General features: G+C 33.4%; 2 protein-coding genes across 2 annotated transcripts; one reads left to right on the top strand and one right to left on the bottom strand.

The window, feature by feature from the left end:
* Positions 1-1,245: 1,245 nt before the first annotated feature.
* Positions 1,246-12,826, bottom strand: LOC134724731 (N-acetylglucosamine-1-phosphotransferase subunit gamma-like). The gene is made up of 9 exons (XM_063587926.1): positions 12,715-12,826; positions 11,395-11,443; positions 10,628-10,762; positions 8,090-8,173; positions 4,326-4,419; positions 3,660-3,857; positions 3,121-3,276; positions 2,586-2,715; positions 1,246-1,541 (listed from the first exon to the last, which is right to left on the bottom strand). Exons 1-9 carry the CDS (start codon positions 12,815-12,817, stop codon positions 1,462-1,464), a joined length of 1,029 nt encoding a protein of 342 aa, XP_063443996.1. The 5' UTR covers positions 12,818-12,826; the 3' UTR covers positions 1,246-1,461.
* On the top strand, positions 12,810-24,914 carry LOC134726211 (outer mitochondrial transmembrane helix translocase-like). The gene is made up of 10 exons (XM_063590610.1): positions 12,810-13,467; positions 13,679-13,720; positions 15,117-15,294; positions 16,443-16,511; positions 16,824-16,912; positions 17,647-17,689; positions 18,571-18,767; positions 19,404-19,454; positions 24,120-24,265; positions 24,794-24,914. The coding sequence occupies exons 1-10, from the start codon at positions 13,117-13,119 to the stop codon at positions 24,912-24,914; spliced, it is 1,287 nt and encodes a 428-aa protein (XP_063446680.1). The 5' UTR covers positions 12,810-13,116.
* The last annotated feature ends 47,175 nt before the right edge of the window (positions 24,915-72,089 follow it).

The following is a 72,089-nucleotide window of genomic DNA, read 5'->3' on the forward strand; positions in this document are numbered from 1 at the left end:
AATTAATATGACATGTTCGTGTTACTCAATATAACATGTTCGTGTTACTCAATATAACATGTTCGTGTTACTCAATACGACATGTCTGTGTTACTCAATATGATATGTTGTTGTTACTCAATATGAACTGTTTGACATGTTCCTATTATTTAATAAGACATGTTCATTTGACTTAATATGGCAGTCAAATGATTGTTATGTTCATGTGATTCAATATTGTACATGAGATCTATTTCATTTCATCAAATCTTGAAACATCTTTCACAAGAAGTTAAAACTGTATGTCAATAATAGATTTCCACTGTTGAATGCTGAAGATGGTCCTTTTTAATGATTTATACTGAGATTTGAAAATTATACGATTAACCATCAAATTTAATTCATCTTTATTTCATTCATTTGAGGTCCTAAAACATTCAGACTTAGTACCACTCCATTTATTGAAAACCACATACTAAGTTAAAACCTACATGGTATTACCAATGTTATTTCAACTGATCGGGCGGAGCTAACGTTTTAATTTGCATGTGGACAGTCTATTTGAAGATGTGTGTGATAAGGATGATTGCCGTTATAATTAATACTGATTTCTAATCACCATTCAGTGTCATAAAAGGAATTTACAAAAGAATGACTAGACACTTCATTGATGAGTTTATCCTAAAACATCTATCTATAGATGGACTGGTTTAATATGAGCGAACCGGTTAAACTCCGCCCAGTCAAGTGAAATAAATCGAGTAATATCACTACCATATATTACTGTGAATTCATTATTATTTGTTGGATACCAATTTTCGTTGGTTTTGCAGGTACTGGTAAACCACAAATCAAAATGTTCAACGAATACCATATCTTCAATAGGCAATGCTTACAGAGATTAGCAAAAACAGGAAATCAAGTATCTACAAATATACAAGTTTCAGCAATCCACGAAAATTGATTATCAACAAAAATACATGAATCCACAGGATATCAGATAACCTAATGTCTGTTAGGGCTATTCCAGGGAAAACATGTGGGAAGTCTTGGTGGGTGTAGGGAGGGTTGACAAATCTTTTGTATACCCAAACATCCATAATTTTTATTTTCATTTGTAACATACATAAAATGGTTGTTTGCATTATGTGGTGTCCTAGACTCTCATATATTAAATCTGGATTTGCCATTACACATTTGATATGTTAGTTATACATGTATGTGCAAATAAAATATGTAAAAAAAACATGTCTATTTTTTTAATTATTTTGAAAATTAAAAAATGGCCTTCCAATACACACTTGCACAAATAAATTACTATCACAAATATTCCCATTTGTGCGAAAATCAGATTTCACAATTGCCTAACAAACATTTTTACAATGGTCGCACATATTTTAAATTTTTTTTTTTTACCTCAAATAGAATTGTTATTAAAATAAAAAAATAGAAATATAAAAAGATTAACCAGGATAAAATCATTTAGCTTTCCCCATGTGTATTATCCTTTTTAGACATTAAATTTGTGAGCTTGGATATAAACTTCTTTCTTTTACTGCTGCCTACAAAGATAAAGAAAATTTGATTATATTTAAATTTTAGCAGCATCACAAATCATTGATCAAACCAGGAAATCCAGTTACAGCTTTATCTGTAAGACTTAATACAATCATTAATTAAATGTCGATCAAATTAATGAGATAATAATTTCTACTGGAAATTCAGAAATTATTGCACTATTTCTATTAATGTGAAAAATGCAACAGCATCAGGTTTGTAGTTACAAAATCTTGCATTGACAATTTCAAGAGCACTTTCATTCAAAAAGTATTTGTAATCACATTAATTGGATTTCACAGCTTTGTCAGAGAACAAGCATTAGCAATAGTAAATGCACCCATTCATTATTGAATTTATAGTATTTGGTGTAATGCTACAGATAATTTAGAAGTTTGTTTCTACTACCAGGTTGAAATACTGTTAATTCGGAAATAGTCATATGCATTTATTATTGCGATTTTGACTTGTCAAACCAAAATGCAAGAATAATTATTTCAACTAAAGGAAAGGCTGCATACAAATATATGTGTCACATTTCAAAATGAGAGTCCCGATTATTCTCACCCTGTTGCATTGTCCACAAAATAAAAAAAAAACACAATAATTTCTAAATTTAATGAAACGCTGTTATTTTAATTCTTATATGTTGCTCTTCTTTTGCATTGTAAACAAATCTAATTAAAAAAAACCATGTGGTACACAAGTCATGATACAGTAAGTCTGCATTCCATATGTTGCCTAAGATCAAAATGGATATTTCTGAGGCAGTTTCTTGCTAGGAATTTAATTTAAAAAAAGTAAATCTATATAATGTATACACTTTTAAATTGTGAAATTTTATGTTTTCTAGAATGTTTTCTCTTCATCAAAGTCAAAATATTTCTTTTTGAATATGTCTTATAAGTTTTTTGTTTTTTTGGTTTTTTTTATCACAAAAGCTTTCTAAATTGTCCTTAAGACCCAAAATTATTCATATGGGTCATGGTTAGCTGTAGATAATAACATAAGCTTCAAATACAAAGGAAATTAAAGCAACTGTTACCTACCTTTACTACTTTTGTTTTGTTTATCATTGTCCTCCATTTTATTAACTCTGTCTTTTGTCTTTGAATCTACCATAGGATCTTTAAGCACCATTTTTAAGGCATCTAATTGTTGTTTAATTTTCTGATATTCCTATAAAGTATAAATTTAAAAAACAATTTGAAAAATATTATCTAAAGCCTGGCATATCATATAGACACTTGCCAATTGTTGAAGAAATTGAGGACAATGATTGGCTTATGGTTACAAAACTAGCAACCTCTGAAGTGGCATTTTAAGTGTTTTGAAAAAGTAACAAATATATTCTTTTTAAGCATTTACAAATGTAAAGTGTGTATATATAAGTTTTTTTCTTGATAAAATCTTCACGGGCATTATATTATACATGTATATAGTATATAATATATTATACATGTATATAGTATATAATTGAGAATGGAAATGGGGAACATGTCAAAGAGAAAACAACCAAAGACCAGACAACATCAGAAGTCCACCAATGGGTCTTCAAGGCATCATTCCCTCTTTCCAGCATACCTGTGTGCATTGATATAATGTATCAAATTCTCCATTTTCTTCTTTTTCTTTCTTTTCTTCTTTCTTCACAGCTTCTTTTGATAATTTATCTTTTGCTGTGCCTGACAGATAATATCCAGCTTTCTCAAATAAAGCATGTAATCGTTTTTGATATCCCTGAAATCATAAGAGTTACACATTTTATTAAACTGGTAGGCAATAATTCATTTAAAGTACTGCATATCAGCTCACTGATGCCTAATCCTAGAACATGAGCATTGTCTTTAAATTATTGATGTAAATTCAAATCAAAAACAATCAGCAGTCTAATCTATATAAAAAGCAAGAAAAACTAATGAACCACATCAACGGATGACAAGCACTGAACATGATACCATCATTTACTGCAACAAAAAATCAAGAATTTAAAAAAAATATGAGAGAAAAAAATATAATGTTTCAAATGAATCATGCTGCTTGTTTAAAACTGACAATATAATTCACAGTGAACTCTAACATTTTTTCATTAGTCAAATAAGAAAATATGGTAAAGTTTTTACCTGAATTGTAATTTCTTCGTTCACTAGTCTTCCCTCTATTAACTCCCACTCATTACGTAACTCCTCCGATAGTGTGGGGAACACCAGCATGGCGTGAGGATGGCAGGCGTAAGGAGTATTAAAGTTCATGTGATACTGACATGTTGAGGGTTCTGATACATTCACTATTTCATTTTTATTTCCACATCTCAAAAAAACCTGCAAAATCAAAATAAGCATATATTTCTCATAACTAATTCTACAACAACATAGAGATCTAAAATTAAAATGTAAAGATAAGAAGCATAAATGAGTTGGGGATCCAGCTTACATTTTTCACCCTGCCACATTCTATATAAATGTGCCTGTCCCAAGTCAGAAGCCAGTGTAAATCAGTGGTTGTCGTTTATTACTTTGTTTCATATTTGATTTTTGCTTATTATTTTGTGCTTAATTAGGCCTTTACTTTTCTTGTTTACTTTTTTTTACATTTGTGATTTCGTGGCTTTTTATAGCTTACTATGCGGTATGGGCATTTCTACTTGTTGAAGGCCGTACAGCGACCTTTAGCTGTTAATTTCTGTGTCATTTAGTATCGTATGGAGAGTGGTACCATTGGCAATCCTAATACATCTTCTTTTTTATATTCAGCAGAAATGTGACAATTGTTGAAGTCTCACTTTTTACCTTCATTGATCTAAATAAGTTTCCACAGTTATCTCCCTCTCTCATCACCATGGCAACAAAGGTATTATTATGAATTTCCCATTCCTGCCAAACACTACAAAATAACAATGTATAAAATTTGTGTTTACTATATCCCTAAGACAATCTGTCAATATTTTGTGGATAATTGACCATTTTAATCAAATGTTTTTTTGGTGATCTCATTGAAATATGTTTATTTAGAACTGCAAAAGGTAAAATTCTTCTTTGAATAACTTTCTGTTGATTTATTATGTGTCTTATTCAATCTTTTAAATGTTTCATTATTGTTATGTCTCTTTTGAATAAGGCAAAAAAAAAAAATCTTCTTTATGGTATTGATATAAAATGATTAGAAATTATGCCAAGCTCAGAAATATGTTTATTTAGAACTGCAAAAGGTTAAATTCTTCTTTGAATAACTTTCTGTTGATTTATTACATGTATTATCAATATTATAAATGTTTCATTATTATAATTTCTCTTTTGAATAAGGCAAAAAAAAAAAATCTTCTTTATGGTATTGATATAAAATGATTAGAAATTATGCCAAGCTCAGAAATAGTTGCAATTTATATATTCCTTAAAATATAATTTCCATGTTGCTTCACAAGTCTTATACAAGGGTATTATCAATATCAGGTTTAAACACAATCAGCATAAGTTGTTGAAGTTTACCTAGATGCCATTAATTTACTATGTGGATCCTAATTATTAAAACTTTCAGTTTATGAATGCAAGATTATCTCCCCTTTGCTTACATTGTGGCAAGTATCTATTACATATATATAAATAATAAGAGATATTAATTGTATATTTGTGGTCACTTTAACTTTATTACACTGTTGTAAAATTAGTGACTAAATGCTGAAAAAAAATATATATAAATCAAACAAGAGGCTGTCACAACGACAGCAAACCGGACAACATATTAAAAATTCAAAAGCTTTGGCTAAATGGTTCACTAGAAAATGCACGGACACAACTGGAAACACAATTTTTCAATCTTTCAAGAACCATGACTCCTGAATGGTAAAAGTCAAAATGGTCATTATTGAACTTGACCTCCATTTTGTTATCAGTAACAACATATTAAAATTTGGGAAGCTTTAGAGAACAGTTCATGCGTAAATGCACGGACACGACTGGAAACTCCATTTTTCAATCTTTCAAGAACCACAACTCCTTAATGGTAAAAAGTCAAAATCGTCATTATTGAACTTGACCTCCATTTTGTCATCAGTAACAACATATTAAAATTTGGGAAGCTTTGGTAGAACAGTTCATGCGTAAATGCATGGACACAACTGGAAACTCCATTTTTCAATCTTTCAAGAATCATAACTCCTGAACGGTAAAAGTAAAAATCGTCATTAAACTTGACCTCTATTTTGTCATCAGTAACAACATATTAAAATTTCAAAAGCTTTGGTAAAAGGGTTCACTAGAAAATGCAGGGAAACGACTGGAAACACCATTTTTCAATCTTTCAAGAACCATAACTCCTGAACGGTAAAAGTCAAAATGGTCATTATTAAACTTGACCTCCATTTTGTTATCAGTAACAACATATTAAAGTTTGGGAATCTTTGGTAGAACAGTTCATGCGTAAATGCACAGACACAACTGGAAACTCCATTTTTCAATCTTTCAAGAACCACAACTCCTGAACGGTAAAATTCAAAATCGTCATTATTGAACTTGACCTCCATTTTGTCATCAGTGACAACATATTAAAATTTGGGAAGCTTTGGTAGAACAGATCATGCTTAAATGCACGGACAGGACTGGAAACTCCATTTTTCAATCTTTCAAGAACCATAACTCCTGAACGGTAAAAGTCAAAATCGCCAATATTGAATTTGACCTTCATTTAGTTGTTAGTAACAACATATTAAAATTTGAAAAGCTTTGGTTGAACAGTTCATGAGTTAATGCACGGACAACATATGATTGCCGCCCGCCTGACCACCCGACCGCCCAACCGCACACTGTACATCCCCAAATCAATAACCGACATTTTTGTCACAAAAATCTGGTTAAAAATGAAATGTCAACAAATTCAGCTTTTTCCAACTTGATAAATAACCAACAAAAGGCTGTCACAACGACAGCAAACTGGATTTATTTATATTTATTTGTGTCCTGGCAATATCACAAGAACCATTACTGAAGAATGGTGAAAGTGAAAATCGTCAATATCAAATTTGACCTCCATTTTGTCATCAGTCATGTATCAACATATTAAAATTTGAAAAGCTTAGATTGAATGGTTCATGAGTAAATGCAACAACGTGAATGGAAACGCCATTTTATAATCTTTCAAGAACCATAACTCCTGAACAGTAAAAGTCAAAATTGTCATTATTGAACTTCACCTCCACTTTGTCATCAGTAACAACAAATTAAAATTTGTGAAGCTTTAGTAGAACAGTTCATGTGTAAATGCACGGACACGACTGAAAACTCCATTTTTCAATCTTTCAAGAACCATAACTCCTGAACGGTAAAAGTCAAAATCGCCATTATTGAACTTGACCTTCATTTAGTTGTCAGTAACAACATATTAAAATTTGAAAAGCTTTGGTTGAACAGTTCATGAGTTAATGCACAGACAACATATGATTGCCGCCTGCCTGACCGCCCGACCGACCAACCGCCCACTGTACATCCCCAAATCAATAACCGACATTTTTGTCACAAAAATCTGGTTAAAAATGAAATGTCAACAAATTCAGCTTTTTCCAACTTGATAAATAACCAACAAGAGGCTGTCACAACGACAGCAAACTGGATTTATTTATATTTATTTGTGTCCTGGAAATATCACAAGAACCGTTACTGAAGAATGGTGAAAGTGAAAATCGTCAATATCAAATTTGACCTCCATTTTGTCATCAGTCATGTATCAACATATTAAAATTTGAAAAGCTTAGATGGAATGGTTCATGAGTAAATGCAACAACGTGAATGGAAACGCCATTTTATAATCATTCAAGAACCATAACTCCTGAACAGTAAAAGTCAAAATTGTCATTATTGAACTTGACCTCTATTTTGTTATCAGTAACAACATATAAAAATTTGGGAAGCTTTGGTAGAACAGTTCATGAGTACATGTAAATGCACGGACATGACTGAAAACTCCCTTTTCAATCTTTCAAGAACCATAACTCCTAGACGGTAAAAGTCAAAATCGTCATTAATGAACTTGACCTCCACTTTGTCATCAGTAACAACATATTAAAATATGGGAAGCTTTGGTAGAACAGTTCATGTGTAAATGCACGGACACGACTGAAAACTCAATTTTTCAATCTTTCAAGAACCATAACTCCTGAACGGTAAAAGTCAAAATCGCCATTATTGAACTTGACCTTCATTTAGTTGTCAGTAACAACATATTAAAATTTTAAAAGCTTTGGTTGAAGGGTTCATGGGTTATACACGGACAACATTTGATTGCCGCCCGCCCAACTGACTGGCCGCCGTACATCCCCAAATCAATAACCTACATTTTTGTCACAAAAATCCGGTTAAAAACTATGTCTGAATAAGGAGATATAATTTGATAGCACCTGTAAGATTAAATGGTAAATTTTGTAGCTTCCAGAAAATATCTGTATTTTATTTCATTCTATTTCTGTTATCACCAGCTTAGAGAAGTGAATGTGCAATGGTTTAAAAGGGAGACAATCAATGAAAATATGTGTATATCAAAATTTTACACAATAATCTAATCTTACCCCAGAATTCCATTATAAGGATTCCATCTGTATGATTCTTCATGTTGTGATACATTCGAAAATGGACATAATTTATATGTATATCTGCAAAAAAGAAGCAGTCACATATACGTATTAATTTTTCTATCTAAAATTTCACTTATTTGTTAAACATGAACAATAATTTCAGGCAATATAGGAAAGGTGTACTGACATAAGTAGTCTCTAAACACATTAACTCCAAATGGAGTTTTCGTTAGTAGAAGCCATATTAACTATGTGTATCAGTGGGGGGAATAGTTTTGACTTGATGTTTTGGTGTATCACAAGCTAAAACGTCAAGACTGCAGGACTACCATGAAATACTGTTATTAGACTTGATATTTAGGTGTATCATAAGCCAAAGATCAAGACTGCATGACTACCATGAATTACTATTTCAAGACTTGATATACAGGTGTATCATAAGCCTGAGGTCAAGACTGCACGACTACTAGGAAGTACTATTTCAAGACTTGATATTTAGGTGTATCATAAGCCAAATATCAAGATCACATAACTACCATGAAATACTATTCCAAGACTTGATATTTAGGTGTATCATAAGCCAAAGATCAAGACTAAATGATTACCATGTACTTCTTAAATTATTAAAACACCCTTTATCCAATGCTAAAGCCCAAATATGGTTATATCATCAGGTCACATGTTTACCGTATAATGTAAAAATGTTTACCGTAACATGTCAAAAAGTTTACTGAAACATGAACATTAGCTTAGTATAGATATTTGTAACCATGGCAAATCCCACTGGGATTTTTCACCAGTTAACTCAACCGCCGGTTAACTCAACCGCCATTTAACTCAACCGCCGGTTAACTCAACCGCCGGTCAACTCAACCGCCGGTTACCATATCTATATAAATAGGGTGCAAACATTAATCCACCATTCTGCCTCTGATGAAGGTCCTTTATGGACCGAAACCGGTCAGGCTATAAAACATCACTAGGCGCTGTTAATTATGTGTATTGGTATATATACTATATTTTTATGAACAATAATTCCACTTTAAGACCAGAAAATGATGTCAGATGAAGCAGGGTGTTGGAATAATCCGGTGTCTTATGGCAGGTTACAATGTACTGGTAAATAAGGATATACAATGTCATGTGTACAAAGTCTGTAATAATTATATACATTGTCCATAGCGAACATAAACAATGCTGTCTTAAACTTACGAATCTATTTGTTTACTAAAACATTTGTTGACATAGCGAACATAAACAATGCTGTCTTAAACTTACGAATCTATTTGTTTACTAAAACATTTGTTGACATAGCGAACATAAACAATGCTGTCTTAAACTTACGAATCTATTTGTTTACTAAAACATTTGTTGACATAGCGAACATAAACAATGCTGTCTTAAACTTACGAATCTATTTGTTTACTAAAACATTTGTTGACATAGCAAACATAAACAATGCTGTCTTAAACTTACGAATCTATTTGTTTACTAAAACATTTGTTGACATAGCGAACATAAACAATGCTGTCTTAAACTTACGAATCTATTTGTTTACTAAAACATTTGTTGACATAGCGAACATAAACAATGCTGTCTTAAACTTACGAATCTATTTGTTTACTAAAACATTTGTTGACATAGCGAACATAAACAATGCTGTCTTAAACTTACGAATCTATTTGTTTACTAAAACATTTGTTGACATAGCGAACATAAACAATGCTGTCTTAAACTTACGAATCTATTTGTTTACTAAAACATTTGTTGACATAGCAAACATAAACAATGCTGTCTTAAACTTACGAATCTATTTGTTTACTAAAACATTTGTTGACATAGCGAACATAAACAATGCTGTCTTAAACTTACGAATCTATTTGTTTACTAAAACATTTGTTGACATAGCGAACATAAACAATGCTGTCTTAAACTTACGAATCTATTTGTTTACTAAAACATTTGTTGACATAGCGAACATAAACAATGCTGTCTTAAACTTACGAATCTATTTGTTTACTAAAACATTTGTTGACATAGCGAACATAAACAATGCTGTCTTAAACTTACGAATCTATTTGTTTACTAAAACATTTGTTGACATAGCTAACATAAACAATGCTGTCTTAAACTTACGAATCTATTTGTTTACTAAAACATTTGTTGACATAGCGAACATAAACAATGCTGTCTTAAACTTACGAATCTATTTGTTTACTAAAACATTTGTTGACATAGCTAACATAAACAATGCTGTCTTAAACTTACGAATCTATTTGTTTACTAAAACATTTGTTAACATAGCGAACATAAACAATGCTGTCTTAAACTTACGAATCTATTTGTTTACTAAAACATTTGTTGACATAGCGAACATAAACAATGCTGTCTTAAACTTACGAATCTATTTGTTTACTAAAACATTTGTTAACATAGCGAACATAAACAATGGTGTCTTAAACTTACGAATCTATTTGTTTACTAAAACATTTGTTGACATAGCGAACATAAACAATGGTGTCTTAAACTTACGAATCTATTTGTTTACTAAAACATGTGTTGACCAATCTTGTTAGGTGTTGAGGCCCAGAAAACTTGGATGGAGAAACTCTCATTTTCAACCGGTTGTCTTCTGGTTGGGTTTGCTGATTGTTGAAATTGTTCATTCTAAAAAAAATATCTTATATAATTATTAAGTTTGTAAGTAGATGCTTAGATTTAAGTATTATAGATTTTACTTAAAATCTTCTAAAAGATTGTACACTAGTTTAGAAAATATATGTCAATGTTCTTATCTTACAAGAAATATGGGGTCACAATTTGACAACTTCACTTTTATCACTGATGTTAAAGATGATGAAAAGTCATGAAAATTATCTAATACAATCGAAAGATCTTTTCATATATTTATGGATGTTTTTTTTCTTCTTTGGACTATATATACATGCCAAACATGTTTACAAATTTTCAGTAAAGTAAAATCTTAGACTGGCATCATTGGTGGATCAGAACTTAATGTTTTGCGTTCAAATTTTCGGTTGTTTAATCTAAAGTGAGACATTTTTTGTTTTTAATTTTTGAATTTAGCAAATACTTAAATTTGTTATGAAATAGAATGTTGTATGAATACCAAACTACATGTATCTACCTGAGACCAAAGGACGAGGATTTTAACAACTATAAATCAATGTTCTGCTTTAAAAATGAGCAAAAATCTTAAATGTTCAGTAAGTTATAATACAATGTAATAATTGTCATAACAAAATGTGCAAACTAGGAAAGCAGAGCTAGGTACCTACCCATAGCTTGATGGTTCTTCAACTATCTTCATATTAACCATTTCAATACCTGTAAAACAAATAGGCAAGATGTTAAAGGTGTTATGGGTACATGTATGCATCAATTAGTTGATTTTCTGCATAGGGATAATAAAGCAATATATTGAACAGCTGATTTTATAAATATGAAGCATTGTTAGTGAGAAGGTGAAGCAGATCAAGTGAAAGGAAAGCATTTGATTGCAACTGTCCAAAGACAGAAGCTAGATGTTAAGTAGTTGTCGTTTGATAGTGTGGTTCATAAAACTTAGTGTTTCTTGTTTCTCAGGGTTCCTTATTATAGATTGTTCAGTTGCTTTATTTCAATTGCCATTATTCTAGCTGCCTATTTTCAGGTTTGTTGCTTTTTCAGTTTAATATCGTATCAAATTGAGAATGGAAATGGGGAATATATGTCAAAGAGACAAAACCCTACCAACGAGCAGACAACAGCCAAAGGCCAACAATGGGTCTTTAATGGGGCTTTGATTGTAAATTAAACACCAAATTATAATTTGTTTGTTACAAACAAAACTTATACATGTTATATTTTAAAAGCACACTTCTGGTTTGACTCACACAACATTCTTCAAATGTCCATACATGTATGAGAGTACATTGTAGGAATGGGGTACCCCACATGACAAATGTCCATACATGTATGAGAGTACATTGTAGGAATGGGGTACCCCACATGACAAATGTCCATACATGTATGAGAGTACATTGTAAGAATGGGGTACCCCACATGACAAATAAAGTAAACTATTTGTAAAAATAATGTTCACAAGCTATTTGTGCGCCATTACTTGACATTTCAAAGCTTCCAGTAAAATTTTGAGTCCCACAATAGAAAATATCTGATGTCACAATGGAAAAGTGAGTTTTATATGTATTGAAAAGTACAAGCGGGGCAGAACCTCGGCTCAAACAGCACAGATTTTCAAATAGCGTTAACAGGATAAGGTGTATAGTTTTCAATTTAGACTTGTTTATATATACTGATAATATAATTTTATATTATATTATTTAGCATGGGATGGAAATTGATTCTGACTAAGAGAGAGGACAAATTCTTTCCTTGCTCCCAACTGCCATGGTAGCCTCACATCAGCTTCACACTGGACAGTATACATAATTATGTACCTCAAGATTTTGGGTGAGCAACTGAACTTTAGAACGAAGCAATTCTTTTTAAAATCCTTTCTAGATCAACAGAATGCTTGAGCAATGACACATTTTTCAGTGTTTGCATGTATTAATATCATTGTTCAGTGTTTGCATGTTTTATTATTATTTTACCTTTTAAAACGGTAAAATATGTATGAAAAAGAAGGTAAAATATGATTTTCTTGCACATCTTTACAAATTGTTGATGAATTATCTCCCCCTTATCTATTTTCATTTTCAACAACTTCCGTTCAAAGTGAAAGTAGAAATGACCCATGCTCCACAGTGACACTGTCAATAAGTCGGAGTTCGTAATAAGTCAGTACATACTTCTAACTTGGACACAAGAAAAAGAAAAGAAGAAATTTTTATGGTCAGCAATACCAAAGAACTTACCGATAACTGTTTGTTATTTGCAAAATAATGTGACAAGTGATGTTGCATCAGGTTTTTATTTGACTTTCAGAGTGAAATTGCCATATTTTGATTTTGAACTTCATTTTTACTTCGTCCATCAGAGTAAACATTGACAGGATGTCTAAATTAGGAGAAACAATTAGAATAACTGCTCAGGAGATTGATGACAAATTAATCCCAATCAAAACTTCACTAGCAGATTTTTTTAAATCTGGATTTTCAAAGTTGAATTCAGTTATAAGGTTCGAACAGGTTGCAAGCCAGACAAATGGCGCTGTTCAAACTGCTGTAAATAACACATCTGAAGTTCCAGTTCCAGATGACCCAGCCGTACGAATGATGATTGGAAAACTTCTTTCAACAGGCCTAAGTTTAGTAGTGTCTATTGGTCTTTCATATTTTCTAGTTAAACTTCTGACAAATGCACTGGATCCTACGAGAAAAGAGAAGTCAGCAGCTCACCAAAAGGTAATTATATTTTTTTAAATGATTTGAGTTTATTTTTAATTTTTATTCAAAATCAAAATTCAATTCAAGCTTTATTTATAGAGGAACATTTTTACACAGAAAATGCAAGCTTCAAAGAAATAAAATGGTCTTTATAACATATCTGACAGTTTTTTCATTTAGTAAATATAGTAAACTTTTCATGCTAGTTTTAATCTTATGTTTTATACAGGCTGCTATGATGTTACAAAGACTAGGAGTTACTGATGTTAAGGTTAGTATAATTTTTTAAGTAGCTTTTATATTGAACTTCTTGTAAACTGATTTATCACAAATTCAATGTATTAAAATTTATTGACTTTCCTGAAAACTCTTTAACAATATATAGCTTAATTTGAAAAGTACTCTAAAGTTATATACATGTCATGTATGTATGAAGGGTTAGTAAATTTGTTTTAACACTTTCAACTTTTTCTTTAAAATCCTCTTCTTAACCAGTTAAAAATCCATCTCAGGGTGATGGGGGTACAGAAATCAGTTTACTTTTGATCTTTCTAATGGCGGGCAATATAGCTCTTGCCAAAGTGGATGTTCCACTGGCACTGTGTGTTGAATAAATTTTAAGCCTTGTCTTGTGAGAATGGACACCTTAAATCTTCTGCCTCATGTAGAGATAGTATCAAGCTCTTTGCATGCTTAGGGGCCCTTGAAACAACTCTTTGACAAGAAATGTTTGAGGGGTCTGTAGTTGGTCTGTTTCAAAGCAGAATTTCTGACCTCATTCAACATCCTTTTTTCCAGAGATGTTCTAAATTCTATGCCCATCATACAAGTGGACCCCCTTTTGTAGGACCTACCTTTGAATAGACCACTTTCGAGTTCATCCGTCACCGGCAAAAACTCGTCAATTTTGCACGCCTATATGACGTCATTTACCAGATAGAGGGGCTCGCCTGTATCCCTGCACTATTTACGTTCATCAAGCGTCTTAGTGATCGTCTTTGTGCAGGATAAACTAGAAATAATGGTTGCTCTGTAGGTACTTACTGACAATTCCCTAATGACAGCAGTGTTGATTGTCAATTTTGAGAATTCAATTTGCCGAATAATTCGTACAATATAGAATTATAGTTTTCCAACCAGTCGCTCAACATTGGAAGGGAACTGACGACGCCCCTAAACGCACAAATGAAGGTGATAAAGATGCGTATAATTGACGAGTTTTTTCCGGTGACGGATGAACTCGAAAGTGGTCTATTGTTTTGCATTGTCTTGGGGCCTTTTATAGCTGACTATGCGCTATGGGCTTTGCTCATTGTTGAAGGCCATACAGTGACCTATAGTTGTTAATGTTTGTGTCATTTTGGTCTTTTGTGGATAGTTGTCTCATTGGCCACATTTTCTTTTTTATATATACTACATGATCTATTGTATTTAATGTAAATTGGTTCTCGACCTTAACATGAAATAGGTATTAACCTCTGAACTTTTATAGCAATCATGATAGATCAACAATCAATTGAACTGCATAAAATGGCAATTGACAGGGTAACTTGTTTCTAAGCATATCTTATCCTTGACCAGTATTTGGAATTTTCATTTTCTGATGGTTTTGGCACTACTCCTTTGTTTTTCTTAAACATATTTGAAGCATAAAATCTTTTATATAGCTTTCAGATTATGAGTTATGCATTGCTGTGAATCTTGTTGACCCTGTATCCATGGGGATCACATGGGATGATATTGGAGGTCTTAAAGATGTCATCGACCAAATCAAAGAGACTGTCATCTTTCCATTCAAGAGAAGAGAACTATTTCTTCATTCCAAACTTCTCCAACCACCAAAAGGTATAGAAAATTGAAATAAAATTTGGTAGAAGTAAAAATCAATCAAGATTTTAATTCCACATATCAAATTAAGATACAAAAATAGATGCATATTTTATTTTATATTCAAACAGAACTCATCTAGTTTTTTTTTGTATTTCATGTTATTACTTTTAATTATTCTTTTGCTATGTTTCCCATATGTGTAACTATGGGTCATTTGGACTTAAATTTATGATATCATTCTTTTTGCTCCTAGTGAAATATAAAAAGGAAGATGTGGTATGATTGCCAATGAAACAACTATCCACAAAAGACCAAAATGACACAGACATTTACATCTATAGGTCCCCGTACAGCCTTCAACAATGAGCAAAGCCCATACCCCATATTCAGCTATAAAAGGCCCCGATAAGACAATGTAAAACAATTCAAACAAGAAAACTAACATGACTAACGGCCTTATTTATGTAAAAAAATGAACGAAAAACAAACAAATATGTAACACATAACAAACAAACACTGAATTACAGGCTCCTGACTGTTTAACAAGGCTGTTTAACAATGTTAAGAACTAAAGTACATCCCTATCCATTGGACTTTGGTGAATAGTTTTTCTTTGGTAATCTATATACTGTATTTCATCATTTTTATGCTGTTTTGAGCAGTTTGAAATAATTTAACTTAGAACGTGGAAAGCATTTAAGGTTGTACCTAACACTACAGGGAGATAACTCTGTAAAGTCAGCTAAGCGTTTTAATTACGTTGTGTTGTAAAAGGAATATTAAGCTTCTCAATGATCAAAATCGGTGTTTGTCAAACTGCTATATAACCAGTGTAATTTTTCTGACAAAACGGTTGGTTCAAAATTTTTGAAATATTTCTATTTTTGTTCAAGGGTCAAAGTAAGTACTTTTACAAAATTAAATGAAAATTAAAGGAGCCAAATTAATTTTAGTACTAGTGTTGGGTACCACCTTAAACAGGATAAAATGTCGTAAAATATGACAAATGTAATATAAACTTAGAAGGAGTCATGAGTTTACTTCAAAATTTACACTTTTTTAAAAAAAACTTAAAAGTTTACAAGAAAAGGGTTTATGAAATGTTATATTTATAAGTTTGTGTATGTTTTGAAAATAACCAAATCTGTTACTATTTTAATTAGGGATGTTATTGTATGGACCTCCAGGCTGTGGAAAAACCATGATTGCCAAGGCAACAGCAAAAGCAGCAGGTACTAACTACTCTTTGTTGTAAATTGAGGTAGAGGGTAAAAATAATGAATCATAAAAAAAAACAAAAAAAATTGATTATATATTGTTTTCACAATACACATTATACCGAAATTATTTACATTTAAGTTTTTTTATGTATCACAATTTTTCCCCAAAAAATCATTTAAAAAAAGTAAGCTTTTAAAGAATGACCTGTCTCAATTATTTTAACATAAGATTGATTGTGAATCATTTTCAGCTCAGTAATTCAGTATATTAATTTCTTTCGTCTGATCCAAATGTCCAATTTTAAAACACATATATACTTTCAGGGTGTAGATTTATCAACCTTCAGATTTCTTCATTAGTAGACAAATGGTATGGAGAATCCCAGAAACGTGCTGAGGCTGTGTTTTCATTGGTCAGTATTTAAGAGATATTCATAAGAGAGAGAAAGTTTTGCCTCATATCTAGAGGAATGATAAAAAAGGAAACACTATTAATGTCATCTTTATTCTGCTAAATAAGGATGAAAAAAAAGAAAAATATTAGGCTTGAAACTTTAGTTAAAAATCAATACTGGTATTCATTATCTCAGAAAATTAATACAGTGTAGGATAAGCTACAATAATTTGTTTTGGAAGAGCAAAAAAATACAAATTATATTAACCATAATTAAAAGCTAACCATATGTTCATATTTAAACATTGTATGCTGTCCTCTACTTGTCATTTTTGTTAATTTATATCAATGACTTGATGCCCTATTAATGATGTTCACTTCATATATTCATCAGATAATAAATCAAATTAACTCATCATTGAATAAAAAATTGCAATATTTAAAAAATGTCAATTCATTTGGATTAAATAAAAGAAGAAAGCTGCTCAGTAATACAAAAACCACAAGTGTCTATGATATTACAATAATTTACCATAGTCCATAGATGTAATGGAAGGGTCACTTGGTTTTCAAGTTATGTTTGACAGTGTCATTCAAAAAGTATAGTTACATACACAGTATTGGTACAATGTTGGGAAAGTATGGAATTTATTTGTATGAACTTATAAATTATAATTTTTATTTTACAATTTGTCAGTTGTATGCACCTGTAACATGATTCTGATTATTTTCTTTTATTTGTGTGGCTTGCAGGCAGTGAAGCTACAACCAGCGATTATATTCGTAGATGAAATAGGTATGATTAATGTTAGATTTCAATTTGAATAAATAGAACTTGAACTGGTTTATTACTCTCTATGAAAAATCATGATAATGGCTACCAATATAAAAATATACAAATTAGGAGATATGGTATGATTGTTAATGAGACAACTCAATCTCCCATACAGACAGGGTTGTCATCCTTTCCTAGGACGACAAATCTGTCTGTATAGGAGATTGGAGACAACTATCCACACGAGTCCAAATGTCAAAGAGGTAAGCACCTATAGGTCACCATACCATCTTCAACTATGAGCAAAAGTCAAATAGTATAGTAAGTTATAAAAAACCCTGACATGACAGAATGTAAATAATTTAAACAAGAAATCCATCAGCCTGATTTATGACAAAACAATAAACAAGGCTGACAAGTAGCAACCAATGAGAACTACATACTACATTACAGTCGCCTAACTTTGACGTTTACATAAGCATGCTAGGGGTTGATGAAATTAAGAATTATAAAATTTTCATTAATGAAGCCTTTTTCAATAGAGAATGCTATTTAAAAATACAAATTATGGGTAGTTACAGATAGGATTGTGTGTATGGTTTGGTTGATTGTAGATACAAGCCTTTAGAAGAAAAAAAACCAAACATTTTTAGAAATTAAGGATGCTGCTGAACTTTACCATATTATACAGTATTTAATTCAACCATCTGAAATTGAATATTTTTTGGCAAAAATGTTTTAAGAATGGTTTAATTACTACAATAATGTAATATAGATCATAACATACAAAACAAATACATGTATATTATATTATGTAATTCAGGTTGCACAATAATTTATTCATTCATATATAATGTGTTCCCAATAGGAATTTTGAAATAAAAAAATAAAAAAAATTTTAGATTCTTTCCTAAGATCAAGATCTTCCACTGATCACGAGGCTACAGCTATGATTAAAACTCAGTTTATGAGTCTATGGGATGGTATTATAACGGACCCCCAGTGTCAGATTATGATAGTAGGGGCTACAAACAGACCCCAGGATGTAGACGCTGCTATACTCAGGAGAATGCCTTGCCAGTTTAAGATTGGAAAACCTGTAAGTCAATCATTTTACAACCACTGTAGTAGAACAGGATAATTTCAATTCAACTTATCTGACCTTTCATACTGTGAATTCATTATTATTCATTGGATACCAATTTTTGTGGGTTTCGAGGGTACAGGTGAACCATAAATTTAAATGTTCAACTAATACAAATTTTATGTAGTCTCCTATGCAGCCTTTGGCGAAACCTTGATATCAAATATCCACCAAAAATTGGTACCCATAAAAATAAATGAATTCACAGTATGTTTATTATATGGTTGGATATTGTTAGTTCAAAGAATATGAATCATATTTTTCAAACCTCTACAGATGTTTAACATTAGACACTGAGGCTCATTCTGTATTTCAAACCATAAAGAATAATGGGTAGATTCAATTCAGTGTTTATTTAGAAGTAATAAAGTAGCTACAATGTATAAAGATGCTGTCATCTAATTGCAACATTTTTGATATACACTTTTGAAATATTGCCTCAAGTGCATGAAATCTTTCCACGACGTTGTAAAACATGATGTTGTAAGGGAATAAATGCTTACTTTCCAATATTTTAAAGGTTGACTATTTATGAATTATTTTAGTTAGATAAAAAAAAAAAATTATTCATGTACTGTTTTGTATATTCAGGCAAAAGAGCAGAGAAAACATATCATGAGAATAATACTAGAAGAGGAACAGGTTGGTATACAGTTAATATATAGTCTTCAAAAAACTGTTGATTTCTCAGATATCATAAAACTGATTTTTAACCGTTTTTTTGTGACAAAATGTCAGTTATTGATTTGGGGATGTACGGCGGCCGGGCAGCATCCACCAAATGTTGTCCGTGCATTTACTCATGAACCATTCAACCAAACTTTTAAAATTTTAATATGTTGTTACTGACAACAAAATGGAGGTCAAGTTCAAAATGACGATTTTTGACTTTTACCGTTCAAGAGTAAAGGTTCTTGAAAGTTTAAAAAATGTTGTGTCCGTGCATTTACTCATAATCCCTTCAATCAAACCTTTTAAAATTTTAATATGTTGTTACTGACAACAAAATGGAGGTCAAGTTCAAAAATGACGATTTTGACTTTTACCGTTCAGGAGTTACGGTTCTTGAAAGTTTAAAAAATGTCGTGTCTGTGCATTTACTCATGAACCGTTCAACCAAACCTTTTTAAATTTTAATATGTTGTTACTGACAACAAAATGGAGATCAAGTTCAATAAATGACGATTTTGACTTTTACCGTTTAAGAGTTAAGGTTCTTGAAAGTTTAAAAAATGTTGTGTCCGTGCATTTACTCATGAACCGTTCAACCAAACCTTTTAAAAGGAGTAGGGGCAATAAGGCCCTTATTTGGCCCAAAAATTACTGCAAATTTTAAAGTTATCATACATATTCTTAAATTACTGAAAACTTGTCTAAGGAATAAGGTACTAAGAAAAACAAAACAAATTTAACATCGAAACAAGTTACCATGGCAATAAATCATAACCTCATTTGCATATTTTGTTAAATTTCGTGATTTTCCTGATTTTTCATCAAATTTGAAGTATATTTTAGACTTAAAAAGTATGTGCGCACCTAAGAAACAACTTTATATTTGGTGAGATTATGCCAATAGTTATAATAAATCTTTTGTTAAATTATTTTGTTGTTTCTCGGCTGCGCAGGATGTTTTCACAACGGAATTAAAGAGAGAAAACTGCATAAATTTTGTATTTTTCATCGGTTTTGTGAAAACAGTACATATCATGACGTAATTGTGATGTCATCAAATAAAAATCTAAATGTTTTTCATATATATTTCTTGTCCCTATGCATTTCTAAACGTTATGTGCCAATTTGGAATAGTTATCAAACATTTAATTTTCTTGTGCCAAAACAAGGCCTTAATGCCCCTACTCCTTTAATATGTTGTTACTGACAGCAAAATGAAGGTCAAGTTCAATAATGACGATTTTGACTTTTACCGTTCCAGAGTTAAGGTTCTTGAAAGTTTAAAAAATGTTGTGTCCGTGCATTTACTCATGAACCGTTCAACCAAACCTTTTAAAATTTTAATATGTTGTTACTGACAACAAAATGAAGGTCAAGTTCTTTTAACTTTTACTGTTCAGGAGTTATGGTTCTTTGAAGATTGAACCAGATGCTCCACAGGGCGTAGCTTTATACGACCGCAGAGGTTGAACCCTGAACGGTTGGGGCAAGTATGGACACAACATTCAAGCTGGATTCCGCTCTAAATTTGGATTGTGATTAAATAGTTGACACAACATAGGTTTCTGACACAGAATGAATGTATTCAAATGAACTTAAAATTTTTGTTTTCTCTTAGAGCAATTCACTATGCTGTTGAATATTAATCCTCTCAAAAAAATGTTTGAAGAAATTTTCTTTTTATTTATGAAATTTCAAATGAGAAAAATTGAACCCAATTTTTTAATCACATCCCCCTTTCCCTTATTCCAAAACTAATTTCAATTAAAATATTCTAATGGAGTTTGCAACAATTACTACTCATTAAAATACATCATAAAATATTAAGATGTAAAAAAACTGCTTGTTATCACTGAATGGTAAAGATTATTTAAATTTATCAGTTGGTAGTAAAAAGTGAATATACATTGTATATTGTATATAACAAAGATTTAAGTTGATTCTGGACAAAGAAAGATAACTCCAATTAAAAAAAATTCTTGCAGATATTTCTTGCTTACTATACTGGACAAAGAAAGATAACTCTTAATTAAAAAAAATTTTGCTATTTCACAATATTGTGAAATTAGATATTTCTTGCCATTGCACAATACTGTGCAATTGAAAAGACTTGCTATTGCACAATACTTAATATAATAATTTTAGATCCTGATTTGGACCAACTTGAAAACTGGGCTCATAATCAAAAATCTAAGTACATGTTTAGATTCAGCATATCAAAGAGGCCCAAGAATTTAATTTTTGTTAAAATCAAACTTAGTTTAATTTTGGACCCTTTGCACTTTAATTTAGACCAATTTTAAAACTGGACCAAAAATTAAGAATCTACATACACAGTTAGATTTGGCATATCAAAGAACCCCAATTATTCAATTTTTGATGAAATCAAACAATGTTTAATTTTGGACCTCGATTTGGGCCAACTTGAAACTGGGCCAATAATCAAAAATCTAAGTACATTTTTAGATTCAGCATATCAAAGAACCCCAAGGTTTCAATTTTTGTTAAAATCAAACTAAGTTTAATTTTGGACCCTTTGGACCTTAATGTAGACCAATTTGAAAACGGGACCAAAAATTAAGAATCTACATACACAGTTAGATTCGGCATATTAAAGAACCCCAATTATTCAATTTTGATGAAATCAAACAAAGTTTAATTTTGGACCCTTTGGGCCCCTTTTTCCTAAACTGTTGGGACCAAAACTCCCAAAATCAATACCAACCTTCCTTTTATGGTCATAAACCTTGTGTTTAAATTTCATAGATTTCTATTTACTTATACTAATGCTATGGTGCAAAAACCAAGAAAAATGCTTATTTGGGTCCCTTTTTGGCCCCTTATTCCTAAACTGTTGGGACTGAAACTCCCAAAATCAATACCAACCTTCCTTTTGTGGTCATAAACATTGTGTTTAAATTTCATTGATTTCTATTTACTTTAACTAAAGTTATTGTGCGAAAACCAAGAATAATGCTTATTTGGGCCCTTTTTTGGCCCCTAATTCCTAAACTGTTGAAACCAAAACTCCCAAAATCAATCCCAACCTTTCTTTTGTGGTCATAAACCTTGTGTCAAAATTTCATAGATTTCTATTAACTTAAACTAAAGTTATAGTGCGAAAACCAAGAAAATGCTTATTTGGGCCCTTTTTGGCCCCTAATTCCTAAACTGTTGGGACTGAAACTCCCAAAATCAATACCAACCTTCCTTTTGTGGTCATAAACATTGTGTTTAAATTTCATTGATTTCTATTTACTTTAACTAAAGTTATTGTGCGAAAACCAAGAATAATGCTTATTTGGGCCCTTTTTTGGCCCCTAATTCCTAAACTGTTGAAACCAAAACTCCCAAAATCAATCCCAACCTTTCTTTTGTGGTCATAAACCTTGTGTCAAAATTTCATAGATTTCTATTAACTTAAACTAAAGTTATAGTGCGAAAACCAAGAAAATGCTTATTTGGGCCCTTTTTGGCCCCTTATTCCTAAAATGTTGGGACCAAAACTCCCAAAATCAATACCAGCCTTCCTTTTATGGTCATAAACCTTGTGTTAAAATTTTATAGATTTCTATTCTCTTTTACTAAAGTTAGAGTGCGAAAACTAAAAGTATTCGGACGACGACGACGACGCCAACGTGATAGCAATATACGACGAAAATTTTTTGTAAATTTGCGGTCGTATAAAAATGGTGTGTCCGTGCATTTACTCATGAACCATTCAACCAAACCTTTTGAAATTTTAATATGTTGTTACTGACAACAAAATGAAGGTCAAGTTCAATAATGACAATTTTGACTTTTACCGTTCAGGAGTTATGGTTCTTTGAAGATTGAAAAATGGCGTTTCCATTCATGTTGTTGCATTTACTCACGAACCATTCAACCTAAGCATTTCAAAATTTGATATGTTGATACTGATGACAAAATTGAGGTCAAATTTGATATTGACAATTTTCACTTTCACCGTTCATCAGTTATGGTTCTTGTGATATTGGCAGGACACAAATAAATGTTAATAAATCTGGTTTGCTGTCGTTGTGACAGCATCTTGTTATAGTTTGAATAGATTACATTTATAAGTTGTACCTGTTTTTTTAAAGACCTATGACATTAGTTTGATTTTTGTTCTGAATATTCCACCTTCTTTTGCGAAAGTTTCAGTCAATCGACCATGACTGGAGGGGCAGGGGCCAAATAGTCTCTTTGGAAATGAGATATGTCAATTTCCTATGCAACTGTACATCAAATATCATCAAACCTATAATAACTTATTCTTCTTAAATGGATCTAATCACAAACTTATACAATATTAAAACTGTTGACAGAAACAACTAGCAAAAGTTTCACTTTTTCACTTTATCAAAATAGTCAACTTACTACAAAGATGAAATATATTATAAATATTTGAATGTGGGACAGTTAAAAGTGGTAGAAACACAACTTTGATATTTTTATGAACATCCTTATAGAATTATCAAATGTATTGGAAATCAAGATCTCTTAGAGGGAGGTTCAAATTTTAAATAAATATATTCTGTATCATAAAATTTATTAAAATCCAACTGTTTTATATGAAATAATATGATGAAGTCAATCTTGCAAGTAAGCTAGATTATTTCTTCCCTTTTTTAGGTAGCTGATATAGATTTGAACAAGTTAGGTGACTTAACAGATGGGTTTTCTGGTAGTGATATAAAGGAGGGATGTAGACAAGCAGCTTTATACAGAGTACATGAAGTATTAGAGGCTCATAGAAATTTACATGGAGTAGATGCTTTGTAAGTACATTAATTTGAGGTAGATTATTGATACCACTACCCTAGGTCTCATCTTTAAAAATATCAAATGTCCTGTGTAAGCTAGTAAATTTACTTTTTGTGTACTAAATTATAATTAATATCTAACTGAAAGGATATAGGATAGAATTGTTGGCTGCTGAAGAGTGACATTAGCTGGTAGATAGAAAGGTAAATCTAGGTTAAAAGGCAAATAAAAAAATCTGAATTCAAAAACAATAAATAAACAAAAAGTAATATTAGAAAACATAAAAGCTATGAGTTCTAAGCTTAACTACCTGTGGAAAAAGGAACATTCTTAGGTTATAACTTTATATTTTGCTATTTTTAATTAAATACTATGTCAGAAGGGTTGAGTAGTTGACTATGCAGCAATTTAGAGTTTAAGATTAGTTCAGTTTTAAATGTACTGCAAATAATTTAATCAAGTATAATGATTGAAAATTACTGAATGGTTAAGAAGAATATTTCTTTGTGTTATTAGTTCAGTTTCTTTAATTTATTTTTCAGTGAGATACCAACATCAGATTTGAGAGATATGAACATGAGTGACCTTGAATACGGAATACATCAAGTAAAGGACTCCAAGGAATTAATGGCTGGAAGTTTATCTTATCCGTTACTAGACTGATTAATTAAAAAGTAATATTGAAAGTTGTAAATTTTTGTATTATTCTTGTCTTTACTGTTACAGTAATTTGATAGATGATTGTATTATATACTTGCAATTAAATTATGGAAGATAGTTATTCATTGCTTTTAAATATTTGAACAAAAGCTGATTGTATACAAGCTATTTTCCACCCAATCAGTTCAAATATTTGTATGTTTTAAAAAATATACTTTTATGTGTTCCTTTGAGAGATAAATGGGATACAAATTTTGAACACTTACTACATGTATAAGCATCTATTCTTTGGCAAGACATACCTACATTTTATTGTTTCAAAAGATAAACCCATGCAGATTTTTGTAAAATCATTAATTTGGAATATTTTTTATACAAAAGTATGCTTTAACTTCTGTATGCTTTATTTTTTTTTTATAGTTTAAAAAAAAAATAACGTTTATATTTTCAAAAACGAGCAAATTAGTTTAACCCTGCCACATTCTTTATGTGCCTGCCCCAAGTCAGGAGCCTGTAGTTTAGTTGCTGTTTGTTGCTTTACATCGTGTTTGTTTTTCATTCATTATTTTGTACGAAAATCAGGCACTTACTTTTTGCTTCTGAATTGTTTTCAAGCTAATGATAAAAATCATTTAATTAAAACATCTTTTCCCTATAAGTCCTAGTTTGACATACAATGTTGTTAAAAATATCATGTTAGTAACACCAGTACTTCACCTGTAACTGTATGGTATGATCTTAAACTTGTATCTCATATTTGGATATAAGTACTGCTCAATTGCAAGTTTAATTTTGTATTTAAAGATATAAAAAAACTCTGTATTTTTGCATATTATAATCACTGATTTGAAATTTTGTAATAAGTTGTTTACTTTTAAAACTTGGTGTATTTAATAGGGAATCTTGTGATTTGTTTAAGATTGCTATATAGACATGATAGAACATAGGCAGATCCAGGGGGGGGGGGGGCCTGGGCCCCCTTTCGTGGAAAAAATTTGGTTGCTTATATAGGGAATCACTGATGCATGACTGGAGTGGGCCCCCCCCTTAGGTCAGTCAGCAGGCCCCCCTTAGGAAAAGTTCTGGATCCGCCACTGTAGAATAAGTTTTGAATTATCACTCAAGTTAATTATTTTTTTGTATTTAAAAAAAACCCACTGTTCTTCATCAGGGATGGGCACGATTACTGACAAATGTTATGGATTAATAATCGATTACATGAAGGTTATTTTGTGCAATTGATTAATAATCGATTACTCAGATTTTTGTATGTAATCAATTGCAATCGATTACTTTATCAAAAGTAATAACATTACTTTTCGATATTTCGATAATTGTCAATTACATGCCTCAAAATTTGAAAAATTAATGAAGTCAGTTAAACACGATTATGTTGATCAATGTTTGTTTAGTGGAAATTTAGAACATTACCAAAAAAACAGCATTTAAAGCATTGTTTACAATTATAAGTTGACAGTTGATATTTAAAAAAAATCTCTTACTGAGGATCAGAGTTATTAAAAAAAATCTCTAAATTTTGACTTTCAACATGAATTAGAGATGACATTGCATTCATCAATCACTTATTTATATATATTATCAAGTTATTTTCAATAATTTTGCTTTCGTACTGACTTCAGTTAGCTTTTTTGTTTATATTCATTAAAAGTATGTCTATTTTATCATAGTTATTTACAATGTTGGAAGTTTTCTCTGAAGAAAATGTTAAAAAGTAGAATTACTAATTAGTTCAGCTAATTTTATAATTTTTATAAGTTCAAAATTTATGCCTATTATGACAGGCATGCTTTAATCCTTTTGTTGAATAACAACCCTAATTATAGGAAATAAATCTGCCAATGGAGTTCAAATTATAACCTGGGGCAAAATCATTTAAATGATATAAATCTCCTTCTTAATTAGACAAACAGTAATCGAAATAAAAACAAAGTATGTATCTTATATAGTGATTAGAAGACTTTGATCATCTGATTAGTAAAGAAAAGAAGTTTGTTAAGATTTTTTTATTCTCTTATAATATCATAAATAGTATACATTTATAGTGTCAAAGAAGGATACATGTATCTTTTTTCTGAAAAGAATTTCAATACAAAGGCATTGGTTCATTGTTTACAGGATTTTGTGTACTTTCTAAATTTTTTATACGACCGCAAAAATTTTAATTTTTTGGTCGTATATTGGTATCACGTTGGGGTAATCATCGTCTTCCAAATACTTTTGGTTTTCGCACTATAACTTTAGTTTCAGTAAATAGAAATCTATGAAATTTTGACACAAGGTTTATGACCACAAAAGGCAGGTTGGGATTGATTTCGGAAGTTTTGGTTCCAACATTTTAGGAGTAAGGGGCCAAAAAGGGCCCAAATAAGCATTTTTTTGGTTTTTGCACTTTAACTTTAGTTTAAGTAAATAGAAATCTATGAAATTTTAACACAAGGTTTATGACCACAAAAGGAAGGTTGGGATAGATTTTGGGAGTTGAGGTCTAAAAAGTTTAGGAATAATAAGCCAAAAAGGGGCCCAAATAAGCATTTTTCTTGGTTTTCGCACCATAACTTTAGTATAAGTAAATAGAAATCTATGAAATTTAAACACAAGGTTTATGACCATAAAAGGAAGGTTGGGATTGATTTTGGGAGTTTTGGTCCCAACAGATTTGGAATAGGGGATCCAAAGGGTCCAAAACTAAACTTTGTTTGATTTCTTAAAAAAATGAATAATTGGGGTTCTTTGATATGGCTAATCTAACTGTGTATGTAGATTCTTAATTTTTGGTCCCATTTTTAAATTGGTCTACATTGAGGTCCAAAGGGTCCAAAATTAAACTTAGTTTGATTTTAATAAAATTGAATCCTTGGGGTTCTTTGATATGGTGAATCTAAAAATGTACTTAGATTTTTGATTATTGACCCAGTTTTCAAATTGGTTCAAATCAGAGTCCAAAATTAAACTTTGTTTGATATCATCAAACATTGAATAATTGGGGTTCTTTGATATGGCGAATCTAACTGTGTATGTAGATTCTTAATTTTTGGTCCTGTTTTCAAATTGGTCTACATTAAGGTCCAAAGGGTTCGAAATTGAACTAAGTTTGATTTTAACAAAAAATAAATTCTTGGGCTTCTTTGATATGCTGAATCTAAACATGTACTTAGATTTTTGATTATGGGCCCAGTTTTCAAGTTGGTCCAAATCTTCAATTGTACAGTATTGTGCAATGGCAAGAAATTTTCAATTGCACAGTATTGTTCAATAGCAAGAAATCTTCAATTTCACAGTATTGTGCAATAGCAAGTATTTTTAATTGCACAGTATTTGGGCAATAGCAAGAAATATCTAATTGCACAATATTGTGCAATAGCAAGAAATTTTCAACTGGAGTTATCTTTCTTTGTCCAGAATAGTAGTTGAATCAACTTAAATCATTAATTTATACAATATACAATGTTTTTTCACTTTTACTACCAACTGATAAATTAAAACAATCTTTACCATTCAGTGAACACAAGCACTTTTTTTACATTTTAACATTTTATGATGTATTTAAATGAGCAGTTATTGTTGCAAACTCCATTAGAAATTGGAATTGAGATCAGTTTTGGAATAAGGGAAAGTGGAATGTGAAAAAAAATTGAGGGGGGGGGGTCAATTTTTCTCATTTCAGATTTCATAAATAAAAAGAAAATTTCTTCAAACATTTTTTACAACAGGGTATTCGATATCACAAACTAGTAAAAACATTTACTAAATTTTTATCATCGGTATAAAGACATCATTCGTAAATATAGCTCAACATGCAGACTTCTAATACGTTCAGGTATTTCACATCCAATTTTTTATGGACAAATTCTTTGTAAAGCACAAAGGTGTCAGTATTCATCTCAGAAACTTACAAAACATTTGAATAGACTTATTAAGAAGGGATATAATTACGATACTGTTGTCAAGTCATTAAAGATTGCATATTTTGGCGTTAATATTGAGTCACTGATAAGGTCTTTGCATCGAAACTTAACACATTTATTCTAAAAACAGTTGTTGGCATGACAAGGGTTATGTTCTTCTCATATATGTTATGATGGTTTGATACTTAACCCCTAACGGGAAGGATTGTGCCTGATGTTCATATGATGAAATCATAATCTTTCAGTCAGTTTAATTGAAGTCTGGAGCTGGAATGTCAGTTAACTGCTAGTAGTCTGTTGTTATTTATGTATTATTGTCATTTTGTTTATTTTCTTTGGTTACATCTTCTGACATCAGACTCGGACTTCTCTTGAACTGAATTTTAATGTGCGTATTGTTATGCGTTTACTTTTCTACATTGGTTAGAGGTATAGGGGGAGGGTTGAAATATCACAAACATGTTTAACCCCGCCGCATTTTTGCGCCTGTCCGAAGTCAGGAGCCTCTGGCCTTTGTTAGTCTTGTATTATTTTAATTTTAGTTTCTTGTGTACAATTTGGAAACTAGTATGGCGTTAATTATCACTGGACTAGTACATATTTGTTTAGGGGCCAGCTGAAGGACGCCTGTGGGTGCGGGAATTTCTCGCTACATTGAAGACCTGTTGGTGACCTTCTGCTGTTGTTTTTTGTTTGGTGGGGTTGTTGTCTATTTGACACATTCCCCATTTCCATTTTCAATTTTATTTTGAGAGGATTAATATTCAACAGCATAGTGAATTGCTCAAAGGCATATACAAATTTTTAAGTTCATTAGACCACACTTATTCTGTGTCAGAAACCTATGCTGTGTCAACTATTTAATCACAATCCAAATTTAGAGCTGAATCCAGCTTGAATGTTGTGTCCATACTTGCCCCAACCTTTCAGGGTTCAACCTCTGCGGTCGTATAAAGCTGCGCCCTGTGGAACACCTGGTATATACATGTAATAACTATTTCATAACATTACAAAAAATCAACTTTGCATCTATTCTAATCTAAAATCATATTGAAAATTGTGCTTTTAGGAATTTTAAAACAAAGAAGCTTACTACTTTCAGGAAGTACAAACTGAACTTAACTTAAAACACATTTCTTATTTAAATATATTTTCTTAATCCAACTCGTATTTTGATATCAAAGGTGTTGACTTATTGACAAGCACATACATCCATTTGTTTTAAAAGCTAGATATAAAGTAAATTATGGTAGGGGATCTGGTTGATCATAATGCAGCTTGAGACAAAAGATAGAAATATAATGTCAGTTGATAAACTCTTAAGTCATATCAGTACTTAAAAGTGATGAAAACACATGTTTTCCTTTAAAAAAGGTTATTATATTTAATCAAACTTAGGTAATCAAACAGTAATCGAAAGTAGTCGATGACTACATCATGATTTTTGCTGTAATCGATTAAATTACGATTACATGTGATCAACAATGTCTTCAAATACAGATAACTTTCGATTACTGGGGAAAAAAATGTAATCAATTACAATTGATTACGACTACAGATTACGAATACCCCTTCCCTGTTTTCATATTTGTTCTTAAAAACTGGTTTAATCTTATAAGAAATGTATATGATTTTATAGCCTGTTATTTCTATATCTAGTTCTTAAAATATTTTAGAGATAAGAGTGTAGTTGATTCTAATATGAAGTTCTTCTTTAGCTTCTGGTACAAAGCTATGTTCTAATTGGAATAGAACATGGGCTGCACATGATTGACGTCACAATTGAAATTGCAACGTCAGATGAATTTTGAACATCGCCAGAGATCAAAATGGCCATTTTTATGGGTAAGGATTTTCTTACCCAGGAGTAGATTACCTTAGCTGTATTTGGCACAACTTTTTGGAATTTTGGGTCCTCAATGCTCTTCAACTTTGTTTTTGTTTGACTTTTTAACAATTTTGATCTGAGCGTCACTGATGAGTCTTATGTAGACGAAACGCGCGTCTGGCGTATAAAATTATAATCCTGGTACTTTTGATAACTATTGCTAGGAAATTAAATCAAAATATTCTAAAATTAAGTTGAATAGTTTTTGTTCTTTTTTTATTGATAAACTGTGGATTTTTCTATAACGTTTTTGTTCATCAAATCAAAATGGCGACATTTCGAGCAAAAACTATAGGTTCGTTTCAAAGTACAAAAGTTCAAAATATTCCTATTAGAATCGAAATAATTCTATCAATACCTGATCTATGCTCATTTTAACATGGGTAGGCATTATATTTGTTAACACTTAATACCTCGCTAACGCTCGGTATTAAGATATTAACAAATATAATGCCTACCCATGTTAAAATGAGCATAGATAGTTATCAAAGGTACCAGGATTATAATTTAGTACGCCAGACGCGCGTTTCGTCTACATAAGACTCATCAGTGACGCTCATATCAAAATATTTATAAAGCCAAACAATTACAAAGTTGAAGAGCATTGAGGATCCAAAATTCCAAAAAGTTGTGCCAAATACGGCTAAGGAAATCTATGCCTGGAATAAGAAAATCCTTAGTTTTTCGAAAAAATTCAACTTTTGTTAACGGAAAATTTATAAAATAAGTACAAAATATTGATATTCATGTCAACACCGAAGTGTTGACTACTGGGCTGGTGATACCCTCGGGGACGAAACGTCCACCAGCAGTGGCATCAACCCAGTGGTGTAAATAGTTATCAAAGGTACCAGGATTATAATTTAGTACGCCAGACGCGCGTTTCGTCTACATAAGACTCATCAGTGACGCTCATATCAAAATATTTATAAAGCCAAACAGGAGCCTCTGGCCTTTGTTAGTCTTGTATTATTTTAATTTTAGTTTCTTGTGTACAATTTGGAAACTAGTATGGCGTTCATTATCACTGGACTAGTACATATTTGTTTAGGGGCCAGCTGAAGGACGCCTGTGGGTGCGGGAATTTCTCGCTACATTGAAGACCTGTTGGTGACCTTCTGCTGTTGTTTTTTGTTTGGTGGGGTTGTTGTCTATTTGACACATTCCCCATTTCCATTTTCAATTTTATTTTGAGAGGATTAATATTCAACAGCATAGTGAATTGCTCAAAGGCATATACAAATTTTTAAGTTCATTAGACCACACTTATTCTGTGTCAGAAACCTATGCTGTGTCAACTATTTAATCACAATCCAAATTTAGAGCTGAATCCAGCTTGAATGTTGTGTCCATACTTGCCCCAACCGTTCAGGGTTCAACCTCTGCGGTCGTATAAAGCTGCGCCCTGTGGAACACCTGGTGTATACATGTAATAACTATTTCATAACATTACAAAAAATCAACTTTGCATCTATTCTAATCTAAAATCATATTGAAAATTGTGCTTTTAGGAATTTTAAAACAAAGAAGCTTACTACTTTCAGGAAGTACAAACTGAACTTAACTTAAAACACATTTCTTATTTAAATATATTTTCTTAATCCAACTCGTATTTTGATATCAAAGGTGTTGACTTATTGACAAGCACATACATCCATTTGTTTTAAAAGCTAGATATAAAGTAAATTATGGTAGGGGATCTGGTTGATCATAATGCAGCTTGAGACAAAAGATAGAAATATAATGTCAGTTGATAAACTCTTAAGTCATATCAGTACTTAAAAGTGATGAAAACACATGTTTTCCTTTAAAAAAGGTTATTATATTTAATCAAACTTAGGTAATCAAACAGTAATCGAAAGTAGTCGATGACTACATCATGATTTTTGCTGTAATCGATTAAATTACGATTACATGTGATCAACAATGTCTTCAAATACAGATAACTTTCGATTACTGGGGAAAAAAATGTAATCAATTACAATTGATTACGACTACAGATTACGATTACCCCTTCCCTGTTTTCATATTTGTTCTTAAAAACTGGTTTAATCTTATAAGAAATGTATATGATTTTATAGCCTGTTATTTCTATATCTAGTTCTTAAAATATTTTAGAGATAAGAGTGTAGTTGATTCTAATATGAAGTTCTTCTTTAGCTTCTGGTACAAAGCTATGTTCTAATTGGAATAGAACATGGGCTGCACATGATTGACGTCACAATTGAAATTGCAACGTCAGATGAATTTTGAACATCGCCAGAGATCAAAATGGCCATTTTTATGGGTAAGGATTTTCTTACCCAGGAGTAGATTACCTTAGCTGTATTTGGCACAACTTTTTGGAATTTTGGGTCCTCAATGCTCTTCAACTTTGTTTTTGTTTGACTTTTTAACAATTTTGATCTGAGCGTCACTGATGAGTCTTATGTAGACGAAACGCGCGTCTGGCGTATAAAATTATAATCCTGGTACTTTTGATAACTATTGCTAGGAAATTAAATCAAAATATTCTAAAATTAAGTTGAATAGTTTTTGTTCTTTTTTTATTGATAAACTGTGGATTTTTCTATAACGTTTTTGTTCATCAAATCAAAATGGCGACATTTCGAGCAAAAACTATAGGTTCGTTTCAAAGTACAAAAGTTCAAAATATTCCTATTAGAATCGAAATAATTCTATCAATACCTGCTCTATGCTCATTTTAACATGGGTAGGCATTATATTTGTTAACACTTAATACCTCGCTAACGCTCGGTATTAAGATATTAACAAATATAATGCCTACCCATGTTAAAATGAGCATAGATAGTTATCAAAGGTACCAGGATTATAATTTAGTACGCCAGACGCGCGTTTCGTCTACATAAGACTCATCAGTGACGCTCATATCAAAATATTTATAAAGCCAAACAATTACAAAGTTGAAGAGCATTGAGGATCCAAAATTCCAAAAAGTTGTGCCAAATACGGCTAAGGAAATATATGCCTGGAATAAGAAAATCCTTAGTTTTTCGAAAAAATTCAACTTTTGTTAACGGAAAATTTATAAAATAAGTACAAAATATTGATATTCATGTCAACACCGAAGTGTTGACTACTGGGCTGGTGATACCCTCGGGGACGAAACGTCCACCAGCAGTGGCATCGACCCAGTGGTGTAAATAGTTATCAAAGGTACCAGGATTATAATTTAGTACGCCAGACGCGCGTTTCGTCTACATAAGACTCATCAGTGACGCTCATATCAAAATATTTATAAAGCCAAACAATTACAAAGTTGAAGAGCATTGAGGATCCAAAATTCCAAAAAGTTGTGCCAAATACGGCTAAGGAAATCTATGCCTGGAATAAGAAAATCCTTAGTTTTTCGAAAAAAATCAACTTTTGTTAACGGGAAATGTATAAAATAAGACCACATTATTGATATTCATGTCAACACGGAAGTGTTGACTACTGGGCTGGTGATACCCTCGGGGACGAAACGTCCACCAGCAGTGGCATCGACCCAGTGGTGTAAATAGTTATCAAAGGTACCAGGATTATAATTAAGTACGCCAGACGCGCGTTTCGTCTACATAAGACTCATCAGTGACGCTCATATCAAAATATTTATAAAGCCAAACAATTACAAAGTTGAAGAGCATTGAGGATGCAAAATTCCAAAAAGTTGTGCCAAATACGGCTAAGGAAATCCATGCCTGGAATAAGAAAATCCTTAGTTTTTCGAAAAAATTCCACTTTTGTTAACGGGAAATTTATAAAATAAGACCACATTATTGATATTCATGTCAACACCGAAGTGTTGACTACTGGGCTGGTGATACCCTCGGGGACGAAACGTCCACCAGCAGTGGCATCGACCCAGTGGTGTAAATAGTTATCAAAGGTACCAGGATTATAATTTAGTACGCCAGACGCGCGTTTCGTCTACATAAGACTCATCAGTGACGCTCATATCAAAATATTTATAAAGCCAAACAATTACAAAGTTGAAGAGCATTGAGGATCCAAAATTCCAAAAAGTTGTGCCAATTACGGCTAAGGAAATCTATGCCTGGAATAAGAAAATCCTTAGTTTTTCGAAAAAATTAAAACTTTTGTTAACGGGAAATTTATAAAATAAAACCACATCATTGATATTCATGTCAACACCGAAGTGTTGACTACTGGGCTGGTGATACCCTCGGGGACGAAACGTCCACCAGCAGTGGCATCGACCCAGTGGTGTAAATAGTTATCAAAGGTACCAGGATTATAATTTAGTACGCCAGACGCGCGTTTCGTCTACATAAGACTCATCAGTGACGCTCATATCAAAATATTTATAAAGCCAAACAATTACAAAGTTGAAGAGCATTGAGGATCCAAAATTCCAAAAAGTTGTGCCAAATACGGCTAAGGAAATCTATGCCTGGAATAAGAAAATCCTTAGTTTTTCGAAAAAATTCCACTTTTGTTAACGGGAAATTTATAAAATAAGACCACATTATTGATATTCATGTCAACACCGAAGTGTTGACTACTGGGCTGGTGATACCCTCGGGGACGAAACGTCCACCAGCAGTGGCATCGACCCAGTGGTGTAAATGGTTATCAAAGGTACCAGGATTATAATTTAGTACGCCAGACGCGCGTTTCGTCTACATAAGACTCATCAGTGACGCTCATATCAAAATATTTATAAAGCCAAACAATTACAAAGTTGAAGAGCATTGAGGATCCAAAATTCCAAAAAGTTGTGCCAAATACGGCTAAGGAAATCTATGCCTGGAATAAGAAAATCCTTAGTTTTTCGAAAAAATTCCACTTTTGTTAACGGGAAATTTATAAAATAAGACCACATTATTGATATTCATGTCAACACCGAAGTGTTGACTACTGGGCTGGTGATACCCTCGGGGACGAAACGTCCACCAGCAGTGGCATCGACCCAGTGGTGTAAATAGTTATCAAAGGTACCAGGATTATAATTTAGTACGCCAGACGCGCGTTTCGTCTACATAAGACTCATCAGTGACGCTCATATCAAAATATTTATAAAGCCAAACAATTACAAAGTTGAAGAGCATTGAGGATCCAAAATTCAAAAAAGTTGTGCCAAATACGGCTAAGGAAATCTATGCCTGGAATAAGAAAATCCTTAGTTTTTCGAAAAAATTCACTTTTGTTAACGGGAAATTTATAAAATAAGACCACATCATTGATATTCATGTCAACACCGAAGTGTTGACTACTGGGCTGGTGATACCCTCGGGGACGAAACGTCCACCAGCAGTGGCATCGACCCAGTGGTGTAAATAGTTATCAAAGGTACCAGGATTATAATTTAGTACGCCAGACGCGCGTTTCGTCTACATAAGACACATCAGTGACGCTCATATCAAAATATTTATAAAGCCAAACAATTACAAAGTTGAAGAGCATTGAGGATCCAAAATTCAAAAAAGTTGTGCCAAATACGGCTAAGGAAATCTATGCCTGGAATAAGAAAATCCTTAGTTTTTCGAAAAAATTAAACTTTTGTTAACGGGAAATTTATAAAATAAAACCACATTATTGATATTCATGTCAACACCGAAGTGTTGACTACTGGGCTGGTGATACCCTCGGGGACGAAACGTCCACCAGCAGTGGCATCGACCCAGTGGTGTAAATAGTTATCAAAGGTACCAGGATTATAATTTAGTACGCCAGACGCGCGTTTCGTCTACATAAGACTCATCAGTGACGCTCATATCAAAATATTTATAAAGCCAAAAACAATTACAAAGTTGAAGAGCATTGAGGATCCAAAATTCCAAAAAGTTGTGCCAAATACGGCTAAGGAAATCTATGCCTGGAATAAGAAAATCCTTAGTTTTTCGAAAAAATTCCACTTTTGTTAACGGGAAATTTATAAAATAAGACCACATTATTGATATTCATGTCAACACCGAAGTGTTGACTACTGGGCTGGTGATACCCTCGGGGACGAAACGTCCACCAGCAGTGGCATCGACCCAGTGGTGTAAATAGTTATCAAAGGTACCAGGATTATAATTTAGTACGCCAGACGCGCGTTTCGTCTACATAAGACTCATCAGTGACGCTCATATCAAAATATTTATAAAGCCAAACAATTACAAAGTTGAAGAGCATTGAGGATCCAAAATTCCAAAAAGTTGTGCCAAATACGGCTAAGGAAATCTATGCCTGGAATAAGAAAATCCTTAGTTTTTCGAAAAAATTCAACTTTTGTTAACGGGAAATTTATAAAATAAGACCACATTATTGATATTCATGTCAACACCGAAGTGTTGACTACTGGGCTGGTGATACCCTCGGGGACGAAACGTCCACCAGCAGTGGCATCGACCCAGTGGTGTAAATAGTTATCAAAGGTACCAGGATTATAATTTAGTACGCCAGACGCGCGTTTCGTCTACATAAGACTCATCAGTGACGCTCATATCAAAATATTTATAAAGCCAAACAATTACAAAGTTGAAGAGCATTGAGGATCCAAAATTCCAAAAAGTTGTGCCAAATACGGCTAAGGAAATCTATGCCTGGAATAAGAAAATCCTTAGTTTTTCGAAAAAATTCCACTTTTGTTAACGGGAAATTTATAAAATAAGACCACATTATTGATATTCATGTCAACACCGAAGTGTTGACTACTGGGCTGGTGATACCCTCGGGGACGAAACGTCCACCAGCAGTGGCATCGACCCAGTGGTGTAAATAGTTATCAAAGGTACCAGGATTATAATTTAGTACGCCAGACGCGCGTTTCGTCTACATAAGACTCATCAGTGACGCTCATATCAAAATATTTATAAAGCCAAACAATTACAAAGTTGAAGAGCATTGAGGATCCAAAATTCAAAAAAGTTGTGCCAAATACGGCTAAGGAAATCTATGCCTGGAATAAGAAAATCCTTAGTTTTTCGAAAAAATTCAACTTTTGTTAACGGGAAATTTATAAAATAAGACCACATTATTGATATTCATGTCAACACCGAAGTGTTGACTACTGGGCTGGTGATACCCTCGGGGACGAAACGTCCACCAGCAGTGGCATCGACCCAGTGGTGTAAATAGTTATCAAAGGTACCAGGATTATAATTTAGTACGCCAGACGCGCGTTTCGTCTACATAAGACACATCAGTGACGCTCATATCAAAATATTTATAAAGCCAAACAATTACAAAGTTGAAGAGCATTGAGGATCCAAAATTCAAAAAAGTTGTGCCAAATACGGCTAAGGAAATCTATGCCTGGAATAAGAAAATCCTTAGTTTTTCGAAAAAATTAAACTTTTGTTAACAGGAAATTTATAAAATAAAACCACATTATTGATATTCATGTCAACACCGAAGTGTTGACTACTGGGCTGGTGATACCCTCGGGGACGAAACGTCCACCAGCAGTGGCATCGACCCAGTGGTGTAAATAGTTATCAAAGGTACCAGGATTATAATTTAGTACGCCAGACGCGCGTTTCGTCTACATAAGACTCATCAGTGACGCTCATATCAAAATATTTATAAAGCCAAACAATTACAAAGTTGAAGAGCATTGAGGATCCAAAATTCAAAAAAGTTGTGCCAAATACGGCTAAGGAAATCTATGCCTGGAATAAGAAAATCCTTAGTTTTTCGAAAAAATTCCACTTTTGTTAACGGGAAATTTATAAAATAAGACCACATTATTGATATTCATGTCAACACCGAAGTGTTGACTACTGGGCTGGTGATACCCTCGGGGACGAAACGTCCACCAGCAGTGGCATCGACCCAGTGGTGTAAATAGTTATCAAAGGTACCAGGATTATAATTTAGTACGCCAGACGCGCGTTTCGTCTACATAAGACTCATCAGTGACGCTCATATCAAAATATTTATAAAGCCAAACAATTACAAAGTTGAAGAGCATTGAGGATCCAAAATTCCAAAAAGTTGTGCCAAATACGGCTAAGGAAATCTATGCCTGGAATAAGAAAATCCTTAGTTTTTCGAAAAAATTCAACTTTTGTTAACGGGAAATTTATAAAATAAGACCACATTATTGATATTCATGTCAACACCGAAGTGTTGACTACTGGGCTGGTGATACCCTCGGGGACGAAACGTCCACCAGCAGTGGCATCGACCCAGTGGTGTAAATAGTTATCAAAGGTACCAGGATTATAATTTAGTACGCCAGACGCGCGTTTCGTCTACATAAGACTCATCAGTGACGCTCATATCAAAATATTTATAAAGCCAAACAATTACAAAGTTGAAGAGCATTGAGGATCCAAAATTCCAAAAAGTTGTGCCAAATACGGCTAAGGAAATCTATGCCTGGAATAAGAAAATCCTTAGTTTTTCGAAAAAATTCCACTTTTGTTAACGGGAAATTTATAAAATAAGACCACATTATTGATATTCATGTCAACACCGAAGTGTTGACTACTGGGCTGGTGATACCCTCGGGGACGAAACGTCCACCAGCAGTGGCATCGACCCAGTGGTGTAAATAGTTATCAAAGGTACCAGGATTATAATTTAGTACGCCAGACGCGCGTTTCGTCTACATAAGACTCATCAGTGACGCTCATATCAAAATATTTATAAAGCCAAACAATTACAAAGTTGAAGAGCATTGAGGATCCAAAATTCCAAAAAGTTGTGCCAAATACGGCTAAGGAAATCTATGCCTGGAATAAGAAAATCCTTAGTTTTTCGAAAAAATTCCACTTTTGTTAACGGGAAATTTATAAAATAAGACCACATTATTGATATTCATGTCAACACCGAAGTGTTGACTACTGGGCTGGTGATACCCTCGGGGACGAAACGTCCACCAGCAGTGGCATCGACCCAGTGGTGTAAATAGTTATCAAAGGTACCAGGATTATAATTTAGTACGCCAGACGCGCGTTTCGTCTACATAAGACTCATCAGTGACGCTCATATCAAAATATTTATAAAGCCAAACAATTACAAAGTTGAAGAGCATTGAGGATCCAAAATTCCAAAAAGTTGTGCCAAATACGGCTAAGGAAATCTATGCCTGGAATAAGAAAATCCTTAGTTTTTCGAAAAAATTCCACTTTTGTTAACGGGAAATTTATAAAATAAGACCACATTATTGATATTCATGTCAACACCGAAGTGTTGACTACTGGGCTGGTGATACCCTCGGGGACGAAACGTCCACCAGCAGTGGCATCGACCCAGTGGTGTAAATAGTTATCAAAGGTACCAGGATTATAATTTAGTACGCCAGACGCGCGTTTCGTCTACATAAGACTCATCAGTGACGCTCATATCAAAATATTTATAAAGCCAAACAATTACAAAGTTGAAGAGCATTGAGGATCCAAAATTCAAAAAAGTTGTGCCAAATACGGCTAAGGAAATCTATGCCTGGAATAAGAAAATCCTTAGTTTTTCGAAAAAATTCAACTTTTGTTAACGGGAAATTTATCAAATAAGACCACATTATTGATATTCATGTCAACACCGAAGTGTTGACTACTGGGCTGGTGATACCCTCGGGGACGAAACGTCCACCAGCAGTGGCATCGACCCAGTGGTGTAAATAGTTATCAAAGGTACCAGGATTATAATTTAGTACGCCAGACGCGCGTTTCGTCTACATAAGACACATCAGTGACGCTCATATCAAAATATTTATAAAGCCAAACAATTACAAAGTTGAAGAGCATTGAGGATCCAAAATTCAAAAAAGTTGTGCCAAATACGGCTAAGGAAATCTATGCCTGGAATAAGAAAATCCTTAGTTTTTCGAAAAAATTAAACTTTTGTTAACGGGAAATTTATAAAATAAAACCACATTATTGATATTCATGTCAACACCGAAGTGTTGACTACTGGGCTGGTGATACCCTCGGGGACGAAACGTCCACCAGCAGTGGCATCGACCCAGTGGTGTAAATAGTTATCAAAGGTACCAGGATTATAATTTAGTACGCCAGACGCGCGTTTCGTCTACATAAGACTCATCAGTGACGCTCATATCAAAATATTTATAAAGCCAAACAATTACAAAGTTGAAGAGCATTGAGGATCCAAAATTCCAAAAAGTTGTGCCAAATACGGCTAAGGAAATCTATGCCTGGAATAAGAAAATCCTTAGTTTTTCGAAAAAATTCCACTTTTGTTAACGGGAAATTTATAAAATAAGACCACATTATTGATATTCATGTCAACACCGAAGTGTTGACTACTGGGCTGGTGATACCCTCGGGGACGAAACGTCCACCAGCAGTGGCATCGACCCAGTGGTGTAAATAGTTATCAAAGGTACCAGGATTATAATTTAGTACGCCAGACGCGCGTTTCGTCTACATAAGACTCATCAGTGACGCTCATATCAAAATATTTATAAAGCCAAACAATTACAAAGTTGAAGAGCATTGAGGATCCAAAATTCAAAAAAGTTGTGCCAAATACGGCTAAGGAAATCTATGCCTGGAATAAGAAAATCCTTAGTTTTTCGAAAAAATTCAACTTTTGTTAACGGGAAATTTATAAAATAAGACCACATTATTGATATTCATGTCAACACCGAAGTGTTGACTACTGGGCTGGTGATACCCTCGGGGACGAAACGTCCACCAGCAGTGGCATCGACCCAGTGGTGTAAATAGTTATCAAAGGTACCAGGATTATAATTTAGTACGCCAGACGCGCGTTTCGTCTACATAAGACACATCAGTGACGCTCATATCAAAATATTTATAAAGCCAAACAATTACAAAGTTGAAGAGCATTGAGGATCCAAAATTCCAAAAAGTTGTGCCAAATACGGCTAAGGAAATCTATGCCTGGAATAAGAAAATCCTTAGTTTTTCGAAAAAATTAAACTTTTGTTAACGGGAAATTTATAAAATAAAACCACATTATTGATATTCATGTCAACACCGAAGTGTTGACTACTGGGCTGGTGATACCCTCGGGGACGAAACGTCCACCAGCAGTGGCATCGACCCAGTGGTGTAAATAGTTATCAAAGGTACCAGGATTATAATTTAGTACGCCAGACGCGCGTTTCGTCTACATAAGACTCATCAGTGACGCTCATATCAAAATATTTATAAAGCCAAACAATTACAAAGTTGAAGAGCATTGAGGATCCAAAATTCCAAAAAGTTGTGCCAAATACGGCTAAGGAAATCTATGCCTGGAATAAGAAAATCCTTAGTTTTTCGAAAAAATTCCACTTTTGTTAACGGGAAATTTATAAAATAAGACCACATTATTGATATTCATGTCAACACCGAAGTGTTGACTACTGGGCTGGTGATACCCTCGGGGACGAAACGTCCACCAGCAGTGGCATCGACCCAGTGGTGTAAATAGTTATCAAAGGTACCAGGATTATAATTTAGTACGCCAGACGCGCGTTTCGTCTACATAAGACACATCAGTGACGCTCATATCAAAATATTTATAAAGCCAAACAATTACAAAGTTGAAGAGCATTGAGGATCCAAAATTCAAAAAAGTTGTGCCAAATACGGCTAAGGAAATCTATGCCTGGAATAAGAAAATCCTTAGTTTTTCGAAAAAATTACACTTTTGTTAACGGGAAATTTATAAAATAAAACCACATTATTGATATTCATGTCAACACCGAAGTGTTGACTACTGGGCTGGTGATACCCTCGGGGACGAAACGTCCACCAGCAGTGGCTTCGACCCAGTGGTGTAAATAGTTATCAAAGGTACCAGGATTATAATTTAGTACGCCAGACGCGCGTTTCGTCTACATAAGACTCATCAGTGACGCTCATATCAAAATATTTATAAAGCCAAACAATTACAAAGTTGAAGAGCATTGAGGATCCAAAATTCCAAAAAGTTGTGCCAAATACGGCTAAGGAAATCTATGCCTGGAATAAGAAAATCCTTAGTTTTTCGAAAAAATTCCACTTTTGTTAACGGGAAATTTATAAAATAAGACCACATTATTGATATTCATGTCAACACCGAAGTGTTGACTACTGGGCTGGTGATACCCTCGGGGACGAAACGTCCACCAGCAGTGGCATCGACCCAGTGGTGTAAATAGTTATCAAAGGTACCAGGATTATAATTTAGTACGCCAGACGCGCGTTTCGTCTACATAAGACTCATCAGTGACGCTCATATCAAAATATTTATAAAGCCAAACAATTACAAAGTTGAAGGGCATTGAGGATCCAAAATTCCAAAAAGTTGTGCCAAATACGGCTAAGGAAATTTATGCCTGGAATAAGAAAATCCTTAGTTTTTCGAAAAAATTAAACTTTTGTTAACGGGAAATTTATAAAATAAAACCACATTATTGATATTCATGTCAACACCGAAGTGTTAACTACTGGGCTGGTGATACCCTCGGGGACGAAACGTCGACCAGCAGTGGCATCGACCCAGTGGTGTAAATAGTTATCAAAGGTACCAGGATTATAATTTAGTACGCCAGACGCGCGTTTCGTCTACATAAGACTCATCAGTGACGCTCATATCAAAATATTTATAAAGCCAAACAATTACAAAGTTGAAGAGCATTGAGGATCCAAAATTCCAAAAAGTTGTGCCAAATACGGCTAAGGAAATCTATGCCTGGAATAAGAAAATCCTTAGTTTTTCGAAAAAATTCCACTTTTGTTAACGGGAAATTTATAAAATAAGACCACATTATTGATATTCATGTCAACACCGAAGTGTTGACTACTGGGCTGGTGATACCCTCGGGGACGAAACGTCCACCAGCAGTGGCATCGACCCAGTGGTGTAAATAGTTATCAAAGGTACCAGGATTATAATTTAGTACGCCAGACGCGCGTTTCGTCTACATAAGACTCATCAGTGACGCTCATATCAAAATATTTATAAAGCCAAACAATTACAAAGTTGAAGGGCATTGAGGATCCAAAATTCCAAAAAGTTGTGCCAAATACGGCTAAGGAAATCTATGCCTGGAATAAGAAAATCCTTAGTTTTTCGAAAAAATTAAGTTTTTGTTAACGGGAAATTTATAAAATAAAACCACATTATTGATATTCATGTCAACACCGAAGTGTTGACTACTGGGCTGGTGATACCCTCGGGGACGAAACGTCCACCAGCAGTGGCATCGACCCAGTGGTGTAAATAGTTATCAAAGGTACCAGGATTATAATTTAGTACGCCAGACGCGCGTTTCGTCTACATAAGAATCATCAGTGACGCTCATATCAAAATATTTATAAAGCCAAACAATTACAAAGTTGAAGAGCATTGAGGATCCAAAATTCCAAAAAGTTGTGCCAAATACGGCTGAGGAAATCTATGCCTGGAATAAGAAAATCCTTAGTTTTTCGAAAAAATTCAACTTTTGTTAACGGGAAATTTATAAAATAAGACCACATTATTGATATTCATGTCAACACCGAAGTGTTGACTACTGGGCTGGTGATACCCTCGGGGACGAAACGTCAACCAGCAGTGGCATCGACCCAGTGGTGTAAATAGTTATCAAAGGTACCAGGATTATAATTTAGTACGCCAGACGCGCGTTTCGTCTACATAAGACACATCAGTGACGCTCATATCAAAATATTTATAAAGCCAAACAATTACAAAGTTGAAGAGCATTGAGGATCCAAAATTCAAAAAAGTTGTGCCAAATACGGCTAAGGAAATCTATGCCTGGAATAAGAAAATCCTTAGTTTTTCGAAAAAATTAAACTTTTGTTAACGGGAAATTTATAAAATAAGACCACATTATTGATATTCATGTCAACACCGAAGTGTTGACTACTGGGCTGGTGATACCCTCGGGGACGAAACGTCCACCAGCAGTGGCATCGACCCAGTGGTGTAAATAGTTATCAAAGGTACCAGGATTATAATTAAGTACGCCAGACGCGCGTTTCGTCTACATAAGACTCATCAGTGACGCTCATATCAAAATATTTATAAAGCCAAACAATTACAAAGTTGAAGAGCATTGAGGATCCAAAATTCCAAAAAGTTGTGCCAAATACGGCTAAGGAAATCTATGCCTGGAATAAGAAAATCCTTAGTTTTTCGAAAAAATTCAACTTTTGTTAACGGGAAATTTATAAAATAAGACCACATTATTGATATTCATGTCAACACCGAAGTGTTGACTACTGGGCTGGTGATACCCTCGGGGACGAAACGTCCACCAGCAGTGGCATCGACCCAGTGGTGTAAATAGTTATCAAAGGTACCAGGATTATAATTTAGTACGCCAGACGCGCGTTTCGTCTACATAAGACACATCAGTGACGCTCATATCAAAATATTTATAAAGCCAAACAATTACAAAGTTGAAGAGCATTGAGGATCCAAAATTCCAAAAAGTTGTGCCAATTACGGCTAAGGAAATCTATGCCTGGAATAAGAAAATCCTTAGTTTTTCGAAAAAATTCAACTTTTGTTAACGGGAAATTTATAAAATAAAACCACATTATTGATATTCATGTCAACACCGAAGTGTTGACTACTGGGCTGGTGATACCCTCGGGGACGAAACGTCCACCAGCAGTGGCATCGACCCAGTGGTGTAAATAGTTATCAAAGGTACCAGGATTATAATTTAGTACGCCAGACGCGCGTTTCGTCTACATAAGACTCATCAGTGACGCTCATATCAAAATATTTATAAAGCCAAACAATTACAAAGTTGAAGAGCATTGAGAATCCAAAATTCCAAAAAGTTGTGCCAAATACGGCTAAGGAAATCTATGCCTGGAATAAGAAAATCCTTAGTTTTTCGAAAAAAATCCACTTTTGTTAACGGGAAATTTATAAAATAAAACCACATTATTGATATTCATGTCAACACCGAAGTGTTGACTACTGGGCTGGTGATACCCTCGGGGACGAAACGTCCACCAGCAGTGGCATCGACCCAGTGGTGTAAATAGTTATCAAAGGTACCAGGATTATAATTTAGTACGCCAGACGCGCGTTTCGTCTACATAAGACTCATCAGTGACGCTCATATCAAAATATTTATAAAGCCAAACAATTACAAAGTTGAAGAGCATTGAGAATCCAAAATTCCAAAAAGTTGTGCCAAATACGGCTAAGGAAATCTATGCCTGGAATAAGAAAATCCTTAGTTTTTCGAAAAAATTCCACTTTTGTTAACGGGAAATTTATAAAATAAGACCACATTATTGATATTCATGTCAACACCGAAGTGTTGACTACTGGGCTGGTGATACCCTCGGGGACGAAACGTCGACCAGCAGTGGCATCGACCCAGTGGTGTAAATAGTTATCAAAGGTACCAGGATTATAATTAAGTACGCCAGACGCGCGTTTCGTCTACATAAGACTCATCAGTGACGCTCATATCAAAATATTTATAAAGCCAAACAATTACAAAGTTGAAGAGCATTGAGGATCCAAAATTCCAAAAAGTTGTGCCAAATACGGCTAAGGAAATCTATGCCTGGAATAAGAAAATCCTTAGTTTTTCGAAAAAATTCAACTTTTGTTAACGGGAAATTTATAAAATAAGACCACATTATTGATATTCATGTCAACACCGAAGTGTTGACTACTGGGCTGGTGATACCCTCGGGGACGAAACGTCCACCAGCAGTGGCATCGACCCAGTGGTGTAAATAGTTATCAAAGGTACCAGGATTATAATTTAGTACGCCAGACGCGCGTTTCGTCTACATAAGACACATCAGTGACGCTCATATCAAAATATTTATAAAGCCAAACAATTACAAAGTTGAAGAGCATTGAGGATCCAAAATTCCAAAAAGTTGTGCCAATTACGGCTAAGGAAATCTATGCCTGGAATAAGAAAATCCTTAGTTTTTCGAAAAAATTAAACTTTTGTTAACGGAGAATTTATAAAATAAAACCACATTATTGATATTCATGTCAACACCGAAGTGTTGACTACTGGGCTGGTGATACCCTCGGGGACGAAACGTCCACCAGCAGTGGCATCGACCCAGTGGTGTAAATAGTTATCAAAGGTACCAGGATTATAATTTAGTACGCCAGACGCGCGTTTCGTCTACATAAGACTCATCAGTGACGCTCATATCAAAATATTTATAAAGCCAAACAATTACAAAGTTGAAGAGCATTGAGAATCCAAAATTCCAAAAAGTTGTGCCAAATACGGCTAAGGAAATCTATGCCTGGAATAAGAAAATCCTTAGTTTTTCGAAAAAATTCAACTTTTGTTAACGGGAAATTTATAAAATAAGACCACATTATTGATATTCATGTCAACACCGAAGTGTTGACTACTGGGCTGGTGATACCCTCGGGGACGAAACGTCGACCAGCAGTGGCATCGACCCAGTGGTGTAAATAGTTATCAAAGGTACCAGGATTATAATTTAGTACGCCAGACGCGCGTTTCGTCTACATAAGACTCATCAGTGACGCTCATATCAAAATATTTATAAAGCCAAACAATTACAAAGTTGAAGAGCATTGAGGATCCAAAATTCCAAAAAGTTGTGCCAAATACGGCTAAGGAAATCTATGCCTGGAATAAGAAAATCCCTAGTTTTTCGAAAAAATTAAACTTTTGTTAACGGGAAATTTATAAAATAAAACCACATTATTGATATTCATGTCAACACCGAAGTGTTGACTACTGGGCTGGTGATACCCTCGGGGACGAAACGTCCACCAGCAGTGGCATCGACCCAGTGGTGTAAATAGTTATCAAAGGTACCAGGATTATAATTTAGTACGCCAGACGCGCGTTTCGTCTACATAAGACACATCAGTGACGCTCATATCAAAATATTTATAAAGCCAAACAATTACAAAGTTGAAGAGCATTGAGGATCCAAAAATTCCAAAAAGTTGTGCCAAATACGGCTAAGGAAATCTATGCCTGGAATAAGAAAATCCTTAGTTTTTCGAAAAAAATCCACTTTTGTTAACGGGAAATTTATAAAATAAGACCACATTATTGATATTCATGTCAACACCGAAGTGTTGACTACAGGGCTCGTGATACCCTTGGGGACGAAACGTCCACCAGCAGTGGCATCGACCCAGTGGTGTAAATAGTTATCAAAGGTACCAGGATTATAATTTAGTACGCCAGACGCGCGTTTCGTCTACATAAGACTCATCAGTGACGCTCATATCAAAATATTTATAAAGCCAAACAATTACAAAGTTGAAGGGCATTGAGGATCCAAAATTCCAAAAAGTTGTGCCAAATACGGCTAAGGAAATCTATGCCTGGAATAAGAAAATCCTTAGTTTTTCGAAAAAATTAAACTTTTGTTAACGGGAAATTTATAAAATAAAACCACATTATTGATATTCATGTCAACACCGAAGTGTTGACTACTGGGCTGGTGATACCCTCGGGGACGAAACGTCCACCAGCAGTGGCATCGACCCAGTGGTGTAAATAGTTATCAAAGGTACCAGGATTATAATTTAGTACGCCAGACGCGCGTTTCGTCTACATAAGACTCATCAGTGACGCTCATATCAAAATATTTATAAAGCCAAACAATTACAAAGTTGAAGAGCATTGAGGATCCAAAATTCCAAAAAGTTGTGCCAAATACGGCTAAGGAAATCTATGCCTGGAATAAGAAAATCCTTAGTTTTTCGAAAAAATTCAACTTTTGTTAACGGGAAATTTATAAAATAAGACCACATTATTGATATTCATGTCAACACCGAAGTGTTGACTACTGGGCTGGTGATACCCTCGGGGACGAAACGTCGACCAGCAGTGGCATCGACCCAGTGGTGTAAATAGTTATCAAAGGTACCAGGATTATAATTAAGTACGCCAGACGCGCGTTTCGTCTACATAAGACTCATCAGTGACGCTCATATCAAAATATTTATAAAGCCAAACAATTACAAAGTTGAAGAGCATTGAGGATCCAAAATTCCAAAAAGTTGTGCCAAATACGGCTAAGGAAATCTATGCCTGGAATAAGAAAATCCTTAGTTTTTCGAAAAAATTAAACTTTTGTTAACGGGAAATTTATAAAATAAGACCACATTATTGATATTCATGTCAACACCGAAGTGTTGACTACTGGGCTGGTGATACCCTCGGGGACGAAACGTCCACCAGCAGTGGCATCGACCCAGTGGTGTAAATAGTTATCAAAGGTACCAGGATTATAATTTAGTACGCCAGACGCGCGTTTCGTCTACATAAGACACATCAGTGACGCTCATATCAAAATATTTATAAAGCCAAACAATTACAAAGTTGAAGAGCATTGAGGATCCAAAATTCCAAAAAGTTGTGCCAATTACGGCTAAGGAAATCTATGCCTGGAATAAGAAAATCCTTAGTTTTTCGAAAAAATTAAACTTTTGTTAACGGGAAATTTATAAAATAAAACCACATTATTGATATTCATGTCAACACCGAAGTGTTGACTACTGGGCTGGTGATACCCTCGGGGACGAAACGTCCACCAGCAGTGGCATCGACCCAGTGGTGTAAATAGTTATCAAAGGTACCAGGATTATAATTTAGTACGCCAGACGCGCGTTTCGTCTACATAAGACTCATCAGTGACGCTCATATCAAAATATTTATAAAGCCAAACAATTACAAAGTTGAAGAGCATTGAGAATCCAAAATTCCAAAAAGTTGTGCCAAATACGGCTAAGGAAATCTATGCCTGGAATAAGAAAATCCTTAGTTTTTCGAAAAAATACAACTTTTGTTAACGGGAAATTTATAAAATAAGACCACATTATTGATATTCATGTCAACACCGAAGTGTTGACTACTGGGCTGGTGATACCCTCGGGGACGAAACGTCGACCAGCAGTGGCATCGACCCAGTGGTGTAAATAGTTATCAAAGGTACCAGGATTATAATTTAGTACGCCAGACGCGCGTTTCGTCTACATAAGACTCATCAGTGACGCTCATATCAAAATATTTATAAAGCCAAACAATTACAAAGTTGAAGAGCATTGAGGATCCAAAATTCCAAAAAGTTGTGCCAAATACGGCTAAGGAAATCTATGCCTGGAATAAGAAAATCCCTAGTTTTTCGAAAAAATTAAACTTTTGTTAACGGGAAATTTATAAAATAAAACCACATTATTGATATTCATGTCAACACCGAAGTGTTGACTACTGGGCTGGTGATACCCTCGGGGACGAAACGTCCACCAGCAGTGGCATCGACCCAGTGGTGTAAATAGTTATCAAAGGTACCAGGATTATAATTTAGTACGCCAGACGCGCGTTTCGTCTACATAAGACACATCAGTGACGCTCATATCAAAATATTTATAAAGCCAAACAATTACAAAGTTGAAGAGCATTGAGGATCCAAAAATTCCAAAAAGTTGTGCCAAATACGGCTAAGGAAATCTATGCCTGGAATAAGAAAATCCTTAGTTTTTCGAAAAAAATCCACTTTTGTTAACGGGAAATTTATAAAATAAGACCACATTATTGATATTCATGTCAACACCGAAGTGTTGACTACTGGGCTGGTGATACCCTCGGGGACGAAACGTCCACCAGCAGTGGCATCGACCCAGTGGTGTAAATAGTTATCAAAGGTACCAGGATTATAATTTAGTACGCCAGACGCGCGTTTCGTCTACATAAGACACATCAGTGACGCTCATATCAAAATATTTATAAAGCCAAACAATTACAAAGTTGAAGAGCATTGAGGATCCAAAATTCCAAAAAGTTGTGCCAAATACGGCTAAGGAAATCTATGCCTGGAATAAGAAAATCCTTAGTTTTTCGAAAAAAATCCACTTTTGTTAACGGGAAATTTATAAAATAAGACCACATTATTGATATTCATGTCAACACCGAAGTGTTGACTACAGGGCTCGTGATACCCTTGGGGACGAAACGTCCACCAGCAGTGGCATCGACCCAGTGGTGTAAATAGTTATCAAAGGTACCAGGATTATAATTTAGTACGCCAGACGCGCGTTTCGTCTACATAAGACTCATCAGTGACGCTCATATCAAAATATTTATAAAGCCAAACAATTACAAAGTTGAAGGGCATTGAGGATCCAAAATTCCAAAAAGTTGTGCCAAATACGGCTAAGGAAATCTATGCCTGGAATAAGAAAATCCTTAGTTTTTCGAAAAAATTAAACTTTTGTTAACGGGAAATTTATAAAATAAAACCACATTATTGATATTCATGTCAACACCGAAGTGTTGACTACTGGGCTGGTGATACCCTCGGGGACGAAACGTCCACCAGCAGTGGCATCGACCCAGTGGTGTAAATAGTTATCAAAGGTACCAGGATTATAATTTAGTACGCCAGACGCGCGTTTCGTCTACATAAGACTCATCAGTGACGCTCATATCAAAATATTTATAAAGCCAAACAATTACAAAGTTGAAGAGCATTGAGGATCCAAAATTCCAAAAAGTTGTGCCAAATACGGCTAAGGAAATCTATGCCTGGAATAAGAAAATCCTTAGTTTTTCGAAAAAATTCAACTTTTGTTAACGGGAAATTTATAAAATAAGACCACATTATTGATATTCATGTCAACACCGAAGTGTTGACTACTGGGCTGGTGATACCCTCGGGGACGAAACGTCGACCAGCAGTGGCATCGACCCAGTGGTGTAAATAGTTATCAAAGGTACCAGGATTATAATTAAGTACGCCAGACGCGCGTTTCGTCTACATAAGACTCATCAGTGACGCTCATATCAAAATATTTATAAAGCCAAACAATTACAAAGTTGAAGAGCATTGAGGATCCAAAATTCCAAAAAGTTGTGCCAAATACGGCTAAGGAAATCTATGCCTGGAATAAGAAAATCCTTAGTTTTTCGAAAAAATTCAACTTTTGTTAACGGGAAATTTATAAAATAAGACCACATTATTGATATTCATGTCAACACCGAAGTGTTGACTACTGGGCTGGTGATACCCTCGGGGACGAAACGTCCACCAGCAGTGGCATCGACCCAGTGGTGTAAATAGTTATCAAAGGTACCAGGATTATAATTTAGTACGCCAGACGCGCGTTTCGTCTACATAAGACACATCAGTGACGCTCATATCAAAATATTTATAAAGCCAAACAATTACAAAGTTGAAGAGCATTGAGGATCCAAAATTCCAAAAAGTTGTGCCAATTACGGCTAAGGAAATCTATGCCTGGAATAAGAAAATCCTTAGTTTTTCGAAAAAATTAAACTTTTGTTAACGGGAAATTTATAAAATAAAACCACATTATTGATATTCATGTCAACACCGAAGTGTTGACTACTGGGCTGGTGATACCCTCGGGGACGAAACGTCCACCAGCAGTGGCATCGACCCAGTGGTGTAAATAGTTATCAAAGGTACCAGGATTATAATTTAGTACGCCAGACGCGCGTTTCGTCTACATAAGACTCATCAGTGACGCTCATATCAAAATATTTATAAAGCCAAACAATTACAAAGTTGAAGAGCATTGAGAATCCAAAATTCCAAAAAGTTGTGCCAAATACGGCTAAGGAAATCTATGCCTGGAATAAGAAAATCCTTAGTTTTTCGAAAAAATACAACTTTTGTTAACGGGAAATTTATAAAATAAGACCACATTATTGATATTCATGTCAACACCGAAGTGTTGACTACTGGGCTGGTGATACCCTCGGGGACGAAACGTCGACCAGCAGTGGCATCGACCCAGTGGTGTAAATAGTTATCAAAGGTACCAGGATTATAATTTAGTACGCCAGACGCGCGTTTCGTCTACATAAGACTCATCAGTGACGCTCATATCAAAATATTTATAAAGCCAAACAATTACAAAGTTGAAGAGCATTGAGGATCCAAAATTCCAAAAAGTTGTGCCAAATACGGCTAAGGAAATCTATGCCTGGAATAAGAAAATCCCTAGTTTTTCGAAAAAATTAAACTTTTGTTAACGGGAAATTTATAAAATAAAACCACATTATTGATATTCATGTCAACACCGAAGTGTTGACTACTGGGCTGGTGATACCCTCGGGGACGAAACGTCCACCAGCAGTGGCATCGACCCAGTGGTGTAAATAGTTATCAAAGGTACCAGGATTATAATTTAGTACGCCAGACGCGCGTTTCGTCTACATAAGACACATCAGTGACGCTCATATCAAAATATTTATAAAGCCAAACAATTACAAAGTTGAAGAGCATTGAGGATCCAAAAATTCCAAAAAGTTGTGCCAAATACGGCTAAGGAAATCTATGCCTGGAATAAGAAAATCCTTAGTTTTTCGAAAAAAATCCACTTTTGTTAACGGGAAATTTATAAAATAAGACCACATTATTGATATTCATGTCAACACCGAAGTGTTGACTACTGGGCTGGTGATACCCTCGGGGACGAAACGTCCACCAGCAGTGGCATCGACCCAGTGGTGTAAATAGTTATCAAAGGTACCAGGATTATAATTTAGTACGCCAGACGCGCGTTTCGTCTACATAAGACACATCAGTGACGCTCATATCAAAATATTTATAAAGCCAAACAATTACAAAGTTGAAGAGCATTGAGGATCCAAAATTCCAAAAAGTTGTGCCAATTACGGCTAAGGAAATCTATGCCTGGAATAAGAAAATCCTTAGTTTTTCAAAAAAAATAAACTTTTGTTAACGGGAAATTTATAAAATAAAACCACATTATTGATATTCATGTCAACACCGAAGTGTTGACTACTGGGCTGGTGATACCCTCGGGGACGAAACGTCCACCAGCAGTGGCATCGACCCAGTGGTGTAAATAGTTATCAAAGGTACCAGGATTATAATTTAGTACGCCAGACGCGCGTTTCGTCTACATAAGACACATCAGTGACGCTCATATCAAAATATTTATAAAGCCAAACAATTACAAAGTTGAAGAGCATTGAGGATCCAAAATTCAAAAAAGTTGTGCCAAATACGGCTAAGGAAATCTATGCCTGGAATAAGAAAATCCTTAGTTTTTCGAAAAAATTCCACTTTTGTTAACGGGAAATTTATCAAATAAGACCACATTATTGATATTCATGTCAACACCGAAGTGTTGGCTTCTGGGCTGGTGATACCCTCGGGGACGAAACGTCCACCAGCAGTGGCATCGACCCAGTGGTGTAAATAGTTATCAAAGGTACCAGGATTATAATTAAGTACGCCAGACGCGCGTTTCGTCTACATAAGACTCATCAGTGACGCTCATATCAAAATATTTATAAAGCCAAACAATTACAAAGTTGAAGAGCATTGATGATCCAAAATTCCAAAAAGTTGTGCCAAATACGGCTAAGGAAATCTATGCCTGGAATAAGAAAATCCTTAGTTTTTCGAAAAAATTAAACTTTTGTTAACGGGAAATTTATAAAATAAAACCACATTATTGATATTCATGTCAACACCGAAGTGTTGACTACTGGGCTGGTGATACCCTCGGGGACGAAACGTCCACCAGCAGTGGCATCGACCCAGTGGTGTAAATAGTTATCAAAGGTACCAGGATTATAATTTAGTACGCCAGACGCGCGTTTCGTCTACATAAGACTCATCAGTGACGCTCATATCAAAATATTTATAAAGCCAAACAATTACAAAGTTGAAGAGCATTGAGGATCCAAAATTCCAAAAAGTTGTGCCAAATACGGCTAAGGAAATCTATGCCTGGAATAAGAAAATCCTTAGTTTTTCGAAAAAATTCAACTTTTGTTAACGGGAAATTTATAAAATAAAACCACATTATTGATATTCATGTCAACACCGAAGTGTTGACTACTGGGCTGGTGATACCCTCGGGGACGAAACGTCAACCAGCAGTGGCATCGACCCAGTGGTGTAAATAGTTATCAAAGGTACCAGGATTATAATTTAGTACGCCAGACGCGCGTTTCGTCTACATAAGACACATCAGTGACGCTCATATCAAAATATTTATAAAGCCAAACAATTACAAAGTTGAAGAGCATTGAGGATCCAAAATTCAAAAAAGTTGTGCCAAATACGGCTAAGGAAATCTATGCCTGGAATAAGAAAATCCTTAGTTTTTCGAAAAAATTCCACTTTTGTTAACGGGAAATTTATAAAATAAAACCACATTATTGATATTCATGTCAACACCGAAGTGTTGACTACTGGGCTGGTGATACCCTCGGGGACGAAACGTCCACCAGCAGTGGCATCGACCCAGTGGTGTAAATAGTTATCATTTATATACAATATATATAACAAAGAACACAAAAAGGCATATAGACAAAGCATATTAGCAAACATTTTTGCTCCTCAATGTTCATTAACTTCGTATGGTTCAAATACATTATTTCAGTCCTGGTATCTATGATGAATTTGTTCTTATAGTGTTTTCCCTTTGTTATGAGGACATTTTTTGCCTTCCAATGTTTTGATTCGAGTGTCACTAGTGAGTCTTATGTAGAAAATTCGTGTCTAGCGGACGAAATTATGAGCTTGGTATCTTTGATGAATTTTGACATTCTTTTAAACTATGACGTAAATATTTAGATAACCAGTCATAACTTGACAATAAAAAATAGATAATAAGAAACCATACCTTACAGTTAGATAGATAGAAATTAGGACAAGACATAAAATAGACGAGTGACATTTACCAGAAAAATTTATTTTAAATGCACCCACCTAACATACGACTAAACATATATCATTCGAAAGCACAACATCCGTAATATCTTTTTTGCCCGGCGTCAACAATTCGCATGGTGCAGTTTCCGTCAAATCGCAACGAAAGGACAAGGACAGACAACTTCTAATATTACAAGATGTTTGCACTTTTGCATAATCTGTCTTCTGAATAATGACATTTTGTATGGACACATGTAATTCTGTCAGAACAGATGTTATTAGTAACTTATCTAGAGCACTTTGGAATATTAATTCTGTTTTTTTTAATAAATAACGCCTTTTTTCCAGAAATTCCACTGAAAATGATAAAAATGCATGGAAACCAAAAATTTGGTCTGCGATTCAACTGTTATCCGCCATAAACCCAAATAACATACTTAATTTGATGCCAAGGATATTTTTGACATAATTAGATTACTGCAAAAACACTACTTTTTAATTAAAAAGCCAATTATAGCAACCATGTAGTTGCCTAAAATAGTGCGATCTGCAAAAAGATAGCGTTTTAGCTGGGTTTTTTTATAAAACTATTTGTATGTAGTCGATATAAGGTTGAAAATCACAAATCTTAAAATGCAAATATTGTAACGTTCCAGAGTTTTCTTGTCAGGAAATACACCTGTAGTTACTGCTGTGGGTCCCCGGTGAAGGAAGTTATAATAAAAATCATTATGGAAGTTCATAAATTGTATTATTTCTATTTACAATATATCAAATACAGTGGTTCATGAAACAAAATACGTTAATTAGATATTAAGCAATACGGCAAAATACATTACTTGCCACCAAGTTTAATAAAACAATTGCAAGAAGATCTACTTGGTTCACGGCATTCAAATACTCAGCGTTCTCGGTGCAGCAAATCTACTTGGTGCACTGCATTTGAATACTCTGCATGCTTGGTGCACTGCATTACTCGGTGCAGGAAAATCTACTAGGTGCACTTCATTTAAATACTCTGCAAACTCAGTGCATGGTTAGCCATTTACCCAAGCAAACAGTTCAACCGCATAAATATTTTCACAAGCAATGGTGCAGCAATTTATTATTTCAGAGAAACTGCTTACGGCATGGAGTTTTTTTGAGAAAAATCTAAATGTAGGGACATGCGTTCCTTATTTTATACATAATCGTCGTTACGTGTGACGTAATACACAAGTTATTCTTACACAAGAACACGTAACGTTACAGTTGGCTCTCCACACTGAAACTAAGTATAAATAACAAACAAAAGACGAAATGAACAATTTAGTAGTCAGCACTAGTTATCATTGATATGTTCATAATAATAAACTTATTGTTAAAAAAGCATTAAATGTTTGAAATACTAAGGCTTTTCTACCTCAGAAATAGATTACCTCATTAGCTGTATTTGGCAGAACATTAAAGTTTTTTGTACACAATGCCCTTCAACTTCGCACTTCATTTGGCCTTAAATATTTATTTGGTTCGAGCGTCACTGATGAGTCTTTGGTAGACGAAACTCGCGTCTGGTGTTTATATGAAATTTTAATCCTGGTATCTATGATGAGTTTATTTACATCTATAAATAAAGTCCATATATAGCTAGATTTAAAGAAGTCAGTATATAATTTGAAGTCCAGGTAATATATTCCTTCTAAAAAAATACGTACCTGAACACAACAACGGACATCTGTGTGTATCAAGTGTGGAACGGGAACCACTGTAAAAAAAATCAGCTGTCAAATCAACGGGACGTAACAATATGTTAAAGGACAGAATATACAGGTCTTTCATGCTTTTAGGTGAAAGTTTTGGTGCGAAATTTTGAGGTGTCAACTCCCTCAGGCAAAGTTGGCTTTAGATGAATTTGGCTATTTATTTTAGGTATTTTTGACATAAAGCTCTTTAACGATTTTCGGTGAATCCGAGAAAAACGCTTCGGACGCAATAAATTATTTAACGTGTTGTTTTCCATTTTTTGATACTCCAAAATTTCAATATTCAATAGATATGCCAGACAATATTTTAAGGAAATAAGAAAAATAGCACTATTCTAGTAGATAGTCTGTTAAGCGTTGGTTGGGCGTTGGCATATTAACCTAAGGATAGTGCATGTACGTTAAGAATAAATATGGTTAAAATGAAGTTATTTTATTCTTAAATAGCAATACAATTGTCGTTGAAGTTATCCAGTTATCTAATAGTTCGTTCTATGAATGTTGCATTGTCGTTTTGTTTTGGTATTTCAGGGTTTTTGTTGTTTCTTTGTTTTCCTCTTATAGTTGATGTGTTTCCCACGGTTTTTATTTGTAACCCGGATCCGTTTTTTTAATCGATTAATGACTTTTGAACAGCGGTATATATACTACCGTTGCCTTTATTTATTCATTTTTTAATTGGATTTATGTCATCTAATATCAAATTATGTCTGTGGACATTTATTGTGTACAGAGTCCTCTGTTGATTAACTGACATAGACTTTTGGGGATTTTCTCACTTTATGTTCTTTTTTTCCCCGCTCGGGTTTCTATTGGTGCGAAGATTTTACAATAATAAATTCATGAAAAAAACGTACAAAATATTGTGTATAAGTGGCAAAAACTTTATGAAATAGCTTGAAAGCAGACTGTATGTTCTTGTTAATTTTAAGGGATAACTATTTTAACTCTATTCGACTATGTCTATTATGAATCAAATTCCTTCACGCAAAACCTCCATTCGTGCATTTTGAACGTCATTAATTCTACCAAGCAATGTTGGAGGAATATTGGTCATTTCATTTTTTTGTTATCCAATCGTTTGATGTGTTTAAGCTTTTCGTTTTGTAATTTGATAAGAGACTTTCCATTTTGAATTTTCACATGTAATTCGTTAATTTTGTTGTTTTACTTTTGCATCAATATCTGAGTTTTAAGTTATGTTGTCTTTGTTGCGCTCAGTTTTGAACCTTTCGTCAAGAAAAACACAAGGTGACAGTCTCAAACTATAGTAGAAGAAAAACAGATGATAGCACACACAAAACTTCTAAAAACACTATACCGAAACGCGCGAAAACTTCATAATGCAGTATGGTGATTACAGATGTTCAGGAAGGGTATTCATTTTTTTGAATCAACTTCAATACAATAATTAGTAAAGTATATAGTAATAGACTAACATTAAAAGGAACTCGCCGGATTTTTAATTGAAAAGCGCACATTACCTATAGTTTGCATTCAAACATTGAAGGAGAATAAATTTCGTCACATGTCTTTCCACATCGGAAAACTATTTTTTACCAAATTAACTTTTTTTGATTCTTAAAGTTCTTCCATTACCCTTTCTCTTAGATATGGTTGAAAACTATCTGCCGATATTGACAATATTATCCAGCCAATAAAAGCAAAATGATCCTCATTTATAGATGATGGGTTTTAGGGCAACTGGAAGGCTACATTGTGACATATATCATATAATTTGCAGTTTAAAATGATGAAAAAAGCACCTTGGTCTATAAAGGATAAATCTATTGTATTTTTGACATACAAATATTCAAATTTTAGAAAATACTTAGATTTTATTCCACTTTAATGATTTTTGGAAGTTTTTTCTTATAAATGCATTTTTTTTGTAAATAAAGCGCATTCAATATTTAAGTTTGCATTTGATTTGGAATTATGGTAATTTGTTTTTATAATGTTTACATTATTTTTAAGAAAAAAATTCTATGTAAGTACTAGAAAATTGCATTTTGTACAAGTCTGTCAAAATAAAGGTCTGTTCAATTTTAACCTTTGACCTTGCTATGACGAAAATTGCACCGGAAGCATTTTTGACAACCGGGCAGAACAGAAAGTACAAGTAATACGCTTTGGAATGATATTTAATATGGCCGTATGTTAGGAGGGTGCATTTAAGTCGTTAGATAGGCGTCTTTTTGAAAAATGTCACTCGTCTAAAAGTACAATAATTCCTAGAATGACTGAAAAAAAGAACCATGTAGCTTTTGACGGCCAAAACGATTCCAATCAATTGTTCTGGGAAAACATTTCGTTTTGGTTATTATGTAAATGCGAGGATAAACGTTTGATGTTAAAATCCTCATTGTTTATCAAATAAACCAATATCTTAAACAAGGGTGCTTGAAATATACGTAGAAAACCAAAAATCATCTACATAAAAGTGCGAATTTTGTTATTCACTTGAAGTCACAGAAATAAATACTAAGATATTGGATCTTTAATATGGAACAATATTTTAACAATGATGTAGTTGGTAAAGGGTTAGTACTAGCGTTCCAGCTCGCTGAATTAAGGATGATCAAACAGCATTATCGAAACTCCATAGATACATGTTATACGGATAGACTGTTGCAGAATGTCTATAATAATTGATATAAGAAGATGTGGTATTAGTGCCAATGAACTCTCCATCCAAGTCACAATTTGTAAAAGTAAAACCATAGTTTACCATCGATGTTTTACATTTTTGTCGAGCCTTCGACTTTAGTCGAAAAAGCGAGACTAAGCGATCCTACATTCCGTCGTCGTCGGCGTCGTCGGCGGCGTCAACAAATATTCACTCTGTGGTTAAAGTTTTTGAAATTTTAATAACTTTCTTAAACTATACTGGATTTCTACCAAACTTTGATTGAAGCTTGTTTATGATCATAAGATAGTATCCAGAAGTAAATTTTGTAAAAATAAAATTCCATTTTTTCCGTATTTTACTATAAATGGACTTAGTTTTTTCTGCGGGGAAACAAAACATTCACTCTGTGGTTAAAGTTTTTAGAATTTTAATAACTTTCTCCAACTATCCTGGGTTTGTACCAAACTTTGACAGAAGCTTGTTTATGATCATAAGATAGTATCCAGAAGTAAATTTTGTAAATAAATAAATTCATTTTTTCCATATTTTACTTTTAAATGGACTTAGTTTTTCTGCGGGGAACCATTACATTCACTCTGTGGTTAAAGTTTTTAAAATTTTAATTACTTTCTTAAACTATCCGGGGTTTGTACCAAACATGGACAGAAGCTTATTTATGATCATAAGATTGTATCCAGAAGTAAAGTTTGTAAAACAATTACTCAGTTTTTTTCTGTGATTTACTTTTAAATGGACTTAGATTTTCTTACAATCATAAAATAGTAACAAGAGGAATATTTTTATTGATTTTTTTCCTCATTTTTGTTGAGCCTGCGATTTACAGCAAAAATAGGCGAGACACTGGGTTCCGCGGAACCCTTACAAATTTTTCTGATATCCTGTTCTCGATCTTAATAGAACATGCCATAAACAACACTACGGCGGTCATTAGCAATATAATAAACACTCACCCTTTCAAAATCATTTGACTCTCGTACATTATTTTTGTTGGTTTTTGTGACCAATTTTGCCTCCTCTATATGACATCAGTACAGTGTTAAACAGGCTGAAATATACAGTACATATTAAGTTAGATAAGTGAACGTTGCGTTCTTAAATTGATTTGGTTATTATTTTTAATAGTATAGTTTGGTGATTCAGCTCTTTAGATTCTAATACCTAGCTTAATAAATAATATTTGGCTTCAATTGTTCGTAATGAAGATAAATCGAGAAAAGCGCTTTGAGCACATCAAATATAAAGGGTGGTTTCTTTCTCTTTTTCTTTTTTAGTAGACTGAAATTATGACGTTTGTCATCAGTTCTACTTTCAAGTAGTCCATCTATATCAATATCAAGGAAAATATCAATAATACACATGTATGAAGCGTTTTAATCATTTCTATATAACAACTTATGTTTGACTCCTGCCAACTGGTTGGTTGCTTTTCTCTCAGTAGGCGCAGATCCAGAGGGAGGGGGGGGGGGGTATCGGGGGTTGGAACCCCCCTTTTTTTGGGACGATCAATACATTTGAATGGGGACATGTAATTGGAACTCCCCTTTTTCCTGGGTTAGGAACCCCCCTTTTTAAAATGGCTGGATCCGCCCCTGGGCATAAATAATGAAGTCCGTAAAATGTGAACATAAACATCCACTTATGTCACTAACGTATCAATTAAGAAATGTAACACCCACAAAATTTACAAGCGGGTATGTGCTGAGTAATTCGTAGTTGACTGAGAATATGATGGCGTATTAGTTGGCACTTGTATTTCGTTGTATCATTTCTAAATAATTCATTTGTTTATGTTTTATAACTCCTTAAATATAATTGTGTTTTAATCAATAGACCTGTTTTGTTTCTAAGGATTTTTAATTGAAAAATATATAGATTTCCATTTATAACTCATTATATAAAATTATACCTACGCATTGATCATTATACTTTATTATGTATATGTGCTGCGTATTTGTATTCAGGAGAGCGGAAAAGCTTCCATAAGTAAACTTTTCAACAACTCTCGACACCGAATAATGACACATACAATATACAGGTGAAATGGAGTGGCTCGTATCAAAGGTAAAAATCAATCAGGTATAAAAAGTAAAATAACAAATATACTGAACTCCGATGAAAATTCATAACGGAAAGTCCTTAATCAAATGGCAAAATCAAAAGCTCAAGCAACTCTAACGAATGGTTAACAACTGTCATATTCCTGAATTAGTACAGTCAATTTCTTTTTTGAAAATAGCTGATTAAACCTGTTCTTTTTTTATAGCTAGCCAAATATCTCACGTATATGACAGTCGTATGAAATTCCATTATACAGTATATTGACAACGATGTCTTATCAAAACAAACAGACATTATGGTTAAAAATGTCAAAAATAGGGGTACAGCAGTAAACAATTTGTAGTGATCTTAATCACTATAAACAAACAAACAATCATGTAAAAAAGAAGCATAAAAAGACATGTAGACAATGCCCATTAGCAGAAATTAGGTACATGAATACACAAAAAAACAATGCCGGGATTTATAAGTATAGAGCCACGTCATATGTATCAAATAAACACAAAAAGTGCATAAAGACAAAGCACATTAGCAAATGTTAAAGACAACAATACTTAAGTTTACATTAACACAATAATACAAGGACGGTATGTATATAAGTACAGAACCTCGTCATATGTATCAAAGAAACGCAGAAAAAACATGTAAACGAAGCACATTAGTAAAAATGAAAGACAAGAATACTTTTACCCAACATTATCATATAACAATAACACAATGATGGGATGTATAAGTTTAGAATCACGTAAAAGGTATATCACCAAAAACAGACTAAACTGTAAAAGTAATATTCATCAAGACAAATAGAAGAATACTATAACACGTTATTAAGATGAAAAACAACGTCAGTACCAAAAATCTATACTTCAAGACCACCGTGTATTATTGGTGAAGTTGATACGGAGTATTTCTTAACAAGATATTGGTATCATCCGATGAACTTTCTTTGATATACCCTTGGTTTATAAACATTCTAATCTTACAATGGGGATGTTTTACAAAGTCCGAGTAGGAGCTAAAATCTCTTGAATACCGGATAAGATGGGAAATGTATATCTCATTTGAAGGTAATATTTGGTTTATTTGTACGAAGGTTGGGAAATTTGAAAATTTGAAAATTAAAATCGTCTCGTTTATCATAAATTCTGGTACTAAGATGACCGTGTATGTCAAATTCTAGGTATAAGGTCAAAAACGTTGTTTCTAAAATTTCTAGTACTGGAAGATATATTAAAAAGTAAAAACACAAAAATACCGAACTCCGAGGAAAATTCAATAAGGAAGATCCAAAATCAAAAGGCAAAATCAAAAGTCCAAACACATCAAACGAATGGATAACAACTGTCATATTCCTGACTTGGTACAGGCATTTTCTAATGTAGAAAATGGTGGATTGAACCTGGTTTTATAGCTAGCTAAACCTCTCACTTGTATGACAGTCGCTTCAAATTTCATTACATTGTCAACGATGTATGAACAAAACAAACATACTCAAAGAGTAAAAATGTCAAAAATCGGGGTACAACAGTCAATATTGTGTTATCATCTTAATATCACTATAAAAACAACAAATGTAACGAAGAATCACAAAAAGGCATACATCAAATATGTTATCACATCTCTTTATTCTTATATGAAGTAATAAGTACGTTTTGGAGGTGTCTATGGTAAAAAAAAAGAACAGACGTTGAAAAGACATACGCTACATAATTCAAAAGACGTAAACAAAAATTCTTTGGTTGAACACTTACTACTTAACTTTTTTGTTCTTCCCATTTTCCCAATTTTACATAGGTAGGTAGAATTTGAGTCATTAAAATTATAGAAAAGTAATGATATTTTTTTTATTCTATCTCAATTCAAAATTAAATAAAAGTGAATTTGAATTTAAAAAAAATCCCTCACAAACCAAACAAGACAAGGAAAATATCGTTGTAGGCAAAATTAGTTTTCCCCGTTCAATACATTATGTACGATCATTACTACTTTTGAGACGACCACTTTTATTCTACCTGTCGTAGTCATTAGTAACTGTAGGTATACAAAATTGTTGTAAAGGTATTATACCAGAGGCAAACTATGAGTTTACAAGGTAAATATATTTTTTTAATTTTTCTAAATATGTTCTATCTTAGTTTTCCAGATTTTCCCAGACATTTAACAAAAATAATCTTATATTCTTGATATTGGCAAATATTGCAGTAAAAAACGGAATTATTTCTCGAAACTTGATCAACAACAAAATGAATCTGATATACGTAGTTTAATTCGAATGAAAGATTGCAAAATGACAAGTGTACATACATATTTCTGTTTTCAAGCCCTAACGAATATCTGATAAAAAAGATGGCATCATGTATTAAAAACATTAAAATGTTATTTAAATGGATATATATGTAAGACTCAGATCGACGTCCGTTCTCTAATCGACGTCCGTTCTTCAAATCGACGTCCAAATGTAACGTCACATTAAAATAACATTACAAATCGACGACCAATTTTAGGCCTATCTAATCGACATCCTTTTTTTTACATTCTCAAATCGACGTCCTTTATTTAGCCTCTCTATTTAACGTCTGTTTTGGACACAGAATACAAAATTGAACTGAACCGATACCGTTGAACCGATAGCAACTGAAACCTATAGACTTTTAAACATATGTATTACAAAAAAGATCTATTAAATTTTATTTTTTTAAATTTATTACATACTAGACTGAGTATGTGAACAGGTTGTGATCTCAATTTTTAAATTAACATAAAAAAGGGAGATGTGGCATGATTTCCAATGCGACAAAATATAAATACATCAAAGTTCAAATAAAGTGGAGGTGAGCAATAATAAAAAGTAAAATCACAAAAACACTGATCTCCGAGGAAAACTGTAGTTTTAAAACGGAAAGTCCCGAATCAAATGCCAAAATCAAATGATTAAACACATCAACCGAATGAACAACATCTGACTTATTCCTGACTTCGTGCAGACATTTTCAAATGGAGAAAATGATGGATTGAACCTGGTTTTATATAAACCATACGGCACTTAACAATTATCAAAACCAATACCACAAAGACTAAAAAAGTCCACGAAATAAATTATGTAAACAATTCAAATAAGAAAATTAAAGGTCTAGATTATAAAAATAATAAATTCTGAAAAACAAATATGACAGACATAAACCATTGAAAAACACAGGTCCATAAGGATATAGGATTCAACACGTGTGTGAGCACCTTACCTAGAACAGGGGTGTAATAGCACACTATAACATCATAATGTCAATTTCTTGCATATATGTTTCCAGGTGTAGCACTTAAGAAATTTGTGGAAAAAACCCTCACAGAGTCCGGATTATAATACTTTCAAAACATGTGGCTGTACTCTCTTTTTTGTCAATTGTTCAATACGAAATAATGCTCCTTGATATCTTATTGTTTGGTTTGTCGTTGAATTGCTTTCTCATTGACTTACACTTACATGAATGTCATGTATTATTATAAATTGGAATGACACACTATTATGCAGATCAATTGGATTAACTTTTTATCAAGATAAACATTAATATTCATGTTACCAATTTATGGTTGAAAAAATGTATATGTATAAGTGTAAATTAAGTCCAGTAATTTAGTATATCTTGATATTGAATACGGCTTAAAGACAACTACAATCAATCGGACGTCGTTTTGTCAATACATGACGTCTGATTAGAGTATACAAATATTGGATGTCGATTTGTGAAGGTGACATTCTATTTAGACGTCGATTTGAGGATCGGACATCAATTTGAGGAACAGACGTCGATTAGAGGCCGGACCTCGATCTGAGTCTAACATATATATAAAATATTGACTAAATATGGTGATACATGGCTGTGTACATTATGTATATACAACTCGTCTAAACATCAACCCAACAATGTTAGATATGTAAATTTGCTTTCGCAAATTTTTTGTTCTTCCCTCGCCGAGATTCGAACCCATGCTACTGTGATATCGTGACACCAAATCGCCTGCACTGTAGCCGTCCCGCTAATCCACACGACCACCTGGGCTCTGGGACTATATATATACATAGTCGTTTGGGCTTGTATTGTATTTTTCGTCCGTTTCATATAATCCGTTCATCCTATTTTTACTCGTAAAAATTCAGGAGTCTATTCTTAATTGAGGTAAACTCAATTGCCTTACAAACTGTGATTAATATATTTGGCAATCGCCAATGGTAGTCAACAGGGTTTAAGAACATCGGTTTTTCGACCTATAAGTCAAATGTGTTTTGTCAACGAAATTTGTTTTCATGCACATGTATAAAAATTGCGGTTTTGATTCAACGTAATCATAGCTTTAAACGGATTATAATTTAGTACGCCAGACGCGCGTTTTGTCTACATAAATCACATCAGTGACGCTCATATCAAAATATTCATAAAGCCAAATAAGTACAAAATTTTCAATTTAAACTTGTTTTAAATATATAGGTCTCTAAAGTGCGATGGGGACGCTAAAATGCAATGGTCAAGCTAAAGTGTGATGGTCTGCGTTAAAGTGCGATGGTTTGATACCCTTAAGTGCGATGTTCTGTGCTTTTAAATGAACAACACTAAAGTATGATGCCACGGTGCGCCGAAGTCCGTTTTTCCGCGAATGCGTGTTTGCTTGCGAAAGTGTGGACGTTTGTATTTTGACGCTACAAGCCGTCTGACATACAAAAATGGACATGCTGGTAAACGAGAATGTAAATTATAAAATAGTTAATTTCTAAGAGTCCACAGTAAGTAGATTTTCGATATAACAGAATTTGTTCTTGAACATTGGCTTTTCTGTTGTGTATTTATGTATCACAATCAATTATTGTCTCTTTGGCACTCAAACCACATCTTCGTATATCTGTATATAAAAATCTAAGATTTACTTTAATTTAAGGTCTCTCAAACCCAACACCTGTAAACGTTTGAAATGATTTTCCGAAATCAAACCGGAATAAATTATTTTGTAAAAAATACTATTCATTCTTAATTGGGGGATGAAAAACGATAAAGTTAACGTGAGATTCTTCAGAATTCGCAAAGAATCATTGTCGTCGTGAAAACAACATAAATATTAAAAAGTTATAGCCCATAGTTCCAAATTTATCAACCCTTAATGTGGGTGCAAATTATCAACCTTATGGAATCTTCCAAAAAAGTGAAAATTGAAATAAGAGATAGAAATCACATGTTATATGTGACGCTAACTCAATTATTTGGAAGAAAAATATAATTTACATAAAGAGTTGTATTGGTAAATTTTAGTTTAGTTTTTAGGTTATTTAAGTTATTTAGAAGATTTTAAAAATACTTTCCCGTACATTGAATCAACATATTCATGATATTTGTAGAATTTTATTGCACGATTTGCAATGTAATATTTTTTTTAAAAATCTGTTGAAAGATTTCTTAATGGTTGTTTAATTTTTGAATGTTTATAAAATGTTATATTCTTGTTTCTTATGAAAAGGAGGTTCTCAAACTCAAATATTTGAATTAAGAGCTACTTTCATCTGCAGAATAATTTATATTATAGCTGCAATAGTTTGGTGAATGATTTTCGAGAAACAAGTTTATATGTTAAATTTCAAAAAAGTCATTAGGCTTTGATGCCACATATTCTGCATAACATATGGACAAAGAAACGATATTCTAATCATGAACAATATAATTTCATTCAAAATAACATGTGGTAAACGAGAATACAGCTGTTGAACGATCATTGCAAATTGATTTATTCCATTAATAGCCTTCACTATTCTGTTTCTTATTTTTTATTTTGTTTGACGGGAATGCTGTTTTAAATTATTTATTTTTTATTATGTTAAAATGAACTATTTGTCATTATGCTGTCATGTAATTAATTTCATGAACCGTTTCATATTGATGAAGATGAAAATATGTTTCTTTTGGGGTTATTCAAAATGTGTGACTTCATATCAATCTCATGGCACTCCAGCCTTTTTCACCAATAAAAAATTGCCGCCACAAAATAGCACAATTGTGTTGGTATTGGCATTAAACGCCAATCAATCAATCAACAATTTTGATCATATATGATACATAATAAGCAGAAAAAGGAGTTCTAATGTTTTGAAAGTAATAATTTCAGATCCGATTGACGTTGCATCGTTACTAGTATACATTTGAATTCACTGGGAAATGGAGTTAAAAAATGAAGCATAAACACATGGAAAACAATTATAAAGAAAGACATAAGAGTTCAACATAGTCGTGAGTTATGTACGACGGTTGTAAATACAAAATGTGAATCCTCGCTGTATGTAATAGTAACCTACTTTTTGCATCATTGATATGTAACGCAATTACCATCGATTAAAAACACATGATTAGATATCCATGCACACAACGTATTAAAGACTCTCCAATGATTAAAAGGGGCATTAGCTACGAGATGCATACAAAAAATCTAAAGTTTGATTTTTTTTCTGTTCAATCAATATTGAAAGTGTAATAGTGCAGCCAAAAAGGTTCAATTTTGTCAAATTACGTTAAGAAACATTGCTAATTGTTAATTCACTTGCAAATGAATGAGTCGACCTCTTTCAATCCGTATTCATGTGAACTTCAATTTATAACCCCTAGCTAGGGCTGGACAACACATGCATTGTACGCTTACTGGTTATTAATTAAAGAAAAAGAATGTCAAAATGAAATGGAAACTACGGTAAATCATTTCATTACTAATTCGATGCACATAAAATCCTTCTTATACGGTTAAAAACAATGAGAAACATCTATTTTTAATCTATAAAATAAAATCAAACAGACCTATAAAAATCAAATCACGAGTTGGTTGGCCGTTATGGAATAACCGTTTCACAAATGATATCGGATATGTTCCTTACGTCGTAACTACAATCCCCTTCCCTTTCATGAATTTGACCTACCGAATTAGACTTTTTACCGGATTTGTAATCACATAAGCAACACGACGGGTGCCGCATGTGAAGCAGGATATGCTAACCCTTCCGGAGCACCTGAGATCACCCCTAGTTTTTGGTGGGGTTCGTGTTGTTTATTCTTTAGTTTTCTATGTTGTGTCATGTGTACTATTGTTTTTCTGTTTGTCTTTTTTCATTTTTAGCCATGGTGTTGTCAGTTTGTTTTAGATTTACGAGTTTGACTGTCCCTTTGGTATCTTTGGTCCCTCTTTTATATATAGGGTCATGCGGCTCAAAATGAATTAAAATGCAGTTGAAAAAGATCGTCTATATTTTTTGCTTAATGGAAAAGGCATATTTTTATCGACGTGCAGAAATGGAAGATATTTTCTACACTCCGTAAAATCCTGTATCATCCGATCAGAAGCCGTAAAGGATTCTATTCTGAGTACCATCTTGGGGTAAAAAAACTTGCCGATAAAATGTAAACAAATAATTGCGCTCTTGTAACCTAGTTTTTACGCCAGACGCGCGTTTCTCAAATCCTAAAAAGTCAAAAAGGCTAAATAAAATACGAAGTTGAAGAGCACTGAGGACCAAAATTCCCAAAAATTCCCAAAGGTTTTGCCAAATACAGCTTAGGTAATCCATTCCTGAGGTAAAAAAGCCTTAGTATTTTAAAAATTCAAAACTTTTGTAAACAGTTTATTTATAGATGACCATATTAAAGGTAAAAATAAGAACAAAAATAGTTCAATCATTATAAAATGAGAATTATGGTTTAGTAAATCGGTTGTCATTCTTATTTGTAGGTTTTTGAACAGACAATATGATCCCAAACGACTTAATTTACGCATTATTGTGTAATGGACGAGACGTAATTCGTTGGTGTTGTATCAAATTGAAAGATGTGTCGATTTATTGCCTTTTAAGATGCAGAACGATATTATATCAATTATATTGGAGATGCTATGTTAATATAAGATATATATTCTTCGGAGAAATTGTTGTTCTTATTATCAACATATATGACATAAGAGAATACTTTCGTGACAAAGATGACATGAGTCTGCATCAACTTATCGATGAAACTGAACATTTCCTTTCAAACGAGAGAAACGAAGACATATTGCGCAATGCAACTTTGATTATTTACTTTGGAATTAAGGCGTACATGTTCAAAAGCGGACGTGGCGAATTTAGCATAGCAGTAAACTTTGTAATGGGAAGACCAACAATAACAAAAAACTATTAAATAATAACAAGAACAAATCAATATTTTGCAATCCAGACATATCATAGTGATAGCTACATTACATTGTTGATGATGTGACCAAATGAAATCAATTTAAAAAGTAAACAAAGTTTCACACACACACACACATAGTAAATACAAGTTTCAATGTTCATTTATGATATCCTTCAGCATTTTAATCGGAATAATCTTTTCAATTTATTCTGAAGTTACTGAATTAAATTATGTGAGTAATACATCTTAAAACCGAACCATGCTTGATTGATTTGCAACATTACATTGGTTTTGAAATTTAGAAAAAGATGATGCGTAATTATTTATCCCAAATGAAAATAACACGTTCATTAAATTTTGATACCAACATTTAGAATAATTGCATGACGCAAAAACCTCGTCTGAAGGTCTCTTAAGCATTATCAATTTTATTTCATTGATTTGTCAGTAAGAAAAATATTTGGAAGATCATGTATATTTTCTAAAATTTTCTAAAATATTCCTGAATTTGCGTGTTAATCTACTAACATGAGAGTGAAGATGGGACGTTTATTATTTCAGCACACATTATCTTGCTCATTATGGAATTAGTGTGATTCATTCCGCTTTATTTGTTAACGTTGTTTGTCTCCTTAATTGATAAATGAAATTTGAACATCGGTATAAAAAAATATTCAATTCCCTCAGTTTGTGTTTGTTATACTTGATTTGTCTTCTTAATCAATTACGATGTCTGTACATCGATAATAACATTAAGGGTGCTAGAGGTTTTGGATGGTGTGAGCATTTTGACAATAAATGTCTCTTTATGAGGGATATTTCAGAGATAAATGTATTGTATTTGAAGATTTGTGGAAGTCCAACGGTAGTCGAAAATTGAGTTTACCTAGCGACGTGTTGCGTGTAGACAGTAAAACTACAGAAGGAATCGAAATATATATCAGTCTGGTATCCAACGTTAACGACGGTTGTTTTTTGGCTTTCTGTCTGCCAAGAATGAAAAGGAAATTTAAAGGTGAATTCACATGTCAATACAATCCGAAATCTAAAATGTTAGCTTTCTTTAGTTACAGATAGGTAGAAACAGAAAATTACGCGAATATTGGTCCAACTAGTACTATTAATACAAGACAGATATTAAACAACATATGGGCTACAATGACAAGAAATGATTTCCAAAAAGAAAATGAGTTTCAAAACCAACAGTCGTGGCTCTTATATAACTCTTTATTCAAATTCATTGTTAATGTTATGTATATTTGGACCATTTATAATCAAACAAAGAACGGAATCCAGTTCATTGATGTATTGGCAATTAAGCGCATTAAAAGTACTATTTGAATATAGTAGTATCAGCACGCTTGGTGTTATTGTATCATACTTATACTGAAGACTATATAACATGTGTGTTACCATTAACAACGACAAGTAATAGTTTTAAACGAACATACTCGCGAGTTCAAACCCTCTATAAAAATCTCGATTTTGAGTGGATAAAATCATTGTATTTTAGTTTTGTGGCGAGAAACATTATTCAATAGAAAAGATGAATGAGTAACATTAGATGATTTGTAAAATTTGTTTCACATTATTATGATGCACAATTGTTGACAAACTATGCTGTTACTGCTATATATATATGTATGTTTTTGTGTTTATGCTAAAAAGATAACCATTGGAAGTCATTTTCAGAAGAAAAAAATGAATTTCGTTCTTTCCTCGAATTGTTCTATATAGGCAGGTCGCAATGTTTGTACACTTTTGGTCATCTTATTTATCAAATAGCTTTTAATCAATCTCCAGTGAGACAGCACTTCATTTTAGTCAAATGTATTAGAAACTAGTAAACTTTTATTGCTATATACAATCATATTATAAGAAAAACTTCAAACAAGACGTTAATACAGTTTGAAACGATAACCATTGTAATGCCATTTATAGTAAATCTCAAACTAGTCAAAACATTTTATAGATTTAAGGTACAATGACATCATTTGTAAATTTATGGAGACATCGTTTAATGTTAAGGTATTCCCATCCAATTTTGTATGACAATCCTCTTTACAAAGAACAAAAATGTCGGCAATCACCTCAAAAAGGTAACCAAACCTTTAAATAGACTTATTAAAAAAATGTAGTCACGATACTGTTGTTAG

This window comes from Mytilus trossulus, chromosome 7, assembly GCF_036588685.1.
Source record: "Mytilus trossulus isolate FHL-02 chromosome 7, PNRI_Mtr1.1.1.hap1, whole genome shotgun sequence".
Classification (NCBI taxonomy): Eukaryota; Metazoa; Mollusca; class Bivalvia; order Mytilida; family Mytilidae; genus Mytilus; species Mytilus trossulus.

Bases quoted from the DNA above. Each gene is read 5' to 3' on its own strand.
- LOC134724731 (XM_063587926.1), bottom strand. From the start codon at position 12,817: ATGAAAATAGATAAGGGGGAGATAATTCATCAACAATTTGTAAAGATG. The intron at 8,174-10,627 runs GTAAGTTTAAGA...TCTTTTTTGCAG, and splicing joins TTTAGTAAACAAATAGATTC to ATATACATATAAATTATGTC. The intron at 4,420-8,089 runs GTAAGATTAGAT...GTTATTTTGTAG, and splicing joins CCTTATAATGGAATTCTGGG to TGTTTGGCAGGAATGGGAAA.
- LOC134726211 (XM_063590610.1), top strand. From the start codon at position 13,117: ATGTCTAAATTAGGAGAAACAATTAGAATAACTGCTCAGGAGATTGAT. The intron at 13,721-15,116 runs GTTAGTATAATT...TCTTTTATATAG, and splicing joins TAGGAGTTACTGATGTTAAG to CTTTCAGATTATGAGTTATG. The intron at 17,690-18,570 runs GTATGATTAATG...AAAAAATTTTAG, and splicing joins TATATTCGTAGATGAAATAG to ATTCTTTCCTAAGATCAAGA.